Here is a 72089-nt window from a genome sequence, read left to right as displayed (position 1 = left end):
CCACGCAAATTGGGGAATATGTGATGGACCAAGTGATTCTAGACCTAGGATTAGACGTGAATGTTCTGCTGAAGCAGACATGGGAGCGCATGGGAAGGTCTACGCTACAATGGTCTTGTATCCAACTACAGATGGTGAAACAACAAAAGATCCTACCTATGTGAAGATTGTAGGGGATGAAAGTGGATATTGAAGGAGTGAGCGCACTAGCCAATTTTGAAGTGATAGAGATTGTTGATGACAACAATCCCTACCCTGCGCTATTAGGAATCGATTGGGCCACTGACATGAATGGGGTGATAAATCTGAAGAAGCGTAAGATGATTTTTGAGAAAAATTTTCTGCGCATAGTTTTACCTTTGGTCCCTACAAAAGGATCGTGCTATATAGAGCTAGTGCTTGACTACGACAACGACGATGACTTGGACTTCATCTACAAGATAATTGCACGAGAGCAAGACTGGGTGAATCCCACCGTGGATGGATGAATCTCATGGGAGTGTGAAAGCTCCTGTACATCGGATTCTGACAAGGAGATAGAGTGATGGCAGTTACACGATGTAACCACACTGAACTGTAACATGATGATGAGATCACTATGCTACATATCAATGGAGGTAATGGATCTGCCTACGTATGATGGGTTAAGAAAGGTAGATGACTTCCTAGATAGATTTGAGAAAGAGGTGCCGGAACAGCAACGTTTCGAGGCTTTGAAATGGGTACTGTGCACTATGCCCATGAGGTGGTGGGGTATGCACAAAGGAAGCTTTGAGGATTGGTGCAAATGTAGGAGAATGATGCGCATGCGGTTTGGGAAGCCTCAGCTGTGATCAACAAACAAGATTTCTGGACAAAACGATCCGTGCACGCACCTGTCCAAATGGATAAAGGCATATGTTACAAAACCTGCATGGATGCACATAGCCTTTGTGTTAGGAGACACGGTCTGTAAGCATGTGCGGGCCAGGCAATTGCGTGAACAACCCCTCTGGTTGGAACAACGAAGTATGGAAGGAATGAATGTGTAGAAAGTTATCCACGCAGAATCCTTTAATGGAGTATGCGAAGTGCTGAATAGGGTACACAAGGCATACCAGACTGATTGGGACCTACGTGTTCCATCGATTCTGTGGGCTTATAGGACAACGTGCAAGAAACTAATGGAGCAAGTGCCTCTGAGGCTGGAGTATGGAGAGAATGATGTAATCCCCATATCGTATAAAATGACTAGTCTGTACATAGCAGCGTCAATAGATATGACGGCTCGCGGAGCCTTAGAAGAAGGGATCACATAGCTGAATGAAGTAGAATTCTTGGGACCTGAGGAAGAAATCCAACAGGGTGATCTTAGGCTCCATGAACTTATGAAAGAAAGGATATGATTAAGGGAGAAAAGCGCTCTGCTGGAAGCGGAAGTCAAGAAGCATTGGACAAAATAAAGAAGGATTTTCTCGATAAACAAAACCAAGGTGATAAAATAGGGTGTGCACGATTACGTTGACAAATTTGGGGACTACCGCCAAGAGTTGACCAGCCTGATGCCTTGGATTGGACTACACATTACTAAATGGATCAACCATGGTGGCACGCTGTAGATGATAAAGTGCACGATGCAGCCAGTAACAATAAAAGGTGGATGTGTTCTAGGAAAAGTGATGGATGACTAGTTGAAACCCTATATAGGTGGCGCGACCACCTGACTAGCCGTGGGAAGTACAGTCTTGGTGCTCCAAGTAGTTGAAAGGAGGCATGGGACTATAAAATACTCTGCCCGAGAGCTGTGCAATGTTGGAATTGTGCGCAGGAGCAAAGTGTCACAAGGTCCATGACCGCACAAGGAGGGTACGCTGCCGCGCGAGTTGGCTGGAAAGTGACCATTGCAGTCACTATTCATGATGTGATGCTCGACTTGAGACCAAATGGAGTGGGCGGCAGGCATTTAAGATGCGCTTTATGGGCAAGATTTGGGAAAATTTGCCACCAAGGGAGAATTAATGAACCAGATTTGGGGGGAACAGTCGAATTCAAATTCAAAAGGTGCTATAAATTACAACGGGCTACCCAAAAAACAACACTTAGTCATTTACGAATTGAGCTATTGTATGCCTCATGTATTCTGAGATGAGATTTGTTTACCTTCTGCCAAGTGTTGATTGAGCCCCTAATTAAGCAATTGAGAGATTTATGGATGAGCAAGATGGCAACATCTGAGGAATCTAGGGAAATTACAGAGATGACAGCTGAAGAGGCCGCGTAGGCCCTAACTATGGAAGATGCCCCTGAAGGCACTGGGATTTGGTGGAAATCCCTAAATCACTACACATGATTCTGGTGCATGTGTCCCCATGAAACTTGTTGCGCACCAGATTAACGACGGAGGACAAAGGGAAAGCGGTTAACTTGGAAACTGACGAGGAAGAGGATAGCCAGTTTCTCACAATTGATAGGGATCTGTTGGAGGCCATGAAGTACGCTTCACTATGAGCCACTAAGGATGCGAACTGGATCCATGACAGTAAGATATTTTGGGTGTTCATGGAGATGAACATCAGAATGGGGATTAACCACAAGCCGGGGTTATCACCCACTATCTACAATAGCTTGCAAACCTTTGCAGAATTTAAAGCGGACTTCCACAGGATATATCTCAGAGTGCACAAGGACCCGACCAAGAAATGGAACGAGCTACCATTAATAGCCATCGATGATGTGATTTTCGATGTACTGGAGACAAGGCCACCGGAGTGGTGTGCCCCAGACATCGCGATGGTGGAGAAGTCTGCTGCGTAGAAGAGGAAAGAGGAGGCCAAACTACACATGGCGTAGTTGGCAGAAAAGAGAAAGCAAGAACCAGCAACAGCGAAAGCGTAGGAGGCGTAAAACGCTGCGCAGATAGCAGCTGAACAGAAAAAGGCTGCAACAGCAGCACAGGAGTCAGCCGAGAAGGCGTACAAGGGCCAGCAATCGTCTTTGCATGTGTTGGCATTATGACACATGTTTGGCACTATGGCACAGGTATTGTCCTTGATGGAAACTCACTCGGAAAATCTCTCAGATGACAGCTTAGGCTCACAGGCTCTCAAAATAAAGAAAAAGGAGGTATACATAGGTTTCTGTTAACAAAGCCACGTATACACGCAAGTTCGCAGACCAAATGGCGCGTATGCGTATACACGCACTTTCATGCACAGAAAAGCGAGTACAGTTTGGAAAACTTGGTTTTGGTTCGTGGTATTTGGTCCCTGGTATTTTGGTATTGGTCCATGGTATTTGGTCCAAAGTATTGACCCCAGGTATTGGGTCTAAGGTATTGATTCTCTATGATTTTGGACCATGGTATTGAGTAAGGCCTAAGACTATAAAAGGGGAAGGAGATCATTGGGCAAAGACACTCAAGGATTGAATATCTTATGAAGAGAAAGATCTAGAATACTAGTCACTGGGTTATGGTACATAGCTAGATCTGAATCAAGGAGGAACCTAAGCGCTAGAAGAAGGATAAGTTCTATTGATGGGTCAAGATCTCAAGACTTGAAGAGAAGTATCTTTGTGTGATTTTTATCTGTTATATTTGGCACATAACTTGATCTATAAATCTGATAATCTTGGTATAACTGATGTCTGAATAATTGAAGGGTAGATTATCTTTTATAGATCTGTACGTAGGTTCAGCATAGCAAAGGCACATATACATGTTGGTTTGGTATTACAAAACAGCGTATACGCAGGTTTGCCATAATATAGAAGCATATGCACACAGGTTCTATATATTGAAGTAGCGTATGTCTCATAAAATATGTTTTAGCTACTTCTGTTTATTGCTGCAGTGTTCTGGGTTTAGGATTGGTTTCTAGTTACTGTTAATGTATTCTGGTTATAGCATTCAGAGAAGTGATTGGTTGCTTCAATTTTATTTTGGTGCAAAGGAGATTGGTTGAAGAAAATACTTTTGATGTTTGATTGACGTTATTGATGGATCCAGTCTGAAAATTTATGAAATGTGGTCCCTGGAAGAAAAAGAGAAGGTTGTAGCCTTTGTAGGCTAGCACCTATGTACTAGTACATCAGCTAGTACAAGAGCTAAGGGGGTTGTAGCTCCCTTCCAAGAGAGTATAGAGAATGATAGAAGGTTGTATCCTTCTGCAGGTAGAAGCCTGCGTACTGGTATAAGACTGCACCAGTACAGAACCATTGTAAAAAGAAGTTTCTTATTAAAAGAAGATAGAGACGAATTGCAACAGGTGGTTTTCACCCACATTGGGTTTCCACCTTATATCTTGTGTTCTTGTGTGTGAATGTCTTCTCTGTTTTACTGTACCTAGTTACTGTTTATATGGTTCTGATGCACAGATTAATGATCAACATCTGAAGAATAAATTAAATTATAAGTCTGCAGGTTATACGCTAGTTTCCTTAACTATAGTTGCGTATATACGCAGTTTTCACTAACTGAAGTAGCGTATACAAATTTGATTATGAAATGAAAAATAATTAACTTGCTAATACTGATTAACCCCCCCCCCCCCAGTATTATTGCCAACAATTGGTATCAAAGCAGGTCCTTCAAAAGAATCTTGATCTCTTGAAGGAAGATCTATCATCATGAGCAACTATGAAAAGGAGGCATCCATCAAGCCACCAATCTTTGATGGGAGCAATTTCGTCTATTGGAAGGTAAGAACCATAGCCTATCTTCAATCTCTTGGTACAGAAGTTTGGGATATTGTGGAAGGAGGATACACATTTCCATCAGCAACTCCTATAGATACTGCTGGTAAAAAGAAGTATGAAACAAATGCAAAGGCTGTCAATACTCTATTGGGGAGTCTATCTCAATCAGAATTCATCAAGGTTATGTAGCTCAAAACCACCAAAGAAATATGGGACAAGATCATTCTAAGCTATGAAGGAGACGATCAGGTAAAACATGCAAAACTACAATCTCTCGGAATTCAATATGAAACTCTCAGAATGCACAATGATGAAAACGTGGCTAATTATTTCTTACGTATAGATGAGATTGTTAATTGCATGGAAAATTTGGGTGAAGAAATAAAAGAAGTTACTTTAGTTGAAAAGGTTCTAAGATCCTTGTCCTCCAAGTTTGAATCAAAATTTTCTGCCATAGAAGAAAAGCAGAATCTTCAGAGTATTACTATGTCATAGCTGCATGGAATCCTAACTGCTTTCGAAATGAGAAAATGGGGTCCATCAGACATGAGAGAAGTCGCATTCAAAGCTTTAGGAAAAGGAGAATACAATGAGTCAAGACATACGTCAGAAGGAGAGGAAGAATCAAACATTGTCAAGAACCTTCAACGGGGTTCCAGAAGATTCAGAGGTAAGCTAACTTTCAAATGCTTTGCTTGTGGAAGAGTCAATCACTATGCAACCAAATGTCCTCATAAATATAAGCTTAATAAAGGTAAGGAACTAGTTAAATGGAGCAGAAAACAGAATGTAAGTAAGAAGAGTTACTATACACATGAAGACAGCGATGGACTCTCAAATAGTGATGAAGATGAACATGGTAATGATTATAGACTTTTGATGGCTTTTGAAGATGATGATTTCTAGATGCTATAGATGAAGATGATCTCTATGAAGAAATTTCTAAACTTAAAATCTGTTTAGAAGAATTGAATATGATTATAGACACTCTGACATTCCAACTTGTTGAAAGAGAAAAACACAATGAAAAGTTAGAATGTGAAATTGTGGGACTTAGAAAAGATATTGAGAAAACAAAAGCTCTCAATCTTAGATTTGCTAAAGGATCTGAAACTTTAGATGAGATTATCAAAGTGCAGCATTATCCTCTAATCAAAACAGGTCTTGGATATACTGAAGAAGCATCTCAAGCATAGAAGCCATCCACCTCCAAAAGTTATCTTGATGCAGCAAGGAAAAGTGAACAGATTGACAATCGTCAGTAAAGGCATAAAGCTGATCACCAGGTAAATCGAGGTCAATCTACTTCAAGGATGAACAGAAGCTACAACCAACCACAAGTAAATCATTCTCAATTTGCCTCAAGAGTTAATGTCAGTGGAAACTACAATCATCTCATCCGTAGGTTTGATGATCGTAGGAATTTCTTCAATGGCCAATGTTTTTCTTGTCATAACTTTGGACACAAAGCTGCTTAATGTGTTGCCTACAAGACCATCATGACTAGAGAAGCATGAAATCAGAGTGTGACTGGGATCATGAAAAGGACCTACAATAACTTTTCTGCTCTTGAAAATGAAATAGAATGTTCTATTTGTAACAACTTCGGTCATGAAGATTTTGAATGTAGGAGTAGTTTTCAGCAAACATTTTAGAAAGAGCAAGCTTCATTGGGTCCCAAAACATGGAGAAAGAAAGAACCACAACTAGAAAGATGTGGTATAGCCTTATATGTGGAAGGATAGGAAAATTAGTGGTACATCGATAGTGGATGCTCAAAACATATGACAAGTGATAAAGAAAAACTTCAGTCATATAGTGCCTTAGAAAAGGAAAGGAATGTCTCATTTGGAAATGACACCCCTGCACTCATAAAAGGTAAAGGTTCTGTTCTTTTGAAGGAAAAGGTCAAAGATGGAAATGTTATGTATGTTTATAGCTTAAAGCATAATCTATTAAGTGTTAGTCAAATGTCTGATCAAGGAAATGAGGTAATATTTCGATCAAATGGATGTATTGTTCGTGAGCTTGATACAGGAGAAACAGTGATCAAAGGCATAAGAACTCCAAATAATCTATACATACTCAAGGGAGGACAACAAAAATGTTATCAAAGCAAAAATGATGAACATTGGCTATGGCACAGAAGATAGGGGCATCTAAGCTTCCCTCAAATAAGGAAAGCATGCAAATATCAGGTTGTTTGCAATCTTCCTGACATCAAAATTCTAGACAATACAATATACAAATCATGTTAGTTTGGTAAGCAAACCAGAACACATTTCCCTGAGAAGGAAGGATCAGCTAGTAAGCCACTTGAACTTGTCCATACTAATTTATGTGGTACATCAAGGAAAAAGTCACCTCGTGGAGAAGAATACTTTATATTGTTCATTGATGACTTTTCCAGGATGTGTTGGATAGGACTTTTGAAGCATAAAGACGAAGCTTTTGAAAAGTTCAAAGCTTTCAAAGCCTTGGTTGAAAATGAATCAGATCGCAGAATCAAATGCCTCAGGTCTGATCAAGGAGGGGAATTTACCTCGGATGAATTTTTCAATTTTTGTGAAGAACATGGAATAAGAAGGGAATTCTCTACTGCAAGGACTCCTCAGCAAAATGGAGTAGTGGAAAGGATGAAGAGAATGGTTCAACAAATGGCTCGTGCTATGCTTAATGAGTCGAGAACTCCAGCAACCTTCTAGGGTGAAGCTGCATTTTCTACCATTACTATTCTCAACAAAACAAATGTCCAGGTGAACTACACTCAAAATCCTCATGAACTTTGGTATGGTAAGACTCCTACGGTAAAATACTTCAAAATTTTTGGAAGCAAATGTTACATCAAAAGGACTGATGAAAACCTTGGCAAGTTTGAACCTAGAGCAAATGAAGGCATTCTCCTTGGTTACTCTTCCCAACGTAAAGGATATAAGTGTTACAATAAAAGACTTGGAAAAATTGTTGAAAATATTGATGTGGTGATTGATGAAGTAGGAAACAATCCAAGGCAGGTAAAATCTGAAGATTTCGAAGATGATGAGGACTATCCTTCAACATCAAATCAGACTAATGATGAAGAAGAAACCTATGAGGCACCAGAAGAATAGATAAGGGTAGAAGAAAAGACTCCATCCAAGTACGTCCAGAAGAATCATCCAGAGACTCAAATTTTGGGGTAGAAAGAGGCAGGTGTAAAAACAAGAAGAACGATTTTAGAAGCTTCAAGCTATCTAGCACTGCTCTCCTCCATTGAACCACAAAATGTAAGTGAAGCATGCAAAGATGAATGTTGGGTCAAGGCCATGAATCAAGAACTTGACCAGTTTGAAAATAATAACACTTGGGAGTTGGTTCCTAGACTAAATGATAAGAATGTCATAGGGACAAAATGGATATTAAAAAACAAGTTGAATGAAAATGGTGATGTTATTAGAAACAAGGCCAGACTTTGAAAGTATAGACTTTGGTGATGTTATTATGCTCAACAAGAAAGTATAGACTTTGAAGAAACTTTTGCACCAGTTTCTAGACTTGATGCCATAAGAATGTTCCTTGCTCTTTCTAGCTTTTAGGAGTTCAAAGTATATCAAATGGATGTGAAATCTACCTTTCTAAATGGAGACTTAGAAGAAGAAGTGTACATTGAGCAACCAGATGGATTCATCCTTGGAAATGATCCAAAACTTGTATGCAAACTCAAAAAGGCTCTCTATGGCCTTAAACGGGCTCCAAGGGCTTGGTATTTTTGTTTGGACAAATACCTCCATCAACAAGGTTTTTCAAAAGGATCAATAGATAGAAATCTGTATATAAAAATTGACAGTGATAAATTGCTAATACTTGTTGTGTATGTTGATGATATCATCTTTGGTAGCAATGAAGAAACCATGAGTCGAAACTTTGCTTTGGTGATGCAAAAAGAATTTGAAATGTCCTTACTTGGTGAGCTCACATATTTTCTTGGTTTACAAGTCCAACAAAACAAAGGTGGTATCTTTCTATCACAAACCAAGTACCTCAAGTAGATCTTGAAGAAATATGGCATGGAAGATTCGAAACTAGTATGTACCCCTATGGTAACAGGATGCAGCCTCAACGCAAATGATGAATTAGCAGCAGTACATCAACCAACCTATAGATCCATGATTGGTAGTCTTCTCTATCTGATAGGTACTCAACTAAACATCATGCATGCAATGGGAATAATTGGAAGATTCCAGGCAAATCCAAAGGAAGCACACCTTCAGGCAATTAAGAGGATTTACAAATATCTTCAAGGAACACAAAACTATGGTTTATGGTATCCTAGAGACACAGATCTCACACTTCATGCATATGCAGATGCAGATTGGGCAGGAAGCATGGATGATAGAAAAAGCACTAGTGGTGGTGCATTCTTTATGGGATCCAGATTAGTATCTTGGTTCAAAAAGAAACAAAGTTCAATTGCATTATCTACAGCTGAAGCAAAATATGTGGATGTTGCATCTTGCTGCACGCAACTCCTTTGGATTTGCAAACATTGCAAGACATTCAAATCACTTGTACTCCACCTATCTCCATTTTTTGTGATAATACAAGTGCAATCAATATTTCAAAGAATCCAATCATGCATTCAAAGACCAAGCACATATCTATCAAATATCATTTTCTCTGGCAACAAGTGCTTGAAAAAAAGGTCAAATTGGAGTATGTTCCCTCCAAGGAATAGGTTGCTGATATATTCACCAAATCACTACCCCGGGAGACATTTAAATACCTCAGATAGAAGCTGGGAGTAGTTGATGCATCATCTTGATGTTGACACTTATTTGGATACGAGAACAGTGGTTGAACACGAGTTTCATGAAGCGTATCAGCGTACATACACTGGATTTTGTGGATACAGTCGCGTATATGTTGGTTTGAAAACAAACAGTGGGCCAGACTTAGGATGGAAAGAGTCTGATATGGGTCTGACAAAGACCATCTAGCACAGTTTCATGGGGAGCATATACTTCTAATAATGCATTGTTGGCATTATCTTAGAAGATATTGGTTCAATTTCACAGTTTTTTTCTTTCAGATGGAACAGATGCAGAGGGAGATCATGGTTGCAGGTCTGGATGATGATTAACAGATGTTGCTGATGATAGTTGTTGATGTCTATCACAATCTTGTTTTGGAAATTTTGTATCTATGTCATGTATTTCTCTTATTATCAAGGTCATGTAATGACCTATCTTGTTTCCCCACTATGCCTGGGATGGATGATGTAATGTTCTTGCTTTATCATGTACAAACTTTTGGTGTATCCCTACTTGGTTGGGTGGATGAGTCAATTTTGGTATATACCCACTTGGTTGGGAATGGATGTATGTACGAGTCTTTGGTGATAGGAAAGTCATTTATATAGAGTCATGTTCTTTCTTGTAGAACATATTTTTGCAGACCTTGCCTACAGTCAGGGGGAGCATGGATAGCACAACAGAGTAGAGATTTTAGCATGCACTCAGGGAGCATAACCCTTTGCCCTTGATGACAAAGGGGGAGAATGACTTTGAGTATCTTGGGGTTGCCATCAAGTCCAAAGGGGGAGATTGTTGGCATTATGACATAGGTTTGGCACTATGGTACAGGTATTGTCCTTTATGGCAACTCACTTGGCAAATATCTCAGATGACAGCTGTTATGAAACTAGTTCAAGAAAAGATAGAAAAGATAGATCAACGCCTTAGAATTTAGCCTCTTCGAGGGGGCAACCTCCTTAACAATTCTTGGATGATACAAATGACAAAACCTCCTTTCTATATATAGGAGTTTAAGGAGTCACAATATAACCCAGCCGACCTAACAATAATAATATAAAGCCACAAAAATAACAATAGAGGGATTCTATGGGGCACAGTAATAACAATATGGGGGCAATAGGTGCACAACAATATTAATAAGGGGTATAACTACAATAGTAATGGGGTAATCACTAGTATTATAGGGACCCAACATGCCCCTCTCCTTCAAAAAAGTGTTGTCCTCAACGCTTGAGTAGTTCTGGATACTTCTGTATAAAATTCTCATCCTCCCATGTGGAATCTTCAGCAGATAAGTTCTTCCACTTGATAAGATACTCCGAAATTGATTGATTTCATAGCTGTCGAGTTCTTGTTTCTGTGACTGCTTCCGGTTCCAATATAATTTTTCCTTCCTCGTCAAGTTCTGGCAATATTGTTTGAACTGGGAGCTTGTCACCTATAACCTTCTTTAAAGATGAAACATGGAAAACTGGGTTCAATCGAGAAGCTGCAGGAAGCTCCAATTTGTTTGCCATAGTACTAATCTTTTGCAACACCTTGTACGAACCATAATACTTTGGTGATAATTTATTATCCTTCTTAGCTTGCTTGAGGGACATTTGCTTATATGGTTGTAGCCGTAGGAATACCCAATCACCTACATCAAAACTTCTTTCACTGCGATGTTGATCTGCCTGTTGTTTCATTCTATTCTGTGCCAACACAAGGTTATCCTTTAAGAGTTGGAGGACTTGTTGTTGATTTTCGATGTGATGTTCCACTGCCTGAACCTTAGAATTTTCTCTTAAATATGATGTGATGGACGGTGGTTGATACCCATAAAGTTCCATAAATGGGGTCATTTTTTTGCTATATGGAAGGAAGTGTTATACCACCATTCCTCCAGAGGCAACCATTTGACCCATTGTGTCTGTTTATTAGATACAAAGCAACGAAGATATCCTTCCAAAAATTTGTTTACTATCTCAGTTTGCCCATCATATTGAGGATGATAAGATGAGCTATGAGCTAACTGAGTACCAAGACAAGAAAATAATTCTGTCCAAAAATTTCCAGTGAAAATGGGATCTCTGTCACTTACAATAATCTTTGGGTTTCCATGTAGCTTTTGAATTGTTTCCATAAATGCAGTAGAAACTGTACTAGCGTTAAATGGATGTGATAATGCACAAAAGTGTGCATACTTGGTAAGTCTGTCAACTACCACCATGATGACACTCTTTCCCTCAGACTTGGGTAAACCTGTGATAAAATCCATTGAAACCTCCTCATAATGTTGGCTTGGAATGGATACAAGTTGTAATAGACCCGGTGTCTTAATTGTTTCAACTTTATTTTGTTAGCAAACCAAACATTCCGCCACAAACTTTTGAATATATGATTTAAGGCCATCCCAAAAAAATTCCTTCTTAACCCTGTGGTAATTTTTTAAAAATCTTGAGTGCCCTCCTAAGGAAGAAGTGTGCAATTCCATAAGAATCTTTTGTTTTAGCTGGGATATCTTACAGAGGTATAAGCGATCTTTGTACCATAACGAATCATTTTGCCAGCTAAATGTATCCGACGTACTGGAATCTTGTTGTAACTTTTGAATAAGTGCCCGCACTTCTTCGTCATTCTTCCATTCCTCCCTTGCTTCATTTATCTAATTTGGTTGGATAATAGAAATGGCGCACAACAATGCTTCCACATCCTAATCCTTTCTTGAGCGTGCATCTGCCACCACATTTTGCTTCCCTTTTTTGTAGATGATTTCAAAGTCATAACCCAACATCTTTGTGACCCACTTTTGTTGCTCTTCAGAGGATAATCTTTGCTCTAAAAAGTATTTAAGGCTATCATGATCCGTTTTTACCTTGAAGTGTCTTCCCATTAGGTAATGTTATGAAACTAGCTCAAGAAAAGATAGAAAAGATAGATCAACACCTTAGAATTCAGCCTCTTCGAGGGGGCAACCTCCTTTACATTACATAAATGAACAATTCTTTGATGATTCAAATGACAAAACCTCCTTTCTATATATAGGAGTCTAAGGAGTCACATATAATCCAGCCGACCTAACAATAATAATATAAAGCCACAAAAATAACAATAGAGGGATTCGATGGGGCACAGTAATAACAATATGGGGGCAATAGGGGCACAACAATATTAATAGGGGTATAACTACAATAGTAATGGGGTAATCACTAGTATTATAGGGACCCAACATGCCCATCTCCTTCAAAAAAGTGTTGTCCTCAATGCTTGAGTAGTTCTGGATACTTCTGCATAAAATTCTCATCCTCCCATGTGGAATCTTCAGCAGATAAGTTCTTCCACTTGATAAGATACTCTAAAATTGATCGATTTCGTAGCTGTCGAGTTCTTGTTTCTATGACTGCTTCCGGTTCCAATATAATTTTTCCTTCCTCGTCAAGTTCTGGCAATATTGTTTGAATTGGGAGCTTGTCGCCTATAACCTTCTTTAAACATGAAACATGGAAAACTGGGTGCAATCGAGAAGCTGCAGGAAGCTCCAATTTGTATGCCATAGTACCAATCTTTTGCAACACCTTGTACGGACCATAATACTTTGGTGATAATTTATTATCCTTCTTAGCTTGCTTGAGGGACATTTGCTTATATGGTTGTAGCCGTAGGAATACCCAATCACCTACATCAAAACTTCTTTCACTGCGATGTTGATCTGCCTGTTGTTTCATTCTATTTTGTGCCAACACGAGGTTATCCTTTAAGAGTTGGAGGACTTGTTGTTGATGTTCGATGTGATGTTCCACTGCCTGAACCTTAGAATTTTCTCTTAAATATGATGTGATGGATGGTGGTTGATACCCATAAAGTGCCATAAATGGGGTCATTTTTGTTGCTGTGTGGAAGGAAGTGTTATACCACCATTCAGCCAGAGGCAACCATTTGACCCATTGTGTCTGTTTATCAGATACAAAGCAACGAAGATATCCTTCCAAACATTTGTTTACTATCTCAGTTTGCCCATCAGATTGAGGATGATAAGATGAGCTATGAGCTAACTGAGTACCAAGACAAGAAAATAATTCTGTCCAAAAATTTCCAGTGAAAATGGGATCTCTGTCACTTACAATAATCTTTGGGTTTCCATGTAGCTTTTGAATTGTTTCCATAAATGCAGTAGAAACTGTACTGGCTTTAAATGGATGTGATAATGCACAAAAGTGTGCATACTTGGTAAGTCTGTCAACTACCACCATGATGACACTCTTTCCCTCAGACTTGGGTAAACCTGTGATAAAATCCATTGAAACCTCCTCCCAACGTTGGCTTGGAATGGATAAAGGTTGTAATAGACCCGGTGTCTTAATTGTTTCAACTTTATTTTGTTGGCAAACCAAACATTCTGCCACAAACTTTTGAATATCTGATTTAAGGCCATCCCAAAAAAATTCCTTCTTAACCCTGTGGTAAGTTTTTAAAAATCCTGAGTGCCCTCCTAAGGGAGAAGTGTGCAATTCCATAAGAATCTTTTGTTTTAGCTGGGAATTCTTACAGAGGTATAAGCGATCTTTGTACCATAACGAATCATTTTTCCAGCTAAATGTATCAGACGTACTGGAATCTTGTTGTAACTTTTGAATAAGTGCCCACACTTCTTCGTCATTCTTCCATTCCTCCTTGCTTTGTTTATCCAATCTGGTTGGATAATAGAAATGGTGCACAACAATGCTTCCACATCCTCATCCTTTCTTGAGAGTGCATCTGCCACCACATTTTGCTTCCCTTTTTTGTAGATGATTTCAAAGTCATAACCCAACATCTTTGTGACCCACTTTTGTTGCTCTTCAGAGGATAATCTTTGTTCTAAAAAGTATTTAAGGCTATCATGATCCGTTTTTACCTTGAAGTGTCTTCCCATTAGGTAGGGTCGCCATTTCTTAAGTGCATGGAGTATTGCCAACATTTCCTTCTCATAAATAGCTTTGCTTAAAAACTTTCCCTTGATTGGACGACTTTCAAAAGCAATGGGTCTTTCATCTTGCATTAGAACAGCACCAATTCCATTTCCTGAAGCATCACATTCCACAATAAAGGTTTTTGTGAAGTCCGGTGTAGCTAAGACCGGTGCTTGGCACATTGCCTCTTTAAGATGTTCAAAGGCCTTTGTTGCTTCCGGAGTCCATGAAAATGCATCTTTCTTCAATAATGTTGTTAGAGGTGCTGCTATTCTCCCATAATTCTTAACAAACTTGCGATAATACCCTGTCAACCCAAGAAATCCTCGCAGATGCTTATGGATGTGGGGATTTTCCATTCCTTAATGGCTTTAATTTTGCTAGGGTCTACCTTAACTCCTTCATGAGATACAATATGACCCAGATATTCCACCTCCTGGACTCCAAAGAAACATTTGGATCTTTTTGCATATAATTGTTTCTCCTCCAATAGTTGTAGCACCCTGTCAACATGTTCAACATGATCCTTCCAAGACTTGCTGTAGATTAGTATATCATCAAAAAATACTAACACAAATTTTCTAAGGAATGGTTTGAAAATTGAATTCATCAAACCTTGAAATGTTGAAGGTGCATTGGTAAGGCCAAAAGGCATGACCAAAAATTCATAATGACCCTCATGAGTTCTAAATGCTGTTTTTGGAATGTCTTCAGTCTTCATTCTGATTTGATGATATCCTGAACGAAGATCCAACTTGGTGAAGTAAATTGATCCATGCAATTCATCCAGTAATTCATCAATGACAGGAATGGGGAACTTATCTTTAATAGTGAGCTTGTTGAGCTCCCTATAATCCGGACACATGCGCCATGATCCATCCTTCTTGTGCACCAATACTACTGGAGTAGAGAAAGAACTTTGACTTGGTTGAATTATACCAGCCTCTAGCATTTCTGCAACCATACGTTCAATTTCACTCTTTTGGACATAGGGATATCTGTACGGCCTGATGTTTGGAGGAACACTTCCTGGAATCAGATGAATAGCATGATCATGATCACGCATAGGTGGGAGACCTTTGGGAGTCTCAAATACCTTGGAATGATTGTCCAGGACTTTTTGGAGATCTGGAGAAATAGATGATTCCGATGTGGAAACATCTAGCGAACATAATTGTGCAATTACACCTCTTTGCTCCTTTTTTAGAAGCTTTGTCATACCATTAGAGCTGATTATCTTTCCTGGTTTCCCTGCAATACCCCTTAATTCAACTTCCTTTCCTTCTGTAGAAAATTTGATGAAAAGTTCTTGAAAATTAAAAGCTATTGTACCCAAGGATTGTAGCCATTGGACTCCTAGTACAACATCAGCACCTCCCATTGGAATGGAAAGCATTGGGCTAGTCAATACATATTCTCCCATGGATAGCTTGATATTATGGCACTTTCCAGAGAAATTTATTGTTCCTCCATTTGCAATCATCACTTGACACTCTGGTGCTGGATATAGGAAGCAATTCAATTCTTTTGCTACCTTACAATGAATAAAATTGTGGGTGCTTCCTGAATCAATCAACACTATTACCTTTTTCTTCTTGATTTGTCCTTCTATCTTGATGGTTTGAGGAGTGGTAATTCCTACCAATGCATTACAAGATATGGTTGGATTTATTTTTTCTTCATCTAGGCTTTTTTCCTGGAGTATATCCCCTTCTTTTGACCTTTCTTGCTCCTTTTCTTCTTCCTCTTCACAATCTATGTAGAATAATTTCTTCTCAGCACACTTATGACCTTTAGTGTATTTGCTATCACAACTGTAACAAAGCCCTTTTGCTCTTTTTTCTTCCAATTGTTGTGGTGTCAACCTTATAGGTTGTGGAAGACTAGGGGCAACAACACTTCCATCTTTATAGTTGTGAGTGGTATGCTTCCTGGTTGCCATAATTTTGCTTTCCATTTTTCTTGCTAACCTGAATGCCTTCTCTAATGAATCAGGTTCCCAAAAGTGAACATCATGTTGGATATTATCCTTTAAAGACCCTATGAACACATCAATCCTATGCTCCTCTGGAATATCTTTTACCCTTATGTTCAATTTTTGGAACTCCTCAATGTGCTCCATTATTGAACCCTTTTGTTTGAGACTTATCAATTGGCTAAAAAAAGTGTTGCTTTTTGTATCCTCATAATGTGCTATCAATTCTTCCGTAAAAATTGCCCAAGTGATAAATTGTTTACAAGAGCAAAGCCATTGATACCATACAAACTGATTTGGTTCCAAATATAAAGTTGCCATACGTACCTTTTGTGTGTTTTTCACATTATTGAGATCGAAGAATTGCTCCATCTGTAATATCCATGTGGCGGGATCCTTGCCATCAAACTTCCTCATATCGATTTTTGGAACATGGTCAATCTTCGATCCAACATTAGAGTCTATGGAATCATGATTAACATTTCTTTTGTCCTCATCATGAGTTTCCTTTAGTACCCTTTCACCCTTAGTGACCATTTCTTGTAGCAACTTATTCATATTTATCTTCAATTCTTCCATCTTATCATCCATGCCATCAATTTTAGCATCCATGCCATTCACCTTAGCTTCCATGCCATCCATCTTAGCTTCTACGACTTTCTTTAAACCATTCATCTTAGCTTCTACATCTTTCCTTAAACCATCCATCTTAGATTCTGTTGCTTTTTGTGCAATTGACACTTGTTGCACTTGTTCTTGTAATTTTGATATATCATATAGCATTTCTTCTTCTTCTTCATGAGTCATGCTAGAGCTTTTAGGTTCCTTACTAGGTGTTTGCATTTTCTTTCCTCGGGGCATCAGTTATCGATAATAATGCTCTATTATGCCCTTTGAATTCCTTCAAAATAAATTTTCAAACCAAGCTTAAGCAAAAATTTAAGAAAATCTACACACCTTTTTCACTTTGTAGGAGCTCGATATTTCCTCTGATGTATCTCTATACTTTTTGATAATCTAGTTCTGAATTTGTGACCTGCAGTAGCCCTCTGTGTCTTCTTTCCAATGCCACAAGTCTGACCCAAATTGGATTCCCTAAGGAAGAGTTATGTGAAATCTCCCACAATGACTTGATTATAGACTAGTTCAATAGAGCGAACTTGTACGACGTGCCACAAGTCACTTTTTTGACCTTTGGATCTGAAAAATGCATAAAAGAAACTGCAATCCATCCTCTTTCTGTACCTTCTTACAAAATTTCAATCTGATCCCCAGAGAGAAAGTTATGACGATTTTCCCCAGGTCACTTGTTTGGAATGTAATTCAGGAGTTTGCAAAAAGACCAACCTGCTCAGATCATAGCTCCGCAAATATCTCGCGAAAAGCTCTGAAATTCGGACCCGAGGTTCAGTGTGATTTCTTCTCAAATGGGTTTTTTTTGCAACTTTTGAAACTTTTGGACACCTAATCCTAAATGGGTTAGTGTGGAAGCTGAATAGACCAAAGCAGTCCAAGAGACCTTGGGATCTGAAACCCAAGAGTCACGTATTGTATTATAAATGTATATCTCATGTTAATAAAAAATGTACTGCATGATTTATCTTTCATATCTCTTGTGCTGTCCATGTGTGTTTAACATGGTATCAGAGCTGGTACGTTCATAACCTTCTCAATATTGTGTAAGCCACTTGTTTTTGTGGCCTGTGTAAACCAACGCTTCTATGTCTTAATGAGTTTTTATGGTCCATCTCTGCAAATTAGTTGGAAGTCATTGAACTCGTATATGTTTGGAAGTTTTTATGGTATATAAAAATCATTAAGTGGCGTATTGTGTTGAGAGTGGAACCGTATACAGTGCATGTTTCCTGTGCATTAAAAACTGAAACTTGAAGGGGTTGTATTCCTTTATTTGGGCCGGCATGCATTATGTCATAAATAATTAGTTCTAAAATTTCTGATCTATGTCAGAAGCGTTTCAATGCTGCTGTGCTACTGTGTTATAACGCCTCCGTTGATTTCTTCGCCTCCCAACGCTCCTTGTAACTGCTCTCTGCCTTGACAGAAAACATGTCTTTGATTCCTTGCAATGTGCACCTACTCTAATGCTTTGAATTCTGTCTGAAAACCTTGGCACCCCTCAGAACTTTATTTTTAGTATGCTATCCCTATGCATGCGCTGCTCTGTCCTGTCAGATAACAATTCACGCCTTTGAAACAGTCTATCGGCCAACCCATGATTGACATATACAAATTCCCGCAACAACTCCTTGGTTCATATGCGTTGGTTGAATGCTACTAATATGTTGGTCAAAGCATTCAGGTGGACTGGTTAAGCATTTCTTCTTGCGTCCGGTCGGCTCCCTTTACGGGACTGGTTAAGAAGTTGTTACATGACAGTTACATCCTCCCTGGGCATATTCAAGTTGCTGTAAACTTACTCTAGACAATGTGCCATTTCAAGACCAAGTATGGGTGATATTGCTGGTGTATAAAGGGCAGGTCACTGATGTACTCTGTTCAGAAAAACTAGCTAGGTCTGCTGCATAGTTGTATCAGTACGTTCCATAAGCTCCGCTTGTAGGAATAGAATTTGGTTCTTGATTTTGATACATACCAGAAGGACCAGAAATAGGTGGATTAGATGTAAGGACATTTGACATTGGTGATGATGTGGCTGTAGATGCTGTTACCCCTGTGAAAACTGGGGGAGTCAGGGTAGGTGGCCTTGGCAACCCATTGGACTGTGCTACACCCGGAGGTGAAGTAACCACTGCACCAGGAGGTCTAATCATTGGAGATGTCCCCAAAGATACACCATAGCCTCGAGGAATTATTGGAGGTCGCATTAGGACAGGGGGGCGAACAGTAGATAACATTGACAGGCCATTCGGTACCTGTGTAGATCCCGGTACAGGCAAAGTAGGTGGTTGTAACATTGGAATACGAGGCCTCTGTTGCCCAGCCTGTATAGAAGCAAGCTGATGCTGGAAGGCGGCACCAACTTGCTGCTGGAAAGCTGCTGTCTGACCAAGATGTTCCTTGACCCTCTGATCTATCAAACTTTGAGTTTGCTGCTCTTCAAATTGTTGATAATATGCCCGAACATTTGCCTTGTGCTTGTACCCTGCATTATGCTGCTTTCTGACTGAGGGCGAGTCGTGAGTTAAATAAGTATCGCAATAGTCGCAATAGTGTCTCAGTAGTCTCGGAAGAGCTTAGTGGCAGAGTGTTCTCGGCTCTCAGTGCGTAAGCATAGTTTTCAATCCTCTACATCACCATATTGTATAATGGCATCTCGGTAGGGATTTGTTTGCTGGTTAAAATGATGATTTTATGCTTTGAATATGAGTTGGAATACGGTGGTATGTTGTCTGCGAGTCCTTTGCAGCATTTGCACGATCTTCCAGCGCTTGTATCTGAGCTTTCAATTTCATGATCATAGTAGCACTGTCATAGTGAAGCTCCTGTTTGTGTTGTTCTGAATCTACGCATAATTCTTCATGAAAATCGAAACAATGTTATATATACAGCTGAATCGAACCAGGATAATTGCAAAATGCCAATATTAAGGTAATGTTGTCGCAGGTGTGAGATCTTCCTGGGAGAGTCGGATAGTGTAGGCCTACTCTGTCTGAAGGGAACCATTGCTGTATTGGGTTATATGAATGTGAATTCAAGGTGTCTGGTGGGCATTTATTCTTGAACAGATTCGAGTTGAATCTGCTAATATATACATGATTGATATTGGTTCGAAAATACAAATTTTTTGTGCTGGTTGGGTCGATTAATAATGTCGAATGGAATATGGGCGCATTGTTTCATAGGTTCAAGTCATATATGCATGAATTGAGTCATTGGATTTGATTGAAGATTTCAGAAGTTCTAAATTTGCCATGAAAGAGGAAACTCCCATATACAGTGATTGATTGTGAAATGGTTTTATAATCATAATCTGAAAAATAGCTTCTGCATATAAAAGGGAAAGTGTGAATTTGCCAGTAATTGCGATTTGGGTAAAAGCGTGGAGTTCCTCCCGTTCGGCGGAAAACGAAAACTGCTCTTCAGCAATAGAGAGCGACTTGTCTAGTTTGCAGAACAGTGAAATGGTTTGGTAGCGCTAGAGAAGGCATACAGATCAAAGGAAGATATGTATTGATTTGATTCCTAATTAGCAAGTTTCGTGGTATTATAGACCGAATTAGTGTATTTTCTTAAAGGTTGTTCATATCAGAGATTTTTATTGAAGTGTTGTTAATAAGATGTCGAAATAAATCTTTTCTCGGTCGAGCAACAAAAGATGATGCAAACCACCATCCACGCAGTGCAGTAGCAAATGAACCAATTAAGATTATAAGAAGAATTTCCACAAGAGTGTTTTTTTGATGGTATTAAAAGCATCTGCTCTCTTCTTCCGTTCTCAAATCTCTGCTGACAATATCAATAATCTTGCCGCCACATTTTGGAACTAAAATATTTGTTGTGGATACAATGAAAAGTGCCACAGTTGCAATAGTCTGCTCATTAAGCCACCAACGCTTTCCCTCCAAGATTTTCTTTGTGTAGCTTGAAGATATTTAGCAGCTGATAGTTTTGCAGCAGTCGAGGGATTTCTTCAAAATATTAGAGGATTCAATATAGAAGGACTCGGTGATATTTGTATAATTTTCATAGTTTCAAGATATCTCTGGTTGTTTTTTTTTTCCCTTTAAGCTACAGGGCTTTCTTGTGTAACTTGAAGATATTTAGCAGCTTACATTTTTCTGTGGGATTTGGAGGATTTTTAAGGTGTAGAAAAATGGCTAAGCTTGAAAGAATATTAGAGTTATTGAGAACTCTAATCGTATCCACTACTGACAGTGCAATCATAATCAATAAAGACATTATTGCTGACATTCAAAAATGTATACAAAATGCACAAGAAAAGATAGAGTTTTTGCAGCTTGAGACAAAGCTACAGCAGGAAGAATTACACAAATGGAGTCATCATTCTGAACCTGTTTCTGTTCAGAACAATGAAGCAGACTCCCATAAACAGCAAGTCAATATTGTTCAAGTTCATTCAGATCCAGTGCCCAATAAAGCAGCAGTTGTACATACAGATGCAGAAACTCAGTCTGCACTTCCCAATCCCATCATCAGACCTTGGGAACAGCTTGTCCATAACAAGCACAGAACTAGTCTTGGATATGACAAGGACTTGTCCTTTCATATTCCAGACTACTCAAAGCCCATTCAGTTTCAAAGTGCTGGATTTATTCATGACAGTTCACTTGTTCCTCATGACAGTTCACCTATTCCTCATGACAGTTCACCTCAACAGCAACAACAACAACAACAGATTGAGAAATTCCAACACTGTGATCGAGTTGGCCATCTGAAAGATCACTGTTTTGATCTTCATCCATGTAAGCACTGTCATAAAACCAGCCATTCTTCACACAGATGCTTCAGAAACAAACGTCCTACAAGAACAAAGATTCATCTTGGATGGATCGCTTCTTGGCAATGGGCATCAACAGCCAAGAAGATATTCCAAACACATGTCAGAACTTGTTCCAGAATATTGAACAGTCTTGCAGTTGAGTTTTCTCCATCATCTCACCTTGTATCTGACAGGGGGGGAAATGATGGTCATCTACAAGCTTCAAAGTCACATCAAGCGAGCCTGAGCCACAACCTGCCACACCAGTTTCAGAGTTGTAGCCAGAGACAAATATGCCCGTGAACATGCCTTCAGTTGGCAATCTGGGACACTTCCTCTAGCAGAAGACTTCAGCTTCTTGCCAGTTTCGGAAGCATTCCAGGAACACAATTGAGAACACTTCCTCTAGCAGAAGACTCCAGCTTCTTGCCAGTTTTGGAAGAGTTCCAGGAATTGCATTAAGCATTCCAGAGTTGTTGGTTATCCTTAAACCATCACAGGTTGAGACTTCCCTTTTCAGGTTGAAGTTTTACCTTTTATGCGGGGTGAGACCTCCCTTTTATGGTTGAAGGTTTCCCTCTTTAAAACAATAGGATCACTTCCTCTAGCAGAAAACTTCAGTTTCTTGCTAGTTTTGGAAGAGTTCCGGGAATTGCACTAAGCGTTCCAGTGTTGGTGGTCATCCTTAAACCACTGCCCTTTATACCAACATTTCATAGAGCACATTCAGCCTAGTGCTGCCATGCATATTTGCACATTTTGTATTACAGCTCTCTTCTTGGACTCATACATAACCCTTCGGATTAAGCGGGGGAATGTTGGACACCTAATCCTAAATGGGTTAGTGTGGAAGCCGAATAGACCAAAGCAGTCCAAGAGACCTTGGGATCTGAAACCCAAGAGTCACGTATTGTACTATAAATGTATATCTCATGTTAATAAAAAATGTACTGCATGATTTATCTTTCATATCTCTTGTGCTGTCCATGTGTGTTTAACAGAAACATCGTAGAAAAAACGATATAGCGAAAATGCCAGGATGACCTGTTTGGAGCAGCGAAACCCTAGAATCCAAAGCTCTGAAACCAAATGTTATGAAACCAGCTCAAGAAAAGATAGAAAAGATAGATCAACGCCTTAGAATTCAGCCTCTTAAAGGGGGAAACCTCCTTTACATTACATAAATGAACAATTCTTTGATGATTCAAATGACAAAACCTCCTTTCTATATATAGGAGTCTAAGGAGTCACAATATAATCCAGCCGACCTAACAATAATAATATAAAGCCACAAAAATAACAATAGAGGGATTCTATGGGGCAAAATAATAACAATATGGGGGAAATAGGGGCACAAAAATATTAATAAGGGGTATAAATACAATAGTAATGGGGTAATCACTAGTATTATAGGGACCCAACAAGTAGGGTCGCCATTTCTTAAGTGCATGGAGTATTGCCAACATTTCCTTCTCATAAATAGCTTTTCTTAAAAACTTTCCCTTGATTGGACGACTTTCAAAAGCAATGGGTCTTTCATCTTGCATTAGAACAACACCAATTCCATTTCCTGAAGAATCACATTCCACAATAAAGGTTTTTGTGAAGTCCGGTGTAGCTAAGACCGGTGCTTGGCACATTGCCTCTTTAAGATGTTCAAAGGCCTTTTTTGCTTCCGGAGTCCATGAAAATGCATCTTTCTTCAATAATGTTGTTAGAGGTGCTGCTATTCTCCCATAATTCTCAACAAACTTGCGATAATACCCTGTCAACCTGAGAAATCCTCGCAGATGCTTTATGGATGTGGGAATTTTCCATTCCTTAATGGCTTTAATTTTTCTAGGGTATACCTTAACTCCTTCATGAGATACAATATGACCCAGATATTCCACCTCCTGGACTCCAAAGAAACATTTGGATCTTTTTGCATATAATTGTTTCTCCTCCAAAAGTTGTAGCACCCTGTCAACATGTTCAACATGATCCTTCCAAGACTTGCTATAGATTAGTATATCATCAAAAAATACTAACACAAATTTTCTAAGGAATGGTTTGAAAATTGAATTCATCAAACCTTGAAATGTTGAAGGTGCATTGGTAAGGCCAAAAGGCATGACCAAAAATTCATAATGACCCTCATGAGTTCTAAATGCTGTTTTCAGAAAGTCTTCAGTCTTCATTATGATTTGATGATATCCTGAACGAAGATCCAACTTGGTGAAGTAAATTGATCCATGCAATTCATCCAATAATTCATCAATGATAGGAATGGGGAACTTATCTTTAATAGTGAGATTGTTGAGCTCCCTATAATCCAGACACATGTGCCATGATCCATTCTTCTTATGCACCAAAACTACTGGAGCAAAGAAAGAACTTTGACTCGGTTGAATTATACCAGCCTCTAGCATTTCTGCAACCATACGTTCAATTTCACTCTTTTGGACATAGGGGTATCTGTACGGCCTAATGTTTGGAGGAACACTTCCTGGAATCAGATGAATAGCATGATTATGATCACGCATAGGTGGGAGACCTTTTGGAGTCTCAAATACCTTGGAACGATTGTCCAGGACTTTTTCGAGATCTGGAGAAATAAATGTTTCCGATGTGGAAACATCTAGCGAACATAATTGTGCAATTACACCTCTTTGTTCCTTTTTTAGAAGCTTTGTCATACCATTAGAGCTGATTATCTTTCTTGGTTTCCTTGCAATACCCCTTAATTCAACTTCCTTTCCTTCCATAGAAAATTTGATGAAAAGTTCTTGAAAATTAAAAGCTATTGTACCCAACGATTGTAGCCATTGGACTCCTAGTACAACATCAGCACCTCCCATTGGAATGGAAAGCATTGGGCTAGTCAATACATATTCCCCATGGATAGCTTGATATTATGGCACTTTCTAGAGAAATTTATTGTTCCTCCATTTGCAATCATCACTTGACACTCTGGTGCTGGATATAGGAAGCAATTCAATTCTTTTGCTACCTTACAATGAATAAAATTGTGGGTGCTTCTTGAATCAATCAACACTATTACCTTTTTCTTCTTGATTTGTCCTTCTATCTTGATGGTTTGAGGAGTGGTAATTCCTGCCAATGCATTACAAGATATGGTCGGATTTTTTTTTCTTCATCTAGTCTTTGTTCCTAGAATATATCCTCTTCTTTTGACCTTTCTTGCTCCTTTTCTTCTTCCTCTTCACAATCTATGTAGAATAATTTCTTCTCAGCACATTTATGATCTTTAGTGTATTTGCTATCACAACTGTAACAAAGCCCTTTTGCTATTTTTACTTCCAATTGTTGAGGTGTCAACCTTATAGGTTGTGGAAGACTAGGGGCAACAACACTTCCATCTTTATAGTTGTGAGTGGTATGCTTCCTGGTTTCCATAATTTTGCTTTCCATTTTTCTTGCCAACCTGAATGCCTTCTCTAATGAATCAAGTTCCCAAAGGAAAACATCATGTTGGATATTATCCTTTAAAAACCCTATGAACACATCAATCCTATGCTCCTCTGGAATATATTTTACCATTATGTTCAATTTTTGGAACTCCTCAATGTGCTCCATTATTGAACCCTTTTGTTTAAGACTTATCAATTGGCTAAAAAAAGTGTTGCTTTTTGTATCCTCATAATGTGCTATCAATTCTTCCATGAAAATTGCCCAAGTGATAAATTGTTTACGAGAGCAAAGCCATTGATACCATACAAATTGATTTGGTTCCAAATATAAAGTTTCCATACATACCTATTGTGTGTTTTGCACATTATTGAGATCGAAACATTGCTCCATCTGTAATATCCATGTTGCGGGATCCTTGACATCAAACTTCCTCATATCGATTTTTCGAATATGGTGGGTCTTCGATCCAGCATTAGAGTCTATGAAATCATGATTAACATTTATTTTGTTCACATCGTGAGTTTCCTTTATAACCTTTTCACCATTAGTAAGTATTTCTTGTAGAAAGTTTGTCAAATCTGTCTTCAAATCTGCCATGTCTCTCTTCAAATCTGTCTTCTAATCATCCATCTTAGCTTCCATGCCCTTTATCTTAGATTCCAAGCCATTTATCTTAGATTCCACGCCATTTATCTTAGCTTCTGTTAGCTTTTGTGAGCGTGACATTTGTTGCACTTGTTCTTGTAATTTTGATATATCATGTAGCATTTCTTCCTCTTCTTCATGAGTCATGCTAGAGCTTTTAGGTTCCTTACTAGGTGTTTGCATTTTCTTTCCTCGAGGCATCAATTACCAATAATAATGCTTTACTATGCCCTTTGAATTCCTTCAAACCAAGCTTACACAAAAATTTAAAAAAAAACTACATACCTTTTTTCACTTCGTAGAAGCCTGATATTGAATTTGATGTATCTTTGTAGTTTCATATCATCCAATTCTGAAATTGTGATCTATAGTAGCCTTCTGTGTCCTCTTTCCAATACCACTAGTCTGATCCAAATTGGATTCTCCAAGGAAGAGTTATGCAAAATCTCCCACAGTGACCTGCTTATAGACTAGTTCAGTAGAGCCAACTTGTACGACGTGCCACGAATCACTATTTCAACCTTTGGCTCTGAAAAAATATATACAAGAAACTACAGTCCGTCCTCTTTCTGTACCTTCTTACGAAATTTCAATCTGATGCTCAGAAAGAAAGTTATGATGATTTTCCCCAGGTCACCTGTTTGGAATGTAATTCAGGAGTCTATAAGAAGACCAACTTCCTTAGATCATATCTCCGAAAATATAGCGCAAAAAGTTCTGAAATTTAGACTCGAGATTCAGCGCGATATCTTCTCAAATGGGTTTTTTTTTTAGCTTCTGAAACATCTCAGAAAAAACGTTATAGTAAAAATTCCACGATGACCTGTTGGGAGCAGCGAAACCCTAGAATCCAAGGCTCTGATACCAAATGTTATGAAACCAGTTCAAGAAAAGATAGAAAGGATAGATCAATGCCTTATAATTTAGCCTCTTTGAGGGGGAAACCTCCTTTACATTACATAAATGAACAATTCTTGGATGATACAAATGACAGAACCTCCTTTCTATATATAGGAGTCTAAGGAGTCACAATATAACCCAGCCGACCTAACAATAATAATATAAAGCCACAAAAATAACAATAGAGGGATTCTATGGGGCACAGTAATAACAATATGGGGGCAATAGGGGCACAACAATATTAATAAGGGGTATAACTACAATAGTAATGGGGTAATCACTAGTATTATAGGGACCCAACAACAGCTCAGGCTCACAGGCTCTCAGAATAAAGCAAAAGGAGGTATACGCAGGTTCCTGTTAACAAAGCCGCGTATACACGCAAGTTCATAGACCAAAAGGCGCATATGCATATACATGCACTTTCATGCACAGAAAAGTGTGTACAATTTGGAAAACTTGGTTTTGGTCTGTGGTATTTGGTCCATGGTATTTTGGTATTGGTTCCATGGTATTTGGTCCAAAGTATTGACCCTGGGTATTGGGTCCAAGGTATTGATTCTCTATGGTTTTGGACCATGGTATTGAGTAAGGCCTAAGACTATAAAAGGGGAAGGAGATCATTAGGCAAAGACACTCAAGGATTGAATATCTTATGAAGAGCAAGAAGTAGAATACTAGTCATTGGGTCATGGTGCATAGCTGGATCTGAATCAAGGAGGAACCTGAGCGCTAGAAGAAGGATAAGTTCTATTGATGGGTCAATATCTCAAGACTTGAAGAGAAGTATCTTTGCGTGATTTTGATCAGTTATATTTGGCGCATAACTTGATCTATAAATTTGATAATCTGGGTGTAACTAATGTCTAAATAATTGAAAAGGGTAGATTATCTCTTATAAATCTATACATAGGTTCAGCATAGCAAAGGCGCGTATACACGTTGGTTCGGTATTACAAAATAGTGTATAGGCAGTTTTGTTGTAATACAGAAGCATATGCACACAAGTTCTATATATTGAAGTACCGTATGTCTCATAAAATACATTTTAGCTACTTTTGTTTATTGCTGTAGTGTTTTGGGTTTAGGATTGGTTTCTGGTTACTGGTAATGTATTCTGGATACAACATTCAGAGAAGTGATTAGTTGATTCAGTTTTATTTTGGTGCAAAGGAGATTGGTTGAAGAAAATACTTTTGATGTTTGATTGACATTATTGATGGATCTAGTCTGAAAAGTTATGAAACGTGGTCCCTGGAAGAAAAAGAGAAAGTTGTAGCCTTATGTAGGCCAGCACCTACGTACTAGTACATCAGCTAGTACAAGATCTAAGGGGGTTGTAGCTCCCTTCTAGGAGAGTCTAGAGAATGAGAGAAGGTTGTAGCCTTCTACAGGTAGAAGCCTACGTACTGGTATAAGACTGCACCAGTACAGAACCATTGTAAAAAGAAGTTTCTTATTAAAAGAAGATAGAGATGAATTGCAGCAGGTGGTTTTCACCCACATTGGGTTTCCACCTTATATCTTGTGTTCTTGTGTGTGACTGTCTGCTTTGTTTTACTGTACCTAGTTACTATTTATAAGGTTCTGATGCATAGATTAATGATCAACATCTGAAGAATAAATTAAATTATAATTCTGCAGGTTATACACTAGTTTCCTTAAATACAGTTGCATATGTACGCAGTTTTCACTAATTGAAGTAGCATATACAAATATGATTGTGAAATGAAAAATAATTAACTTGCTAATATTGATTCACACCCCCCCGTCTCAGTATTATTTCCAATCACATGGGCAAGAGAAAGAGATGAAAACAGAGGAAGAGGAGAGTGGCATGGACCCACAAACAGCGTCAACACAACTAAAGTGCTAGCACCCGAGCGAGTGGATGAGGTTGCACAAGAAGGTCAAAGCATCAAAGCTGTCTATCGACCCGATCACCCTTACAGAGAGGGATTTGCATGACATAGGTGAGACGGTGTGCGACTTCACCTCCGAGGCCCTCCAGAACTTCATGCAGGAGAATCATATTGTGTTGGGGGCCCTCCGAGTGCAGCTTCAGGAGTTGCAGGTGTGCACTCCTCAGGCTAGTACCCTTTTGACTAGCCTCACAGTAGGGATAGCTGCAGTCGAGCAAATGTTGAGTGCTCGGACAACAAACACAATAGTGCTACTAAAAGGGGCACTGGTTACAACAATTGAGGTCGATAGGCCTATGGTTAGCACACTCAAAGGGATAGGATCAACATGGCTGCGCTCCCGTGGGAGATGCTCTAGGTTTTGCAGGATGGGACTACTGTAGAACTATGGGCTAGGGAGAGCCGTGCGTTGCAAGTGTTCAGCAAGAAAAATATCAACATGGAGCAGTTCATCTTGCAGTGCAACGAAGTGGTGTCGCAGAATAGGAAGATGGTACAAGTATTGGAAGAAACCTTCCAGATGGTCCCTAATCTGGTCATCCCAGCAAACACACCAGTAGAGGGGTGCATCCACAGATTAGCCGCAGGGGTGCGCGACGCGTGAGAAGAAATGATCAAGGTTCAGTTGGAGCTGAACCTTCAAATAGTAGAGCTGCGGTTGAAGGTGCAGCCATCCAGCCCTCCAGAATTTAGAGAACAATGTGTCAGCGCTATTACATCGGGGATGGAAGAGATCAACAGTGGAGGAAGGGACTGCACTATTATGTTGGAAGAGTCATTTGGGATCCTCACCAATCTGTAGGAGGACCACAAAATCCAGCGCTTAGAGGCAGAGGCATGTGAGCTCCAACAACAATATGACAACATCAAAGGGACCACGCAGATGGTGGCCATCACTCAAAGTCTCGTGCGAATACAACAGGCCAAAGCACTGAAAGAGCAAGTGGACGCATCATGACACTGAGAAGCAATTTTGAAGGCGTGCGTTCAACCTTGGATCGATGAGGCCTTTGTCATTACAACAACAATTGAAGGCAAGCTCGCACAAATGCAGGGGACGTAGGAACAGATGCATGGTGGGCTCCAGTATTACAGCAATGATGCTGCAACTCCTGGGACTCCCTTCTTTACTTTTACCAACTTGGTAGTTCGTAACAAACTTGGAAGCGATGGTGTTATATGCATAAGTACTAGCTCTTGCTGCAGGCTGGCACTTGATTAGCTGGCACAAGTCTGCTAGGAGCTTAAGACAACTTCTATGAGCTCTTAGAAGAAGCTTTTAACTATGATGGATGAAAGCTAACTCAGAGGAGGCTAGTCTACTTGCAGAAAGAAGCTGAAAGCTGAAAAGAAACGCAAACCCTAGCAAACCCTAGTTTTTACCAGCTAGCCCTACTAGTGCAAGAAAAGAGATGAAAGTGGTGGAAATGGATGCCATTGAATTTTAGAAAGTTAAAATGCATGTGACTAAGCTACTTCTCTAGTAAAATCTACAAAAAACATCTTTTTTCATTTTTGAGTAATTTTGCAGAATTATTATGCGTGTTCTTTAACTGTTTTTGACTGTGCAGAGGTTGATTGGCAAAAGGAAATGGAGTGGGCACTTGCAGGAGGTTGGGAAGGTGAGAAGAGGGCCTAAGGGGTCCCTAACACCCTTCCATAGAGTTTCACAGTGATCAGATCTCAAAAAACCGCTCACGTGAACTTCTACAGGAAGTCTGTAGGGGTTCTACAGGAAGATCCGAAAGAGGATTTTGGAGGGTTGATGGTGGAAAAACGGTGGGAAAGTGGAAATGGAGGTTGGATAAGGATGTTAAGGGGTCTAGGACCTGGTGAATGAGGTTAAGGAGTGATTAAGGTGATTGGATTTGTTCAAGGATGGAGGGAGCAATGATGCACAAGAATGTAGAAATTAGGGAAAAGTGGGGACATGTGCAAATGAAGGGGAGGAATCTTGGATTAGGGGTTGGAGAAGGTTGTATGATGGAGGAATGGTAGGTAGGGAGGTATCACAGGTGTTCTATACACTATTTTTCAAAACTGATCAACAAAGACTAGGAAAACCAAAGATCTAGCTATTTTGACCTAATTTGACCTAAAAACCATAAACATGATGAACAGAAGTTTATTGGCAGAAAATCATGCAAGATAAAAATGGAAGCTAAGCAAGAACAAATTCTAAACATGCAAGTACTACTGGTATCAATTTCCTTAACTAAAAATCTAACACTAGCAATTACATGGAAAGGAAAAAATAGTGTTTTTGTGGCAGCAAGTATGCCTTGGTCTCAGCTCATGGTTCCAAGGAGGGAGAGATGAGATCAAGGATTTCTTGATGGGCTTTTCGTAGATCTTTTCCTTTACCAAGCTTTCAAATCAACCTGAAGTATGAAAAATTATTTTAATCATCAAAAACAACCTAATAAGCAAAGCAAGATCTTAACCTAAATAACATAAATTATTCTAAGAATGCAGCAAAAACACATAAAAGTGCACAAAGGAGGTACTGGCAATTGGGTTGGGCCCAAACCCAAGAGCTGCAGCCTCCTAAGAAATATTAGAGCTGGTGCAAAGCTGGATTCATCTTTATTGATAAAAAAAGTAATAGTTACATCCCAAAAACTGTCTACAAGAAAAAGCTCGAAAATGTGCTGCAATGCAGAGCTAACCTACTGACTAAAATCTAACTAACAACTAACCAAATCCTGACTAAAAACTGACTAACTGAGCTGAGGCCCTAAGTGTTATAGACATTTTTGGGCACTGCAACCCCAATCATAAATGTCCATAAACTAAGGGCTCTTAAGTCCCTAAAGGTGTTGTTCCAACCCCTAAAAGAACAAGGTCCACTGATTACAACATCTCCCAAAAGTTCTCCATGAAAAACTACTCAGAACGGGTCAAAACTGGACCATTTCACCTGCCCCATGGTCAAAGTGCATTGCATCCCACCTGAATACACACAGTAGGTGCGATGCATGTTGAAAAACCCTTCTATGGGGTGCGATGGGCGAGAGTGGACAAATGGTAGGGTCAATCCACAAGGTGGAGAAGCATGGAATCTTCCAGAAACTTCTCCTGTGACACTTGCCTCTCTACATTTGACCAGGGATGAGTAAGAGATCATCAATCTCCAAGTGGAATCAAGAACTATCAGAGAGAGGACACTAATCAAATCTTGAAAGTTGACTCATTCCCCTTGCAATCATCTATATATGGATCCCTCATCTGAGAGATCCAGAGGCTGGAATTTTGTATCTTGTAATGAAGTGTTGTTGGTTTCTTGGTGCAATATCATAGTGTTGGGTGATCTGAGCTTTTCATGAGGTGAAGAAGGGCTTTCTTGCTGAGAGGATGATGTTGGGTTAGAACAATTGGTTGTAATCCTCTTTGCTCTTTCTTGATTATCAATAAAGCTATTCAAGTTTTCCTCCACATTCTTGTATGATTGATGATTTATGCATTTGTGTGGTCAATATACATCTGGTCCTATATTGTTTATGATAATAGATCTATGTTCTTGGATAGTGTTATGCTGCTTTGATTCTACAGGTACTCTTTGAAGATGGGTAGACAAGGAAGCGAGTGGCAAAGACCTACCAGAAGAGAAAGGAATCGAGCAAGGAACCAAGCGCAAGACAGAGGTTGATCTCCTTATTCTTCTCTTATTTATTTCTCATAAAGGAAAACGAAAGTAGTTTTTAGTTTGTTTGTTTCTAAAGTAGCTACCAGCCTTAGTGGGACTAGCAACTCTGCATAGACACTAGTTTTCCCGATAACAAAATGGGAACCATACTAGGGAGCGAATAGATTGTTTGTTTATCTACATTTGTTTATTTTATAAACTTATAGACAGAGCCTGAAGTCAAGCCAGCTAGTCTTCGAACTGCATTTGCTATGCAAGTGCAAAGTAGATCAATGCTGCTTCAGTCTATCTCCGGGTTTTGTTTATGAATTAAACGATTGATTTACAAGTTCTTTAATTGCCCTCGTGGTGGCTCTAGTAACCTCCTTAGATCTACCCCTGTGATTGATTTACTGATTACCACTTGCTCGGCCTAAATCCCTGAACTGAACTACAAACTATGACCCATAACCCAGTCAAAGTCTCGTCCCTGGTCCAGCGCACTGTCTGTTCTGTGAACTCCAAATGCATCGCACTTCCCGAGTGTAGTAGGTGTGTTGCATTTCAGTTTCACTGTGTTACAGGTGCGCTGATCAGACAAGGCATTGTTCCTAAATTTTGGTTTCTGTTTTCATGCTTTTCAGCTCTATTCAGGAGTTTTTCTGCCTGTAGTCAATACACCTTTGTTTGAAACCCCTTTCCTTGTTGTTATTCCGCCTCCATTGTGCAAAGAACTGTAAATGTTTTTATGTATTTTTGAGTCATTTTCAGTTCTCCTTTACAAAGAAGTAGCGTAATTGTACTGTCGTTTCTTGATTTGAAAGTGTCGCAAGTGTCGTTTTCAGTCATAGAAGAGAATCTAATTATTCTTGATAGTCGATTACACTGTTACTCTTGTATTTGATTTGAATTAGTAGTTTTTCAAGTGTCAAAAGCAAGTTTTCAATTCCAAATAACAAAGTGTCGTCTTTGTCCTCATTTTGTTTTGAAAAGAAACTTGTTAGTAATTGTTGCTTTGAAAAATAATTCAGATTTGCGCTTAGCTTTCTTTTTATCATTCACACATTAACAAAGATGAAAACAAATACATGCATGTGCATTTGCATTTAGACTGTTTGTTGGTTTGATTTAGGACAATGCATATAGTGTGTGCTCTCTGCTCTTTGTTGAAAGAAAATCATGTTTCTTTCCTTAGTAGCTAGGATTTTCATTGCAAAAAGAAGATTAAACGACTGTTTATCATCTTAGATTGCATTTTAGGAATTGTACATCTACATCACGCGGTGAACCTGAAAGGCAAATCTCTTAAGTAATATCAACTATAAAATAAATTTAATGAATCTAAAAACGCTTTGGAACCTAACGCACAACATCTAGAAGTCTAGGCTAGAGACGTATTCCGACGTCGTAAAGCCTGGTAACTATTGTTTTCACTGTTGGTTGGGTGATTCCTCCACTTTTAGACGATAAGTGCCAGTACGGACTTGTGCTCCCATGTACCGTCAAGTATATTTTGGGAGACCACAATAGGCTTTATCCTTTATCCATAGGAAGCCGTGTTTGCTGCCCTATCGATCGCAATGCACTGAACATAGCATTCGGGAAGATTGATTTCCGTACCGTAAAAAGTATTCTACAGTTCTACGATTGGTCTGGTAATCCCTCTGTCAAGATTTCCAGAGCAATCCCTTTCATTCCTTTTCAGACTCCTTAACGGAAAAGGTCCATCTGAGCACTTGTCACTTCAGGCTCATTAAAAATCAAAGGCGACTAGAGTCATATTTTGTTTTTTCTCGACTCTTAAAAATTGAAAAAACAAGTTGTGTCAAAGCATCTAAAATTTATTTTAAATAGAATATTCATCACCTTTCCTACGTTGGTCTTAGGTTGGGAAAAATGGAGTCCACCAACCAAGGAGTTCCCCTTGGAGGAAATCCTAGTCCCTTCTCCTCTTGGGGAGATGTTGGTGCACCACATATGGCCACATTGTCTCTTCCAGGATTGACAATTGGCTTGCCCGTATGGCTTTTCTCAACTTCTATCGTTCAGAACACTGCGATTCCTGAACAATCAAGTCAACAACTAAACAATACCAAAGTTACCCCCCAACCCTATACTTTGTCCAATTCTTCCTCTCCTCCTTCCTCTTCGCTTGATGAAGTTGGTAAAGCACAAAATCAAGTAACTGAGAAGAAGAAGGAGAAGAAGAAGAAAGAGAAGAAGAAGAAGGACCCAAAGGTGAAAAGGGGCAACCAAGCATCGTCTAGCAAAAATCCACACACTGCACCAACCAGGCCTAAATCGCCATGTGTCATTTGCAAAGGAGACCATTATCATCAAGATTGTCCTTGTATCCCTTGGATCTTAAGGGACTGGTCTCCTCATTTGCACAATCCGGTGTCATCAACCTCTGACGATCATGTTGAGCATACACCGTCAACTAGTGAAAGTGAAGCCCCTGGACAAAAAGGAAAATATAAATTTCCTTGTAAATTGTGTGAAGGCGATCACGCCATCCACCGTTGTCCCTTCTTAGACAAAGCTAAGAGAGTTTTGGACAACCTTCTGGTTTCACCATTATGGCTTCCTCCTGGATATAAGAAACTCTTGCCGAGTCCGTCACTAGTTGAAAATCCGGCTGACACGCCCTTGTGGTCGGCCGAAGCGTCTATCATTGAAGATAAACCATCTGAATCCACACCAAACGAAAGTCAAAAGGTCGAGGCGGCAGTTGACCCAGTCATGCCTTCAGAGGATCAATCTTCAAATGATACAGTCATCGAAGAGAACAAGAATGACACCGTTCAAATTCTCTTCATAAGCACAGACTCCGATGAACATGGGGGCAGTTTACCCGTTCCTTTACCGCAGGAAGGAAGTTCGTCAAAGTCGTATCCTGCCGTCTATTCAGTCCCACCTCCAAGCAACCTAGTTGTTTCCTTTGACTGGAATCTACTAGGAAGACCCCGTTTACCGGCCAGTGTACCATTTCGAATCATTGCTCAAATATATAGAATGGTCATGGTCGGTACCATCATAGATGAAGGGGCTTCTATGAGTATCCTTTCCTCAACTTCTTGGAAAGCGCTTGGCTCGCCATCACTTTTGCCTGAGATGAGAAATCTAACAGGCTTTGACAAAGGAACCAGTCGACCATTAGGGATCCTTCCCGATGTGCCGATAACATTGAGAAGGAAAACCGTTCACATGAACGTAATGGTAGTCCAAGGAGCCCTGGATTATAATCTACTCCTTGGACGAGACTATATTTATTGCATGGGAGTCGTCGTCTCCTCACTCTTTAGAGTAATGTGTTTTCCGCACGAAGGAAGAGTGGTCAAGCTCGTAGACCAGCTTTCATTCCCTGGTTCACACATAGCAAATAGTCATATACCAACCCTGAATGGTCTTTTCACGTAAGGAATGTCTCATCAATCCCCAGTCCATCCTCCTGATGAGCACGAGTGATTCGGAGGATATGACTGAAACCCAGGGGGCATGCACCCTGGCCTGCTTCGGCAGGAAAACCTTGGGTATAGTGTAGGTTTCCGCGGAGGATATATGACTAGTCTGACACACCCATCCATTTAGGAAAATGGGATTAGGCTGGAATAAGATTCCCTCGTCAAAGTTATGTGAGTGGAGGCGTTTGCGCCACTCACCTTTGTCTATTTCGATAGACATTGCCGAGGAAGTTTTTTGTCTGTGACACAGATGGAACAATCTTTGGTAACCTGGAAATTTTTCGCTATACTTGGGGGCATGAAAACCTTTTGGCATGCAAGCGAAGAGCGACCATTTATTTTTTAAATTTGTAGGTCCTCTAACCCTTTAAACTCGTAGGATTGGTCGTGTTATCACTCAGGTTGTCCCTGAAGGTTAAGAAAGGGATACGGCCGAGGTAACCACAAACCAACTTTGGACTGCAGGTTCTAGCCAACCTGCAATCAGAGAGGGCTCTCTCTTTTAGATTTAACTTTGTTTGAAAGGATTTCAGGCTAGGTCTTGGGCTCAGGGGGTTCTTTGTTTTGTTTTGGTGGGAAAATTGATTCTTCAGGTGGAGAGGCAGTGTATACTCTAAGTTTCTCGAACCATTGGGCGTGGAGTCAAGGATGAGAAAAGCTGTTATATTTCTTTAAACACAGTGAGGGAAGATGGAGCAGGATAGCTGAGGTCGAAGCAACTTTCAGGTTTTATGGATGGAAGAGATGCCAAGCAATGAGAGGCAGTTAAGAATCTCTCAATTGGCTTAACAGAGGAGATGACAGAGCGCTACCCAGGGGCAGTTAAGAATCCCTAGATAATTGGCAAACACAGGTAAATTGGGGTAAATATGAGCCGGGAGGAATTCATATTCATAACCAATTCATTGAGACGAAAACACAGAGAAATAGCAGAAATTGAGCATAGAGAGTGTTTAAACTTATTCTAGGCTATTCTTTCTTCCTGCTATTTAGATAATGGTAAACACATAAACAGAGATAAGAGGCACTTATTGCTTCAGGCCGCAGCGCAGGAATTCCATCTTCAACTCTTCAAAAAATTCATCAACAACAGACAGTTCGTTCTCCGAGCTTTCAACAATCTTTGATTATGGAAGAACTCAGGTGTACAATGCGAGTCTCTCATGAAATTCTCAATTGACCAACCCTTAAAACTATACAGAGGGTGGTATATATAGGGCAAAACTTTCTATCTACTGCTTTTATTACAACTTGACCTAATCAGGTCATAAAACATCATTTATTGACCTAACTCTATCTGGAATTAAATGCAAAAAATCTCTTGAGCGGCGCTGAGGGTCGCCGTATCAGAATTGAGTGAATGATGTGGTCCTTGGTGGCTTGGTGTAGTGTCTTCTGAAATAAATATGCATGGGTTCCTGTTCCTCGAAGCCTACCTGCATTTAAGTTTAAGCTGTGATTTGAGTGCAGGAATGGGCTTTAGCTGCCTGATTTGACTTCCTGATGGGCTCATTAATTCTTAGCTGCTTCGAGCCACTAAAATATCTTCGGCTGATACTCTTTGGCGTCTTCTCCTTCTTTGATACTCTTTGACAAAATCTGGGCTGCTGATCTGATGTACTGCGTGTCTAATCACCAGTAAATGGCCGCTGTTCGGCCTCTGTATCATCTGGAATTGTCTTCTGATCATTTTGGTATGCTTTGTGAAGAAAACTGATCATTTCTGCGCCTTTTCGGGCTTCCTGGGGCTGCATGGAGCGAAGATTCCTTAAAGATTCCCTGAAGATTCTCCATTTTGGCCCAAAAAATCCTGCGATGAGGCGCAAATCGCTCATCAAAAACTGCCTCAGAATTCGATTCTGGGGCTCCGAAGTGCGATTTTCGCGCCTCTGCGTCCAAAAAGGGCTGATGATGTCAGCATGACGTCAACATTGTACGGCGGGTGACGTCAGCATGGCGACGTGGCGGGATGACGTCAGCATGATGTCATCATGTACGGACAATGACGTGGCAAGTACGGTGGCGGGACACATGGCAGTGACGTGGCAGGAGGCCACGCAGGCAGGTGACTCATCGGGTGACTGTACAAGGGGGGTGACGTGGGCTGTTGACGTCACCAGGCGGTAAGCGGTATGTGGCGCACCGCTTATGGGGGATGGCGGTTTCGGAGGGAGGGGCTCCGCCACAGCCCGGCGCCTGACGCATGGCGGGAGTACGGCGGCGAAACCGCCGAACTCCCGGACGTTAAAGGCCGGGCGCATCGGGGATAAGGATGCCCGCCAGCCGTAGATCTGCGGGGCTGTGGATCGGACGGCTGGCGGCGGACGCGACGGGATATGGGGTTAACGGGCGGGAATATTCACAGGAATATTCCGAATTTAATATGCGCGGCGGATGGGTTATAAGCTTAGGAAAACGGGTTTACGGGGTTAAATAAAGGCGCGGGTTAATAATTATGCACAGGAACTTTGGGTTAGGGGCGGAATGTGGGTTTTTACAGCGGTGGGGTGAAATTTTACAAGAGGAAGGTGAAAACATGGGTTTTTTTGGGGGTTTTTAGGGTTAAGGGAGAGGTTGCTAGCTGACCAGGTGTCAAACTAGTTCCTCAATGACACGGATGGGCTAAAAACAGTCCCAGATGGACTGTGATTTCCCTGACTTAGTATAATTATGGCTATAATGCCAGGGATGGGATATTTACATAGGGGAGTGTTATATACATGATTTTTAGTAGGGGAAAGGAAAAATTGTTAGGGAGCTAGATAATAACGTTAAAAGTTAATATGGAGATGAAGAGAGGGCACTAAGGTGTGAGACCTTATGCCATTTGGGGAAAAGAAGACTCACAGATGATGAGTGAGCAGTCCTTGAGTGAAGGAGATCCTCACCAAGGCACATGTCATGGAAACGATGTGACTGAGAGGCTCAAGCAGATCTTGACCTCTTGGGGGATGTTAGTAAGTGACTTGGGGGGGGGGGGGAATGAGAAGAGGGGGATGTTAATGAATCTTCAGCCTGAGTACCTTCATGAAACTGCAAAACTGCCTGATAACTGTGATCTGGAAGAATAAGACATTGTGAGGTACTAAATTGATCACTGTTCATCACTCTGCCATCGAACGGCTACCTACCCAGCCTACTGTCCTAACATTTTTTCTTCTTTTTATTTTGGGTGCACTTGGACTTGCAGACCCAGATTCACAATTTTTTCTTTTGAATTTTCCTATCTAGATCTGCACTTATTTCTGCCAGGGCCCAGATTAAACAGTTGGGTCCCTTTGATTCTCTACCTATCTACAAATCTGCCAAGATTAAACTGTTTGGACAGATGTCATTCTCTATATTCTAAAACAGGAAATTGAAACCTAGGGAAGCCAGGATTAGACGGTCTGGACCTCCCTTTAAGAACTTCTTCAAAACTGGAACAACTCATCAAAATTGGAAACAGCAGTAACATTTGAATTGGCATACTCTATTGCTTCTTCTCTGGTTTTTCTTCTATGGAAATATGGAACCTTGCTGCAAGAAAGATGACATATTTGGCATGTAAAAATGTCAATCATGAAATATGAAACCTATTGCAACAGGAGGCTAACAGGTCGTTTCCTAACTTGCATAAAGAAAGGATGCAGAGCAAAGCTTTGTAAGGTGCAAGCTTCTTAAAAATGGCATCTTAGATGAGACATCCTTATTATACAACTGGATCGAGCAGTTTTAACGCGGAATTCAAGCTCGTTAAAAAATAAACATAAGCAATGAGCAAGTGTTTCCCCCAATGTTTAAGCTCATTAAAAAGTGAACCAATTTCCGGTAAATAACCATCATGAATGTATTACTTTAGCCTTTGAAGCCTTGGTCGTGTTCTCATCATCACCTCCACTCTGTATTGGCCGATCATTCACCTCCACTTGATTGTTTACCCTTTTGAGGAACAGATGTGAAGAGTGATCCTATTAGCCATCCTTGTGACACTGTCGTGATTAGAAAATTTCAAACCTTACTTGGAATTAGTTGCTACCCGAATCTATCACTCGTTCCTCAAAAAACGAGTCTCCTTTAAGCTCTTTTCAACTGACTCGTAAAATATGGAAAGATTTCCGAGCCATTGGCCTCTCCAGCTCTTTAAAGGGACCGGAAGTGCTATCCCTCCTTTATATTTTAATCTTTTTGGACCTGAGGGATTATTACACAAAAAGATCGAGCACTTGTTTTGTTCGGCTCATTAAAATTACCGAAAATTCATCCCTTTTGTATTATTTTATACTTTTTTGGACTTAAGGGATTAGATGACGAAAAAGGATTTTTGGAGTTTCCTTTACGTCTCTTTTCAGACTCTCTAAAATTGAAAAGCACTGAGTTATATTTGTCGTTAAACTCGTTAAAACCGAATAGCGACAAACTTGTCCATAACAGACAAGAACGAGTTTCACTATCGCTAGGCTCGTTAAAACATAGCGATGGGTTTGCCGGAAGGGAAAATTATAGAACAAGCATATGTTATCCTCCTCAAGCTTGACAAAAATAAAGAGGTACTGGTCAACAATGACTGGGGAAAAATTGGGAAGAAAACTTGAAGAAACTTTGTTGGTAGCAAGTCGCTCTTGAACATGACACTTTCACTCCGCATCCGAGTCGGGTTGGGTTGTTCCATTCACTGGTCACATCACCATGGTTCCATCACACCATCCAAATTTGGGGTTAATGCTACCAATCCATCATGTCAGTGTCACTGGTATGTTCAAGAGAAGTCGCTCAGAGAATTCACCTGTGTCTCACCCACTGCAATACATTTACGCTCCATTATTTCATGACCGCCACCCTGAACCGTATATCATCAGATCGTTTTCACCTCCATTAAAATCATTTACTCTGTTCCGTGTCATTGATGTGGGATTCAATAAGGCCCTCCTATGATGGATCGCTTCTTGTCGACATCAGCTCATTATCCAAGAAGTTGGTCTAGGAACAACCCTTTCAGTACTTTGAAGCTTGCTTGCCTCAATGGCAAGTTTCTCACTTCCGGCGATAGGTTTACATCAATGGCCTTCGACCGAAAGATTTTGCATGGTGTTCAATGCCAAGTCCCTTATTCACACCACGTGAATTGTACTATAGTACCTTGAGGGTCATCATCATTATCGATGATTCCTCTCATGCCTGTTAACGGCTTACATCATTGGCTGGTAATCAGGCGATGTCTTTCCATGTTCGACTCCAGAACATCTCTCACATGGGTCGACTTGTACTTTGAGTGAAGATCGAACGAGATTGAAGACCCGAGATCTAGTTTCATCCATTCGGGTTACGATATATATTCAGGAAAATAAAGACATCAAGTGTACATCATTGCTGCATAGATAATCATCCAATCTAAGGGATGATGGCTCTACCAGAATCATCAGTCTGCACTCAGACAATTGTCTGTCCTATGTACATGAAAATGAATTTATAAAGCTGAGCATGGGAATGCCTGCCTCAGCTAGATCATGAAAATATTATGAAGATAATGTATTGTGTTGTATCTTATTATAGGTCGCCTTCCAGCTTGAAAAAACTTCGGATCCTCATGATAAAGCATTTCACCCAACATCAAAAGATTAACGACCTCATGCTTTAGGGGGAAATTGTTATAGAAATTTTTGGGCACTGCAACCCCAATCATAAATGTCCATAAACTAAGGGCTCCTAAGTCCCTAAAGGTGTTGTTCCAACCCCTAAAAGAACAAGGTCAACTGATTACAGCATCTCCCAGAAGTTCTCCATGAAAAACTACTCAGAACGAGTCAAAACTGGACCATTTCACCTGCCCCATGGTCAAAGTGCATTGCATCCCACCTGAATACACACAGTAGGTGTGATGCATGTTGAAAAACCCTTCTATGGGGTGCGATGGGTGAGAGTGGACAAATGGCAGGGTCAATCCGCAAGGTGGAGAAGCATGAAATCTTCTAGAAACTTCTCCTGTGACACTTGCCTCTCTGCATTTGACCAGGGATGAGTAAGAGATCATCAATCTCCAAGTGGAATCAAGAACTATCAGAGAGAGGACACTAATCAAATCTCGAAAGCTGACTCATTCCCCTTGCAAACATCTATATATGGATCCCTCATCCTAGAGATCCAGAGGCTAGAATTTTGTATCTTATAAGGAAGTGTTGTTGGTTTCTTGGTGCAATATCATAGTGTTGGGTGATCTGAGCTTTTCATGAGGTGAAGAAGGGCTTTCTTGCTAAGAGGATGATGCTAGGTCAGAACAATTGGTTGTAATCCTCTTTGCTCTTTCTTGATTATCAATAAAGTTATTCAAGTTTTCCTCCACATTCTTGTATGATTGATGATTTATGCATTTGTGTGGTCAATATACATATGGTCCTATATTGTTTATGATAAGAGATCTATGTTCTTGGATAGTGTTATGCTGCTTTGATTCTACAGGTACTCTTTGAAGCTGGGTAAACAAGGAAGCGAGTGGCAAAGACCTACCAAAAGAGAGAGGAATCGAGCAAGGAACCAAGCGCAAGACAGAGGTTGGTCTCCTTATTCTTCTCTTATCTATTTCTCATAAAGGAAAACGAAAGTAGTTTTTAGTTTGTTTGTTTCTAAGGTAGCTACCAGCCTTAGTGGGACTAGCAGCTCTGAATAGACACTAGTTTTCCCAATAACACTAAGCCTTCTTATTTATACAAATTGAGGACCCCAAAAGTCCTCCTAAACTTTAGGAAATAGGCTGCCAAAACTTGCAATTAACAGCAACTTTCCTGGCCCTGCTCGGTTGCCCTTGTGATCATCGATGTGGTGGCCCTTGAACTCCGAGCTGGTGGTGGAGAATTCAAGGTAAGGGCTCATAAATGAAGGGGGCACCTTCCTACAAATCCTATCCCTTGTTCTTCCACGAATTTGGCTGCCAAGTGCCCATTAAAACCTTTGATTTTGTCTCAAAATTGACCAAAAATATGCATAAAGCACACATTAGACTTTTTGGCATAATGACTAACACAATTCACTCTATTAGCATAAGTATAATAAAAAACATGCAATAAACTAATGAGAATGGTGGATTAAGTCGAATTAGGAGGCTAAATGAGCCCATATAATTACCCATTTTTGGGGCTCATCATCACCCCCTACTAAAAGTGTTGCTCACCCTCTGAGCAACTAATATATCTCTTCATTATTGCTGGCTTTGGTGGCCTCCTTATCATCCCAAGCTTCTGATATGGTCTACTCATGTGTGCCATAAAATTCTTCTTTCTTGTCCATGTCCTTCCACTGCTCCCCCTATTCTGCTTGTTTGAATTCTTGTGCTTTTCCTGGCCTTAAAATACATGGAGGTTTTCCTTTTTCCATTTTCTTTTTGTTTTGTAGGTGTGCATAATGTAGCAAGCACAGCTACTACTTCCCTTGCCAACATTTCAGGGGATTCCTCTTTCTGCTGTTCTTTTTCTTCACTTCCTGTAGAAATCTCTATGCCCACTGTTTCTGCTTGTGTCATTGATATCTCAGGGTGTGTCTCTTCTTCCTTTTTTCTCTTCTTTTGTCTTCTCTGCCTCTCTTAGCTTTGCTTCCTCAAGCACTATTTTGGTTTTCTTCTCATCTTTTTTAGTTTCTGCCTTCTCTTCTTTAGTCTTTCTCTTTTCTATTCTGGGTCTTCCTTCTCATCTTCTATTTTGATTTCCTCCTCTGTTTCAAGTTCTTCTTTCTCCATTTTGGTCTTTTCCTCTTTTCCTATTTCCTCCTCATCTTCCCCTGCCAAAAAATCTCCCTATCATGATGTGTAGTGACTGCTGGAAATGTTCAGGTGAGGAGGGAGGAAACAAACTTTCAAAACCAGAAATAGAGAAATGGCTGAGGTTTGTCTATCTGGAATCAGGAATTTCTCATGTTCTTCTTTTTCACAACATCAATTTGCAATTTTTTCCTCCAACTGTTTCCAACTTGAATTTGCTTCTCGGTTTTTGAGAAAAATCAATACTTTTGACAGAATAGAGAATATTTATAACACAGTGTTTTTTCTTCAGAGAGTGGACAGTATTGCAAATTTGGTTTTTCATAGGTTGGCTTCTATGGTTGCATCCCTTTTTTCAGAAGAATGTGAGAAAGAAAAAGGCAGATTTTGGATGCAGAGTAGAAAAACGGGGAGACTGTGTAGAACTCAAAGAAGGAAAAAAACACAGGCAGACTTTTAAGCTTCACTTTCCTTTCTTTCAACCCAATATTGTGTTTTTAATCCTCCACCTTATATAAATATATCCTATGCAGAGTAGTTTCTCGAGCCTACCTCTTTTCAAGCTCTAACTTTGACAAAAATCTCAAGTTTTCTGGCTACAGAATTGCTCTTTGCCCTTCCTGTAGAAATCTTCCTGTAGACAGTGTTCCTGTAGAATGAAACTGTGCTTCCTGTAGAGCCCGATAGGCAGGAGATTTTAAAAAAATAGGCAGAAATCTGGTGGAGGACGACTGGTTAGCTGCTCTAGAAGTGGTAGATGCGTACTCCAGTCGAGAACGTCGTGAAGGCACAGTGAACAAAGAGTGGTGAATGCGTTAACTGAGCTGTCTTTTAACTACTGGCGTGATTCGTGGTGAGGAGCTGAGGTGGCCGAATGTACATTGGCCCCATGCAAACTGCAGTGCTGTTATGAAACTGTATGCTGCTTGCCCGTAATCACTTCGATCAATTACGTTGGAGTTTAAACAGCCACCACTACTTGTTTTTAGTTTTCTTCCTGAGATGGCTGAGCACATGTGTCAATTGCACCCACCGAGTGTTGTTTGAACTGGATGAGGGTGGCTAGTTAGCTAGCCACCGATCTTGTTTAATCACAATCATCTCATTGTTCACGCAGTTCTTAAATTACATTCATGCAATAGAGGAATGGGTTTAGTCATGTCCGTGGAAGTCGAATGCATTTGCTGTGAGGTGCTATGGCCTTCCTCTTATGAATTCATTTGTTTTTGTGGATGCATGCTGGTTTGGTTGCTAATACGTGGCTATTTTCTTGTGCAGGTATCCTCTGGCTAGATCTATGCTGCAGGAGTTTGCTTCCACCTTCAGATTTGCACCCTCATGCTACTGATGCTAGATTTTTGCAGGACAACAACTTTTTTTGCCCATAGCTCCCAAACTATAGACCGGATTGACCTAAAACATTCTGAGTAGGTTTCTATCATCATTATGCACCTCCCATAGCAAAATTGTGATCAATGGATGCATAGATTTCGAGAAAAACTGAAAATGGCTAAAGGTGACAGAGGTCAATTTCTCGAAAACTGTGCACTGGAATTGGCTGAAACTACTTGGGAAGTTACTATCACCTATATGCATCTCCCCATGAAACATGTTTTGAAATGGATGCATGGATATGGAGAAAATGCAAAAATGGTTGAAGGTGATGGAGGCTGATTTCTTGGAAACCATGCACTGGAATTGGCTGAAATTGCTTGGGCATGTTGCCATGATCCCTATACAACTCCCCATAAAATAGTTTTTTAAATGGATTCACAATTTTCAAGTTAGGGAAAAAACAAATTTCTGCTCTATGTATTTTTGTATCAGAGCATTCTGCAGTTTTTGCACAGTAAGGAAAAAATGAGCTTGGGTTGTAATGCAGACTTGGGTCTCAGCTGAGGAGGAATCTAGATGGAGGGTAATAGGTATGGTGAGTGGAAAACTGTTGCTTTATTTTTCACTAAGGAGTTTTTGCTGGCAGTATGAAGAAAACAGGATTTCTGTGCGTGACTGTGCAGGAACATAAAAAAATTGAGTGCAATGGAGGTGTACGGAGATGGAAAAAGGTGGCATATGGCGATGGGTTGAAATAGGGATGTTTACAGGCCTCATGGATAGATTCCCAACCTTCAGGTCCTCTTCAGAGATCAATTTTGGCTTGTTTGCAGGCTCTACAGGATCTTCCTGTAGAAGACACAGAACTTCCTGTAGAAGACACAAAACTTCCTGTAGAAGGTGAAATCTCAGTCCGAATGAGACCAAATCTTGGGAAAGGGTAGTGGTCATGGAGGAATGGATTGTAAGGGATGCTTGCAGCCTGGTGCCGACCTCTGTCTTTGTTTTGTGCGATCCTCCTAACCTACAATGTCCTTCCTGCAACCTGCAATTATTCAACAGAAATTAGGTTTATTTTTCTTTTTCTCTTTTCTTCTTTCTTTTTCTCTTTTTTTTTGAAAACAATTAGGGTGCCTCATGGACGTTTTCACCCTAATTACCTGCCCTGGGTGCCTCCAAGGGAGGTTTTCACCCAGGGATCTTATTCTCTTTTTCTTTTCTCTTCTTTCCAACCCATTAACCGCCTCATGGAGGTTTTCAATCAATGAGCCAATCTGAGGCACCTCCGAGGAGGTTTTCACCTTAGATTTTTATTTTCCTCTTATTTTCATTTTTTTTTTCTCTTACCCTACCCTACTTGAAACACAACATCATTTTCAAGTATAAGAATACTTCCAATGGAGCCATGTGCACATCGAGATTAGAGACAAACTGATGTGGAGGATTGAAATGCATGCTTTGACAAGTATCCAGATTTCAGAGACCAAATGATTTGACTTTGAAGGGGTCAAACGTAACTGAGGAAGAGAGTACTGCTACAAATTAATGACCGTCTAGAACCATATCTCAATATAGCTCTGATATCCTTGGTCCTTTTGCTGATCTGGATCATTCTTTATGTCACCTTCTACCATGACCTTCTCATCTTTCTCTTTTTGTTGATTTTTCTCTTGAATACATGGAGGATTTGATGGTAGCCATGAGGGAGCTCTCTCAATCTCTAATTATGTTGTCTTCTCTTCATCAAGTGTAGCCCATGGTTCTTTGATCTTCTCTTTTGCATCTTCGTCTGCTGGATTAGGTCCTTCAATGATATCAATATAATCTTTGTTTTTCAATACTCTTCCTGATCTATGGTTGATATCATTGAGCTCAAGAGGAGTTGTTTAGACATGTTGTGCCTCAGCATTGTAATTGGGTTGAGATATTCCAATGTGCGGGTTTGGAAATGGTGGTACGGATAGTTGAGTGGGGGTGTATATTTGAGATGGATGTGGATGGGGTTGTGGTTGGGCAGGTGGTTTCCCACTATATACCTGCTGAGCCTGCCTGTTACTTGGGTTCGGGTTCGTTTGAGCAGGAATTTGGGGCTGCCTTGGTGGAGCAGGAGGCAATGGTTGCGGTTGAGCATGTGGTGGAGGCAAAGGAGCGGGAGGAGAGATGTACTGGGCCCTCAACCCCTGATGAGGTGCATTCCATTGAGGCTATGGCTGAGAATAGGGGTGAAATGGATGAGTATCTGGTTGAGCATGATATTGAGATGGATATGACCAAGGAGGGAGTGTCGACTAGGAAGGATGAGCAGGGGGACCCTAAGAAGGCATGAAAGTGGCTTGATAGGGGTTGTAATAAGTCTGGGATGTCCCTTTCATTCCCTGCTGGTAAGGTATGGGTCCATGTGGCCTCCTTTGGTTCATATAATAGAGTGGTTTAGTGGCTCCTTTGGCCCTATGATATGCAGCTTTAATTCTGGGCAAGGAGGGGCACTGATTCGTAGGATGGTATTTTTCACAGACAAAACACACTTCTATAGAGTGCAATGGACATTTGTTCCTAGGATGCTTTCTAGTACACCTAGGAAAAAAGATGGCCAAAGCCCTCTCAGCTTCCTCTTGCTTCCTTTGGATCCACAAGGTATCCATTTGCATGGCAACCATCTGCCTTATCTCACTCTTGCAATCTTCCCACATGTTTCCAATTTCACCTTCAGTGGATGAGTTGGAAGAAAAGGTATTGCTCCCAACATTTTTGTTTTCAGCCATTTGCTCCAAAGGAATGTTTTCTTCTTCTTCTCCCCTAGAGGTTCTTCAAATATGTCTCGCTGTCCACCTAAGGGTTCTTCTTAATCACAACCATCGAAGAAGAGAGAAGCTTGGCTGTGTGAAGCAGTGGGGGTGTTGTGCAAACATTTTTTTGAATTATCTCTACTCCTACAAGGCATGAAAGGAAATCCTTTTGGTTGATTTTTGTTTCTTTTTCTTCTTGTACCTGCAAAAATTGAAATATATTGAACTGCAACTAACTAAAATCTATCTTGCTGAAATGAAAATGCAGAATTGAAATGAAAGTAGGAAATGACTAATCTATGTTGCTGAAATGAAATTACAAAAAATAAATGCTAAGCTACGCTTGCAGAATTGAAATTGTTGAATTGAAATGCTAATCTATGATTTCGGAATTGGAATTACAGAATGGGAATGCTAATTTATGCTTGAAGACTTGAAATGCTAATCTAGGAAAGTAGGAAATGTCTAATTTACTCTTGTAGAATTAAAATTGCAGAATGGAAATGCTAATCTACGCTTGCAGAATTGAAATGCTAGTCTAGGAAAGCAGGAAATGTCTAATTTACTCTTACAGAAATGAAATTGCAAAATTGAAATGAAACAACTACTCTACTCTTGCTGAAATAAACTACTTAGCAGAAGGTTGTAGTAGAAAATAGAAGAAAAGCAGCAATTACAAATACTCTGATGCTTCCCCAGCAACAGCACCAAAAGGATGGTGGGATCTAGTATTATAGTAATGATACTGCAACTTTTGGGACTCCCTTCTTTACTTTTATCAACCCGGTAGTTCGTAACAAACTTGGAAGGGACGGTGCTATATGCACAAGTACTAGCTCTTGCTGCAGGTTGTCACTTGATCAGCTGGCATAAGTCCACTAGGAGCTTAATCCAACTTCTATGAGCTCTTATAAGAAGTTTTTAACTGTGATGGATGAAAGCTAACTCAAAGGAGGGTAGTCTACTTGCAGAAAGAAGATGAAAGCTGAAAAGAAACGCAAACCCTAGCAGACCGTAGTTTTTACCAACTAGCCCTACTGTTGCAAGAAAAGAGATGAAAGCGGTGGAAATGGATGCCATTGAATTTTAGAAAGGTAAAATGCATGTGACTAAGCTACTTCTACAGTAAAATATAGAGAAAACATCTTTTTGCATTTTTGAGTAATTTTGCAGAATTATTATGCATGTGCTTTAACAGTTTTTTATTATGCAGAGGTTGATTGGTGAAAGGAAACGGAGTGGGCACTTGCAGGAGGTTGGGAAGGTGAGAAGAGGGCCTAAGGGGTCCCTAACACCATTCCAGAGAGTTTCACAGTGATCGGATCTCGAAAAACCACACACATGAACTTCTACAGGAAGTTTGTAGGGGTTCTACAGGATGTTTTACAGGAAGATCTGAAAGAGGATTTTGGAGGGTTGATGGTGGAAAAATGGTGGGAAAGTGAAAATGGAGGTTGGATAATGATGTTAAGGGGTCTAGGACCTAGTGAATGAGGTTAAGAAGTGATTAAGGTGATTGGATTTGTTCAAGGATGGAGGGAGCAATGATGCACAAGAATGTAGAATTTAGGGCAAAGTGGGGAAATGTGAAAATGAAGGGGAGGAATCTTGGATTAGGGGTTGGAGTAGGTTGTATGATGGAGGAAGGGTAGGCAGGGAGGTATCACAGGTGTTCTGCACACTATTTTCCAAAACTGATCAACAAAGACTAGGAAAACCAAAGATCTAGCTATTTTGACCTAATTTGACCTAAAAACCATAAACATGATGAACATAAGTTTATTGGCAGAAAATCATGCAAGATAACTATGGAAGCTAAGCAAGAATAGATTCTAAACATGCAAGTACAATTGGTATCAACTTCCCTAACTAAAAATCTAACACTAGCAATTGCATGGAAAGGAAAAAACAATGTTTTTGTGGCAGCAAGTATGCCTTGGTCTCAGCTCATGGTCCCAAGGAGGGAGAGATGAGATCAATGATTGCTTGATGGCCTTTTTGTAGATCTTTTCCTTTACCAAACTTTCAAATCAACCTGAAGCATGAAAAGTTATTTTAATCATGAAAAACAATCTAAGTAGCAAAGCAAGATCTTAACCTAAATAACATAAATTATTCTAAGAATGCAGCAAAAACACATAAAAGTACACAAAGGAGGTACTGGAACTTGGGTTGGGCTCAACCCCAAGAGCTACAGCCTCCTAAGAAATATTAGAGCTGGTGCAAAGCTGGATTCATCTTTATTGATCAAAAAAATAATAGTTACATCCCAAAAATTGTCTACAAGAAAAAGCTCGAAAATGTGCTGCAATGCAGAGCTAACCTACTAACTAAAATCTAACTAACATTTGACCAACTCCTGAATAAAAACTGATTAACTAAGTTGAGGCCCTAAGCCTTCTTATTTATACAAATTGAGGACCCCAACAGTCCTCCTAAACTTTAGGAACTTGGCTGCCAAAACTTGCAGTTAACAACAACTTTACTAGCCCTGCTCGGCTGCCCTTGTGATCATCGATGTGGTGGCCCTTGAACTCCAAGCTGCTGGTGGAGAATTCAAGGTAAGGGCTCATAAATGAAGGGTACACCTTCCTACAAATCCTATCCCTTGTTCTTCCACGAATTTGGCTTCCAAGTGCTCATTAAAACCTTTGATTTTGTCTCAAAATTGACCAAAAATCTGCATAAAGCACACATTAGACTTTTTGGCATAATGACTAACCCAATTCACTCTATTAGCATAAATATAATCAAAAACATGCAATAAACTAATGAGAATGGTGGATTAAGTTGAATTAGGAGGCTAAATGAGCCCATATAATTACCCATTTATGGGGCTCATCAATGCAGGGAAGCAACTCCGACACCGCGGTCTCAGAACAACATGTACAGGAAATTCAGTAGGCAATCGCTCAGTGCACTGCCGACCTTGCAGCTGTTTGAGTAGAGTTGGAGGGTCTCCATGCAAAGATCTATGCACCGATAAAGTGACTTGAGGGCGAGTCACGATTTTTGTGTTGGGGGCCTGTTGGGCGTGGAATCCCCCCAAGGCATGTTTCGGGGCTTAAAGCACAATTTTTTACTAAGTCCAATGTAAAGACTCTGCAATTTGTGGGCGTGGAGCGCGAAGTCATAATAGAGTCACAGGGGTGTCCACCCTAGTTCTTTTAATATAATGCTGGTTTCAAAGATATACCCATTGGATTGTATAAATAGAGTGAGGCTCTAAGTGTAGAAAGAACAATGGAATATAAGAGAGGAAATTGATGAAGCATTGAGTCAAGTGTAAATCGTGTCTTTGGGTCATGGAGTAGGAGAAGGCTCTACAGCTGAGTGCGCAGAGGCCTAGTAGTATGTAACTGAGTGCACAAACCCCTGTAGCTGAGTGCGTAGGGCAGGTCGAGTCTGTAACCATTGGAAGAATTAATAAAGAGAAGTTTTACCATATTTCTATGTATCTTTTCCTGTCTTATGTATTATTGAGTATGAATTGCAAGTTTATTGTTTATTTACTGCGCGAACTCATATGAATGTGCTAAACAAGTAAATATAACATAAGGCATCTGATTGCACGAAGATAACTAACTGGTATAAGAAGATAAGTAATATCTCGGGTGTGATTTAGGGAAATAGCACAGGTCGCTACTCCAGCAGTGCGAAAGTCCCTCAGCCTCAGGTTAGGGCTGCGCGAAGGCAAGTGGACGAAGTAACTTGCACAAAGGGATTCATAGTTGGACCAAACCAAACCCTCAGACATCTCAAGGGTGCGGAAACTTGGTTCCAGCACCCCCCCATACTACCTCGGGTGAGACCTCAGTCCGCGCTCTGCTAACTGTTTCCAAAAGGGCCAGTAGTACAGGGATTTGTTTGGCTAATTAACTCTGAACCTCGGTTAGGCCCCAACAATCCAGCAATCTTTAGGTCCAAGAGACATTAAATAGTAGGACATCCTCTTCTTCCAAAAACCAAAGTTTGTACCATCAAATGAGGGAATCTTTCCTGTCATTTTCTGATTCTTCCCTGTGACTGTGAATCCTTCTTCCAGTTGTTAGAATGATAATGAATAAGATGGCTCTGATACCAATTGTTGGAATATACTGAGAGGGGGGTGAATCAATATTTATTTTCAATTGTTATTTTTACCAGTTAGATTCTTCACGTTTTAATCAATGAAATGTATAATAATGATTTTATTATGTATAAAAAAGATTGAGTACAATAAATGATGATTGTTTGCCAAGAACCAACTTGGACTTTCGTGAGGCTCCAACCTCTAAGGATTTGACCATATTGTAGTGTTGTTTTATCAACCTTAATTGAATCATATTGCAACATTAATTGTCAACCCAGGGTAGGTATTGTTGTTTCAATGGAGTTTGCACTATCTGTGCCAATACACTCTAGCCAAGCATAAGAAAGTGCAGAAAAACTGTAAAAGATGTCGCTGATCTAAATTACTAAATCAATCATGTATGCAGATATAAAAACAATCCACAGAATTAAATCACAACTCATAGGTATTGAAATAAAGGCGTGCCACACCTAGAACTAACATCTATTCCAGCTAGTTACTATTCCTCTGTTGTTTAACTATGTGTAACAACATAAGATAAATAGAAACAATAGCGAATGAAATCCACAATTTGTACAACAACAACGAGAAACTATAAATCAATAAACTAAACTAAAATGTACACTACCTAATCACTGCAATCCCTGCCAAAGAGGAGGGCCCTTCCTCCTCAGTAGGGGGCAGGAAGAACACAAAAGTGATTAACGAATCAATTAATAAGAAATAACAACATCACCGTGCCAATTGATATTAAAATAAGTTCAGGAATTACAGAAATAGAGTAACAATACTCTTCTATATGCTGCCTTTTGATACATAAAAGGCCGAGTCTTTTATAACTATTACATCCAAAAAATTAGAAAACAGATCAGTCATGGGAATCTATGATTCTCATGCTGATCCAAAAATAAAGAAGTTGCAACCTAATACTAAATAAATATACATTAGTTACAACTGCTTGAGTCATTTTTCCTCAAAAATAAACAATCCTACTGTCGATGGCTATAATGTGGAATAGTACCCACATTTCTAGCTTTGGTGCAACAGATGATGCGGCATAATTGATGACAACATTGTTGGTGTAATGATGGATCCATGCGAGGTGTAACAATCCCCGATGTGTAACAACAACCTGTAACAGCACTGATGTGCAGCAACAATCTGTAACAGCAACCACCTGTAACAACAGAGATTTGTAACAACACCTAGTATGTAGCAGTGATATGTAACAGCACTCAGGGTGTAACAACGAACTGTTCTATCCTTTCCTATAGTTAACTCCTACTGCCTGTCTGCTTCCGCAAGCCAACACCTGAAAAAGATAAACTTCCTGACATGCTCCTTCAATGCTCGTCCAATTAACCACAAAAAAGAAATAAAGCCTTGTATTTATTTGGTAAAATACAACAAAGTAACATGACAGTAAAATGGATTAAAAAGGTAAGAAAATAGGGAGTTTGGTCATATAAGGGCATAGGTCTGAAGGACAGAAAGGTCAAAACAAGGGAAAGAAGGTGCGGAAAATGGGTGAAAAACCACACCCAACATCTCCCCCCGACTGAAGCCACTGCATGTCCCCATGCAGAATCTCAGACCCTTCTATTGTGCCCCCAATGGAAATCTGTAAAGTTGTATGTAGCAGCAATATCATCGCTTGGAGCTCTAAATCCTTGATTGGCCATTAACTCACATGGCCAAGATTCCTCTTCGTAATCACATAACTGATAATCTTGTTGATACTCTGCCAATGGAAACCAGATAAGGGGGAATATGAACCTAAGGCCAATCTAAAACGCCCCCAGTGTCAGCAAAATCTGGGCATATTCCAGCACCCGTGAAATAGCAGCCACAATTTTCTTATACTCAAATGGGTCCCCTTTCTGCAATTCTGCACTACAAGCCTCAGTGCGCTTGAGACATTCGACCAATTCTTGGCTCCTCATTGTTGCAAGTAAGTTGAGGCAGATCCTCACGATCTTTCTTCTGTATATGACTGACTGATCTCTCCTTTTGGAGTGCTCAGGAACTAACTAAAATCTTGTCGGAGTTCATAGGCCATTCCCAGTTCATCCAGACCCATAGTGATGTCCTTTCCTCGTTGGTCTCTATTGTCTTCTTAGCCAATTTCCACTCAATCTGGTTCCTCATAAATGAGAGGAATTCTAGCAACAAAAAATCTCCCATGAAAGAGAGGATAGTCACCACCATCTTTGTGCTCACGTATTCACACATCATGTTGTGCAAGAACAACTCGCATAACAAATTCTGCTCATCAAATTCACAGGATTGAAAAATTTCCAAAAAGGTGCAAGTAAAAGAACCCAAATAGGACCTTTTCTCATAAACTTCCCTCAACTGAAATAAATAGTAACGTTCCCATAGGAACACAGTGTATGACGGGGATGGTTGCCTGCATGCTAATAGGTTTAAAGTGAGGTCGCAGAGTTTGGTCTTATCAAACATTAGGTCAGAGACCTCCCGATGCAACTGATACAACTGTTCATCCTTTTTCTTCATCATTTCTTTATGCCTCCGTGCCTCCTCTTTTCTTTCCCATTCTTCCTTCAACCATTTCTCTTGCAAGGAATCCATCATATTTGTATGCACATTGAGTGGAATCACTCCCTCCTGTAGAGAGAGTGCTAGATGCTTCCACTTTTGCAGCTCTGCCAATAACAACAATTTCTCAGAATGCCATCCTTCAACAGGACCCGGCGTTCTTCCACATGCATCATCAACTAAGGGTGTAGCATCCTCCTGAGGGAAAAGCTATCCCACCTCAACTATTGGTTCTTGTGTAACAACAGCTTCCTCAGTGGGTTTGACCACAGTTTCCTTATTTTCCTGGTCATCTTGCATTCTTACTGCTAGTTCTTGTGTGGCAGTAGTAATGTCCACAAGTTTTTGCTCATCATTTACCTTCGGACCAGCTTCAGTCTCTGCTGTTGGTTCTTGTGTAATAACAACAGTGACCATTGGCTCATGGATATTATCTTTCTCTTCCTCCACTTGGCTGATTTCCTCCTCCACCACTGTTCTTGGTGAAATAGCAGTGTCAACAAAGGGTTCTTGTGTATCCATTGCTTCATCACTCTTTGTGGATTGTGATGTCTCGGTTGATGGTTCTTGTGTATCAGCAATGTCCTCAACAAGTTCTAGTGTAACAACTTCCCAGTTTTCAGTTTGAGTCTCCCTAAAGGTAGTATCTATTGCACAGAATTTGAATCTGGCTTCCACTAACTTCCCATCACAGGCTACACACAGAGTTCCTAGGATTTCTCCCCTTCTAGCCCTATCCACAGCCTCTACCAAAGTATCTTGCCCTGGGGCTCTTGCCTCTGCCTTCCCTACTGCTAGCTGTTCCCTTAATTCCTCAATCTCTTTTTCTAAAATTTCAATTTTCAACAGCAAGAACTAGGTTTCACTCTTACCAGGTGAAGGAGGTTTTTCTAGTTGAGCTTTCTCCTCGTCCTTCTACTCAACTGCTTCCTTGTTCTTTCTCGATGTAGATGGGGACTCTAGGTGTCCGCTGACCCTTATACTTTGCTTCAGCCTTCTGTGACCAATTTGTTTGTCAACCAACTTCTTTCTGATCCTCACTATCGAGGGTTGTAGTTGCTCCTTTGTTACCTCTGAAGTTCCCCAGTCGTCTCTGTTTTCCTTCTGGGAGTAGTCTTGGGCCTTTTCTGCATGAAATCTTCCCAATTTTTACCCTGTTGGCTCAAGGCATCCAACATGATGAGTTTAATAAGGCCATGGTTTGTAACACACGTTTATGGATGTGCAACTGTTTTCACAGCCACGACCATGTGTCTAATATTTCCCAGCAAGAAATACGACAGGTTAATCCACTATTGATGGTGGAGATGGTTCGATAGTGGGAAGTGGTAATTAAACACAATTGTTGGTCTTCCCTCACAAGTAATGTACTTAATGAGGAAGAGAGCAACATATTCCCATGGCTGGGGGAGTGACAGCCTATCAATTCCCCTGCCCTTCTTAACCAATGACCCGCTTTCCTGAAGAAAATCCCCTTTTAGCTAGGGGTCATTAACCTTCCTGGTAAACCATCTCTTCCCTTCTGCTGGCAACCCTATTACTCTGGCAGTAACTTCTTCCGTGACCTCCACTTTCAGTCCTCTAACTTTCGTCTGGTTTCTTTCCAGGTTCTTTGCGAATTCCATGGCCACAGCATTGTTTGATCCTTCCAATTTCTGGAAGAATTCGAATGAGTCTACGTCTTTGAAGACCTGGCATGCCTTAGGACAGCTTTCCAAGGCTTCGGTAGTTCCTAGTTCGTGTCGTATCACTACTCCACCCATTGCTTCTGTAATTCAATGTTGTTTCACCTTCTTATCTTCCCTTCAACACACACTCTAGCTATTTCAGCCTACACTGCTACCTTCCTCCTCTCCGAGCACTCTTATTATGGATTCAGTGCTTCTAGTAGGGGTAAATGATAGGGTGGTAGGGTTGCGCAGGTGTAGATTTGGATTAATATTTGGTATGCATGGTTCGTAAAACTTAATGAATTTTTCTTTAATGGTGAGTCGTGGGGAGGTCTCGTCAATAGTGCCCTTACCCTTTTTGGTATGATTTGGTATGAAGTAACAATAACTCTCGGGTCACATGCCTTAATTGCTGGATTTTTCCAATAATTACAAATCATGCGATGGTCATGTCACGACATGGTTCGTTCCCCCCCCAGCTTAATTATGACATCCATCCTCGGCCGTTAATTAGTCATGTTAACTTACCATAATTACAAAATAAATCAAATACAAATTACCTTTTTGATGACGTACCTGGGCGAGGTGGGGCATGGTGATGGGCGGCGCAACATCGAATCATACTCGGGCAGCGAGACACATGAACTTAGATCTACTAATGAGGCTCATGGTGATGTTTTTATTGTTTGTGACAATAAAATATTTCATTTTATTTCTAAAAAGTCGTCGACTGTTATAGGTGTAATAGCCAAGATGACTGGTATATATTAATTTTAACTTTTACAAAAAGATAAAGAAAAAAAGATCATGTAACAACACTTATCATATGATACACTTTAAAGGAACAAATGTTGTTGTAGAGGGTGTAACAACACTTATTGTATGATACAATTTAAAGGAACAAATTTTGTTGTAGAGGGTGTAACAACACTTATCGTATGATACACTTTGAAATAACAAATGTTGTTGCGGAGGGTGTAACAGTCGCCACAAAGTGGTTTTCAACTGCTACAAAAAGTGTCTGTCTGCACTTGCAAAAGGTTTTCACAGCCATATTATTATTATTATTATTATCTTTTTTTTTTGAAAACGGTGTAACAGTCGCCACCAGGTGGTTTTCAGCAGTTAAACTTATTGGAAAAGTAAAACATTTTGTAGCACAGGGGGGCTTTCCCCTATTCCCATAACCTATAGATCCGAATTTGTGACAATGTTGACAAATGAACCCTTCAAGGTAGGTTTGTGATACAACCGGAGACGATGCCCATTTGCAAGTAATGGTGTCCTTGCACTGTCAATGGTTACCAAATTTATAGTCCCATTGTTAAAGACTACATCTACCTCATAAGGACCTAGCCATTTGGTGCGGAGCTTACCCTTGAAGTCCTTAAACCTTGAGTCGTATAAGAGAGCCCAATCTCCTTTCTGGAATTGTTTCTTCTTTATAAATCTGTCATGCCACTTAGCTCTCTGCTGCTGGATAATATTTGTTTGTTGGATAGAAGCCAACCGTTTCTCCTCCAATTCATTGAGCTAGTTCAATCTTTGCCTTTGTGCTATAGTCAAATCCAAATTGACCTGCAGTGTTGTCCTTAGTGTCTTGATTTCAAATTCAATGGGGGATAAAGGGTTCTTGCCATAAACAAGTTCATATGGTGAGAATCCAGTGGTGTTCCTCCATGTAGTCCTGTATGCCCATAACACTTTCGGAAGTTTGTCAGCCCAATTTCTTCGATGACTAGCCAAAGTCTTAGTAAGGATCCCCTCAATGAATTTATTAGTGCTTTCCACTTGGCCATTTGCCTGTGGATGGTAAGGTGTAGTGATTTTGTGATGGATTTTATATTTCTTGACCAATTCCCAGATCTTATGAGACGTGAGCTGCAGCCCTCCGTCTGTGACTATCTCCTTGGGTATGCCAAATCGGACAAAGATGTCTTCGAATAGAAAGCCTGAGATAGCCTACTCCATGGCTCTAGTTAGTGCCTTTGCCTCGACCCATTTCATGACATAGTCAGTACAGACCAAGATGTAGGATCTTTGTCTAGATGAAGGATTGATTGGTCCCACAAAACCTAGAGCCCACTTCTCAAAAGGTTATATGACGATCTGGGGCTGTAAAGACATCTCATCCGATTGCATTGGTTGGCCCATCCTTTGACAACTATCACATCCCATCACAAACTTCTTGGCATCCTGAAATATTGTTGGCTAGTAGTACCCTGTTTAAATGAATTTGTATCATATCCGTTTATCTGCGAAGTGTCCTCCGCAAGATTCTTCATGGCAGGCTTTAAGGATATCAAGGACCTCTTCCTCTCTAACACATTGTCTAATCTAGAAATAGGGTCCAGTGTGGTAGAGGTTCCCATCTATCCAGGTATATGTAGCACTTTGTTGTATGATTTTATTTTTCTCCCTGAAGGACAAATACTGGGGAAACTTCCCTGCAACAAGATAATTGGCTATCTCTGCATACGAAGGTGAGTAAGCAGAAATAGAAAAAAGATATTCATCGGGGAAAGAATCTTCAGTAGGAGTGCAACTGTCATCAATAGTTAGCCTAGAAAGAAAGTTAGCTACTACATTGTATTTTCCAGGCTTATATACAATAGTGATATCAAATTATTGTAACAACAATAACCAGTGTGTAATCCTACCATTTCTAATTGGCTTATTCATTAAGAAACGAATGGCAGAATCGTTAATGTGTACAAATAATTGATATCTAGTGATGTAATGTCAGAATTTATTGATGGCATGCATGACTGCTAAGAACTCCTTCTCAGTCACTGTGTAGTTGAGCTCAGCTAGAGTTAGATTTTTACTTATGTAGTAAATGGTGTAAGGTTTCTTATCCTCCAGCTGGCCCAGAAAAACACCTATAGCAATATCCAATGCATCCGTAGCTATGTGAAAGGAAAGTTCCCAATTAGGTCCTCACAAGTCCAAGGCTGCTGATACACAACCTTTCAGATTTAAGAAGGCCTGCTCACACTTCCCTACCCACAAGAAATCATCATCCTTCATGAGCAAGGAAAATAAAGGCGATGTAATTCTTGAAAAAATTTCTATAAATCTTTTGTAATACCCTGCATGCCCCAAGAAACTACATACCTCTTTCTGCATTTTGGAGGTTGGAATTTTTAAGATTACCTCTATTTTTGCAGGGTCTACCTTGATTCCATCAGTAGAAAAGTAATGTTCGAGAATGATCCCTTCAGTCATCATCATGTGACATTTCTCCGTGCTCAAGGCAACATTTATCTGTACACACCATTCTAACACTTTTTCCAGATTTACTAATGCTGCTTCAAAAGCATCTCCATAAGGTGTGAAATCATCCATGAAGATTTCCAGACAGTCATTCAATAAGTCGGAGAAAATTCCCAGAAGTGCCCTTTGAAAGGTTGTTGGTGCATTACAAAGCCCAAAAGGTAGCACTCTATATGCGTAGGTTCCCCAAGCACAAGTAAAGGTTGTTTTATCTAGGTCTTCTGGGGTGATCTGTATCTAATTGTAGCCGCTGAATCCATCTAAAAATGAAAATAATTTCTTTCCAGAGAGAGTATCAAGAACCTGATCTATAAATGGTAATGGAAAATGGTCCTTTTGAGTGGCCTTGTTAAGTTCTCTATAGTCAACACAAACCCTCCACTTACCATTCTTTTTAGGAACGATGACAAGTGGTGACACCCACTAACTATTAGATATTGGATAGATAAAATTAGCACTCAGGTGTTTTTGTAGTTCCTCTTTCACCAATTCCTTTAGTGCAGGGTTCATGCAGCACTGTGGCTGTCAGACTGGTTTGCAGCCATCCTTCCAATAAATATGGTGAGTGCATAGGTTAGGGTGGATCCCTTTCATATTCGTATAATCCCTTGAAAATCCCTTTTTATACTTCTACAATAGCTATCATATCCATTGACTCTATTTAACAGTCAAATTGGGGTTAACATTCAAAACAATTCCAACCTCAATCTCAATTGGGCTGCTAGCAATATTCAGAGATGTCCTCATTTGTTCAAAATCTATATATTCCACCTCTTCCTCCTCATTTTAATTTTCAATAGAAGCAACAGACAGGGAATTACTAATAAAACCATTAATAACATCATCTTCTGTTTCGTCTTTAAAACACTGGGCTTTCCCCAGAGTGAGGAGTGGTAGGGAAATATCTGACTCAGGCTCAAACACATCCCACCAAGGGTTGTACACATCCACATTTGGTTTTGGGGGATAAAGATTAAGGTTTTGGGTTGCCTGGCCGTCCAAGACCACCGTGGATCCCGCCCTGCAGCCTATAAATGCATCTGCAGTGGCCATCCAGTGTCTCCCTAGGATCAAAGGATGCCTCCCCAAATTGGATTTGGGCTGTAGAATAAGGAAATCAGCTAGATATCTCTAGAAAGCTATCATAATCACTATATCTTCTAACATCCCCTCGAGTTTAACATGGGACCTGTCTACCAATTCCGGCACAGTGGGGGTGTGTCTAAGTCCCTATAGCCTGAGAGCGATGAAGATATATTTCGTCAATACATTAATGGAAACCCCAAGATCAATCAATGTATTGGCTATGGGTTGATCATTAATGTAGACAGTGACTGTAGGCTTGCTTGGATCATTGTGCTTAGTAAGGAGAGGTTGAGCAGACATTAATTCGGATAACTCTCCCATCACATGTATGGTGGCAGGGTCTTTAGGATTTCTTCCAAGTTTCTTGATGCATAAATCTCTCACTGTCTTGGCATAGATGGGTACTTCTTTAAGGGCTTGTAGCAATTGGATTCGTACATACAAATTTTGCAACTCCCTAAGGAAATCAGATTCAGGCAGGGAAGTCATCCTAGGTTTAGCCAGTCTCTGAGGATATAGGGGGTTCTGCATAACAATAGTTGAATCTGCTATTACAGGTGTATCAGTCTTCCCTGAAGCAGTTGTTATAGATTTAACAGTTCTTCTCGAGTTGGTTGTTACATATCTAACAACTTCCTCTATATTAGCTGTTGTAGGCGTAGTATCCACCTCAGAGTCTTTGACTTCTCCTCTGGATGGTTCATAGTTTTCCTCCGTAATGATAGGGGAGTGACTGGGGTTAATTACCATGCCTAATCATAATTGTATTTCATTAAATTCCACGGGGGTAATAAGGTAGGTCTGGAAGATTGTAAGAGCCTCTATGCCCTGAGCTAATTTATTGTTTGGGTTTGGGTTAGGTTGCACACAAATTTGAGGTCGTATAGGTGGCAGAGAAGTAGAAGCTTGGAAAGGAGGTAACTACAACTGTTGTTGCATGGGTGGTTCTAGGGTGAAGGGAACTAAGCTGAAGGAGGGGCAGAATATTGCCATGGATATGGTTGATTATTATATGCATTGTTCCATGGATTGAAAGAGGAAAAGTCTTGAGACATACCCGGAGGTCGCGGTTGCCATGGCCTTCGTGATGCAATGAAATAAGAGGACTGCACCTCTTCACTTGATTCTCTAAGTGCTACCTTTAGTCTAGGAAGCTTCGGACACTTCTCTGTTGAATGTTCCAGCTTGCAGATGTTACAGAGGTTGATGTTGTTCAGTTCACATTCCCTATAAGGATGTTTCTTCCAACAAGTTGGACAGAACACATCTAGGGGTGTATCAGCTTCTGGCTGTGTCTTTTGGGTTTGTTTTTTTATTATTTGGGCTGAGAGAGTACTGAGGATATCAGTCTTGAAGTTTTTGAACAAATTTCCAATCTCCGCTCTGGTTACTCCTCTGCCTGCAGATTTTTGTATGTGAACAGAGGCATCCTGAATTGAACTTCTTCCTTTAGATGATCCTCTAGAGCATCGTAGGCAAAGCTTTATAATTTCCATGAATTTTTCTTGTGATATATCCCCCTTGCCTAATAGGTTCAGGGTGTCAAGGCAGTCGTCCCTCATTCCTCTGATGAATATAGTCTTTAAGATTTCCGGGTCTAAATCGTTGTGTTTAGACCTCTGCAAATTGTAGTGGAACTATTCCACATAATCTTCTAGCCTTTCTTCCTCCTTTTATGTCATTCTGAATATCTCTCCCCTTAATTCCTTGGTCCTACTGTAGTCTTGGTACATTGACAAGGACATCTCCTTCATATCATTCCATGTTGAAATGGAAGTAGGGCCTAATCCCATGAACCATCTCAAGGCTGCTCCTTTTAAGGTAACAGGGAATAGCTTTAACTTCTGAGCATCTGTTGTATAATCATAACTTCTACACAAGACATAAAACTCAAATAGAAATGTATTCGGATTTTCCACAGTCATCCCTTGAAAGGATGGTAAGGATGATAGAGGAATATTCTTCATAGGAGCTTCACCCCTGAGATTACCAATTGGGAATTCAAAGGTGGTGGTAGTGGTGTCTATTTTAGCATTTTTATCATTGTTGTCCTCCATGATTAATTCTTCTAACCATTTCTGTAGTAGATGCTCTTCTAGCTGCATTTGTGACGGCCCTGCAGACACAATTAATGCCTCAGATACTCCTGGAGTTGTTTTTTTCACCACACTACCTGTATTCAGATATTGAAAAGTCTCTAAGTGCTTCTCCTTCTTAGGTGTCCAATGTTCCCCCTCGGTTTCCCCTTGGCCCTTGGTCCTCAAATTCTAGCTACTCACTTCCCCTTCCTGCTCATGAATCAAATCCTTGATCTTGAAGGTATGAGTGTTGGCCTTAGAATGATATGGTCCCGAGATGGAGGGATTGGAGGTTTCTACTTTTGCTATGGGAGTAACAACCTTCTTTGGCCCTGTCTTCCTTGTATTCCTTTAAGAGTCGGACTATTCTTTTTCCACCTTGGAGATTAATTCCTGGATAAATGTCTTCCTTCCCAAATCTTCACCCTTCATTTCCTTTTTACGACCCATCGTTCCCGTGACTTATTAGAGTGGGGGTGATTTTAGTATCTCTGTAAGTCCTAAAAAATACACACATGGACCCTATGTGTATCAAATAAAACTCTAAGTATCTCAGCCTTCGACAGTGGTGAGCCCACCCAGGTATGTTAGAGCAATGCACAAGTTCTTACCTCTCGTCTTACCGCCCAACAACTAAATATCTGAAGACACACCAATCAAAGAATCAAAATGTCCTAAGTATCCTAGTGATCACAATGGTGAGCCCAACCCGGTATGTTAGAGCGATGCGCAAGTTCTTACCTCTCGTCTTATTGCCCAACAACTATGGACTAGGAGCACTCTATATTAAACAAACAACTTGGTTGATTGTATCATCAACTTGCCATCCCCGGCAATGGTGCCAAAATGTAGTGTTGTTTTATCAACCTTAATTGACTTAGACTACAACATTAATTATCAACCTAGGGTAGGTCTTGCTATTTCAATGGAGTTCGCACTATCTATGCCGATACACTCCAACCAAGCAGAAGAAAGTGCAGAAAAACTATAAAAGATGTCGCTGATCTAAATTACTGAATCAATCATGTATGAAAATATAAAAACAATCCACAGAATTAAATCACAACTCGCAGCTATTGAAATAAAGGCATGCCACACCTAGAACTAACATCTATTCCAGCTGGTTACTATTCCTCTATTGTTTAACTCTGTGTAACAATGCAATATAAATAGAAACAACAACGAATGAAATCGATAATTTGTACAACAACAATGAGAAAATATAAATAAATAAACTAAACTGAAATGTACACTACCTAATCACTGCAATCCCTACCAAAGGGGAGGGTCCTTCCTCGTCAGCAGGGTGCAGGAAGAACAAAAAAAGTGATTAACGGATCAGTTAAGAAGTAATAATAGCATCACTGTACCAATTGATATTAAAATAAGTTTAGGAATTATAGAAACAGAGTAACATTACTCTTCTATATGCCGCCTTTTGATACATAAAAATTTGAGTCTTTTATAACTATTACATCCTGAAAATTAGAAAAAAGATCAATAATGAGAATCTTTGATTCTCATGCTGATCCAAAAATAAAGAAGTTGCAACCTACTGCTAAATAAATATACATTAGTTAAAACTGCTTGAGTCATGTTGCCTCAAAAATAAACAATCCTACTGCCGACAGCTATTATGTGGAATAGTACGCACATTTCCATCTTCGGTGCAATAGTATTGAGCAAATGATGGTTCAGGATGATGTGGCATAACTGATGATGGCACTGTTGGTGTAACGGCAAATCCACATGAGGTGTAATAGCACCTAATGTGTAACAGCAACTTGTAATAACACTGATGTGTAGCAGCAATCTGTAACAACAGCCACCTGTAACAACAGTCATTGTAACAGCACCTAGTATGTAGTAATGATATGTAACAACACTGAGGGTGTAACAATGAATTGTTCTATCCTTTCCTGTAGTTAACTCCTACTTCTTGTTTGCTTCCATGAACCAACACCTGAAAAATATAAACTTCCCGACATGCTCCTTCAATGGTAATCCAGTTAGCCACAAAAAGAAATAAAGCCTTGTATTTATTCGATAACATATAACAAAGTAACATGATAGTAAAATGGATTAAAAAGGTAAGAAAACAAGGATTTTTGTCATATAAGGGCACAATTCTGAAGGATAGAAAGGTCAAAACAAGGGAAAGAAGGTGCGGAAAATGGATGAAAAACCACACCCAACACATATTCTTTTCAAGGCTCCAACCATGGGTTTAGAGGCACCAATCCCTAGGACAACAATTTTTTTTTCTTATTTTAATAGAGAATGTGTGATGTACTTACATGAATATCCTTGACGAACTTCTTCACTATTCCGTAAATACTTGAGATTGACTTTTACTCTTCATTGTACCTTGTCCACCATTATGCTTGCTACTGCAAATTCAGTTCATAATACCATAGCCCAACTATATCTCAAGTTTCAAGCCACTGTACAAATAGGTCATTGCACTTTAAAGCACCATAGACAATCCACCACTGTTACCATTGTCTGAGAAGAGTGTACGAGTCTTAATCGAAAATATTGTACCACAGTTTGAGCAGTGCTGGAGGCTAAAGGTTGAGTCACCGTGTTAGTGAAGGCAAAATTCACCATATTTTGAGCCAAGAGATCATGTCAAAGTCACAAATCCAAGCCACAGGAAGAATCAAGCAAGGAGAGCACCATAATCTAAGCAAGGAGATCAAACCATAGGAAGATCACACCACAAGAAAATGCACTGTAGGTTTGAGTATGTCATAGTTACAGGTCCAAGTATACCAGATTTGTAGGTTTGGAAATCATAGTCGCAGATCTGAAAATCAGAGCTACAAGTTTGAGCTCTCCAGAAGACAGTTCTATCCTAAAGTCCGAGATAAAGCCACAAGTCCGAGAATGATACTTCTCCTATGACTTCAGGTTTTTTCTTTTGTCCTTGAGATGTGAACTATTTTCTCCTTCACCAAGTATCTTCAAGCTATTGTCCATGTGTAAGACCCCTGTCCGAGTTAGAAAGACGTCTTTTGTTCAAGTTCCAAGCTTCTTTTCCTCTTATCTTTTAGGTTCTCCTTCCTTAGAGTTCATGAGATGTGACTTATTTCTCGTTGTTCTATGTTTGATGATTGAATTTATGAATGAAGAGTGAGTACGCATGCCTAATATATAGTGTTTATGTCTCTACAAATAGGCTGACATGAGTAGGCCAGTATAGGTCAGCTCACTGTCCAAAATAATATTCTTAACTTAAAAAATTCATATCTCCCAAACTATTTGGATTTTTGAGCCAAGTAAGAGCTCATTGGAAAGGGAAAATTATGCTCTAAAATATGGTATAGGTATCAAATTGAGAGATTGTCTCTAACATAGTTGAAAACATTTTTTAATGTGACTGGTCATCAATTAGTGCAGAATTGGAGGTAGGACAAAGTGGCTTCATGGAGAGTAAGGTCATTTGGAAATGTAAGGCTTCATGGTGACATTTACTAGGAGAGCTCAACAATATATATCTTATCAATGACAATTATTGACCAAAAGAATGCGAAGGTGTCACTATAGTTATGATTGAGATTTCATAGGTACTGTACTTGACTGAAGTTGCAGAGCTTGTATGAGATTCCGAGCTTCTCTGGTGACCCTAGCTGGGTATATATAGTTATCACATCTCCGTAATTAGCAAACATGTTAGGGTGAACCAATGTGTCTTTATTTTTTAGCTGAATTGTCATTAATATTAATTTTTAAGCTGAATTAACTGTTCTCTTCATTGTTTTGCAGGCATACTTCTTCTAGTGCATGTCTTAGAGGGCTATTCTAGACTTGTATACATTTTACGTAGGCTCAAGAAGAGCTCCTTATTCATGGCTTTGACTATTTGACCTTGAATATAAATCCTAAGGTCCTTAATGTGAGGCATATATAAAATAAACCTCTTTCTCATGAAACCCATGCAGCAAGGCATAATAAATTCATTTTCTTGTTTTACAAAAATCATAATATAATGTCATGAATACCGAGCTTAGTTACACATTTTCTTCAATAGGCCATTGAAATTTTGAATGATGTTAGGCCAGATGAAAAAAAATAAATGAGGAACATGAAGTTCACAAAGAAATGAAGAAAATTTTTCCTTAATAACAAATGATTTTAATAAGCCCTCCACATACAAAGAGGCAGTGAAACATATAGAATGGAAAATGGAAATGGTTGAAGAATACAAGTCAATGATGGAAAACAACACTTGGAAACTTGTTGACTATCTTAAAAATGTGTTGTAGTGGCTACAACCGCCCTACAAAATTTTTCCTTAGCTTCGTTTTGGAGCCTCCCTACCAACCTTTCATAGTAGCATGTCTTGCCTGGTCAAGTACACAAGCTTCAGTGATTTTCTTGCAAAATGACAACCTGTCCATCAAAGCTTGTTGCATCCCCCTCACAGGATGTTTCTCCGAACTTGGTCCAGCTGCAGGCTGAGTAGCTCCTGCAAGAAATTGCACAATTCTGGAGGGGAACTAGCCTTCCATCCAGAAATTGCACAATTCTATTTGGCAACCTACTGGGGTCCAGAATTGCACAAATCTGCCAGTCAAGCTTCACTGAGAAAAATGTGAAATTCCTCCCAGTAGGGCTTCTTAGCCTAGAAATTGTGCAATCTTGGGTAGCAGTCAGCTGATCTGCCTAGAAATTACACAAATCTTCTGGGCAGCCAGCCCAACTCCCTCCTAGAAATGCACATTTTTTCCTCCCAACTGAGCAGACTGTTGCATGTGCAGTTGAGTTGACTGGTTCCACCCAGGACCAAGAAAACTTGACTTGCATGCATGGGCTACCTTTTCTCGAAATAGAAAAAGAAACATGCAAAAAGAATCCCTAGATTTTAGGTAGCTATTTTTAGTAGTGGGAGGTTACGTGCAAAGATCATTTTAGAATCTTTCCTCCAAGTGTCACTTTTTCCTAGAGTTATGGCATACGCGTCTGATCTAGGAGGATTCTGTTGATTCAGTTGTACAAGTGTTCAAGTGTCGTCATCAGTGTTCAATGTTGTCGTCACTTCAGTTCAGCTTCGATAGTGTTGGTTATGGATCAGGTTGTTCAAGCAATGTTTATGGTTTTGCATGGCGTTTAGTTGAGAGGGTTTGTCCCTAGCTGTCAACTTGTGTTCATTGACAGTTCCGCCAGGATTGGTCAACAACATGTGTTTTGTCGTACAAATTTTTAGGTTTTGGGTTTGACATGGGTCTTGTCCATGGCATAGGTTCGTCGTCAGGGTTGTTGTCACAAAGGTAGCTGTTGTTGACAATGTGTGTGGTTTTATTTCACATTGTCGACAAGTTCATCATTAGGCACAAATGTCACTAATGTCACTTAGCGACAAATGATTGTAAATGGGTGATCAATTGTTATAACCCTAACGTAAATCTAAAGCCTAAACCTATGATTTACCAAACCATGATTTTAAAACCTATTTTCCTATGCTAGAAACCTAAAGTCCTAACTCTTGGCCTTGTTTAAACTATGGAAAACATTACAAAACATAACCCTTAGGCCCTAACTGCCAGATTAACCATTGGGGTAGCCTAATTATGTCAGAATTCATGTGATCACAGTATGTGTAAACCATCGGGTTAACAGACAGTTGACCACTGAGTTTTCACCATAGCGTAGGTCATGTGAACAAGATAACGTAACTGTCGGAGCTTAGGTGTGCAGTCCTAATCACGGGCCTTTAACTACATGGGGAGATGACTGTGGCAGTCAGCATATGAGTGGAAAGTGTTAAGCCACCAGGGTTAGCATAGAACGCAGTCTCTAACCGCCACCTCTAACCACTGCGGAGTAACATCAAATGTGAACAGATTCCAACTAGGTAAACCGGAACTGCCAGAGCACTGTTAGCTGCAGCGAAATTGTCGGTGAGTTAACCGTGGTTCTAAATGCTTATGCACATGTGCTGTTAGCGCACCTCCACCCAGTTAGCTAACGACTAATAGCTTTTGGGCTAATATAAGGTTTATAGGTGGGTTTTTAATGTAGTTTGGATAAAACCATTAAATCATATGTAGTGAATGTCACATTTGACATTAAACCTTTAACCAAAAAAACCCTAAATTAACCCTAAGGAACAAATGATGCATTCCTAAACCCTCTTAAGGAAGTTCGAGTGCACCTAGTGGGTTATAAAAGGAGTTTTTTCACATTGAAGGAGGGAGAGTGGTTTTGATATTTTTTTTGCAGATTCTGGAGGTCATAGGTAGTTTTGTTTTCAGTGTTACAGGAGCATCTAGAGTCTGAATTAGGAACCGTAAGTAGCGTTGGAAAGCTGGTTTAGAGGTTATTTGATGACAATAATCAAAAGTGACTGTGTGCATACTCAACCTTATCAAATATCTGTGTAATCAACACCTTCTTCTCATTCATAATAAAAACGGTCGCCCATCTTGAAAGCAGACCTGGAAACGTAGTCCATCAGGGACAAACTCCATCATCAATATTGTTGTCTGGTATCATTGTGTTTTTACTATTTTCACTTCTGTTATGCATCGATTTTATGTTTAATTAGCTATCTTAAAGTGCTCTTCTCAAGGATTTTACCTCGATTTCCATGCTTTTAGTTATCATTGAAATCATTAATGGTTAATTAATTCTACATCAATTTTAGTTTATGATCATTTCAGATCATATAATTTGGTATCAGAGCGGGTTTCATTTGTATAATTTTCAATTGAATGTTAACCAGGTCAAAGTCACAACGAAGAGAAGGAATCCTTGAGCAGATCGATCCAAAGATTGGAAAGCAACAAGTCGTTCATAAATCGACCATGTTAGAATCAGATGAAGCTGAAAACACTGAAACTAAGATGAGCGATGAACAGTTTCAGCAAGCATTCTTAACTGTGCAGCAGATGTTGGGAGAATTGTATGAAGACAAGAAGGCGAGAGATGTAGCTTCTTCATCAAATGCATCGAATAAGGAAAAAGGTAAAGGAAGACTAATAAACCTCCTTCACCTCCATCATCTCCATCATCCTCTTCTTCTTCTTCTTCTTCTTCTAGTGCAGAATCTGAAACGGAAAAGAAACCTAAGAAAACATCTCTTTTTTAACTTGATGTTAAATTTGAGTTACCTGTTTATGATGGCAAAATGAATCCTGAAAAGCTAGATAAATAGATAAAGTAGTTAGAAGTGTATTGTCGCATTCAGAAAATTTCTAGCGATAAAACTAAAATTCAGTTACCTACACTTAGAATGGGGGGAACAAATTTAATTTGGTGGGAAAGTAAAACTCAGCTAGATGTAAAGCGTAAAGGAAAATTCATCTCTTCATGGTCTAAGTTTTTAAAATCTCTTGTGAAATAGTTCTATCCTTTAGGATACATGCAACAAGCTGTTATTGATTGGCAGCATCTAAGGCAAGGTAAAGGGAAGAGTGTTCAAGAGTTTACTCAGGAATTTAGAAAGAAAGCATTGGTGCTTGGTATTTCACTGGATACATGTGAAACTTTGTTAAAATACATTGGCAGTTTACATTAATATTTGCAGCATACTTTATTGATGTTTAATCCTGATGATTTTGATGATGTGTGTTCAGGCCATACATATTGAATTAGGTGGCAGACCATTCAAGTTTTCATCGCAATCATCCAAAGAGTTGGAAACCAAAGATTCTAGTGACAGTAAGGGGAAGAACAATTCAAAGAGAAAGAAATCTGCGGTCATTCAGAAGGAAAGACCTACTTGTTCTCATTGCCAGAGAATCGATCACGATGAATCGAAGTGCTAGAAACTTCATCCAGAACTTAAGCCCAAAAAGTTCCTTAAGGAGAAGGATGAAAACAAGGCCATTGCAGTAGTCTAGTAGGATCTAGATTTAGATTCAGGTGATGAAAGGAGGATAACTGCCATAGTTATGACAGGCAAAACTTCTGATACTGGTTCAATTTCGAAAACTATTGCATATTCTTCAAACATAAATCCTTCACATGAGGACAAAAGAGTTGAACTGTTTAACATAAGGATAAATTCTAAACATACGAAGATAGATACAATGTTTGACAATGGATCAGAGGTGAATTTAATCTCTGAATATTTAGTTAAACGTTTGGGTTTGGAAACACAGAATCATCCAATACCTTACCCATTAGGATGGCTAAATAAATCAACTCAGATAAAAGTCACCAAACAATGTCGATTAAGATTTTCCATAACAGCGAATTACATTGATGAAGTGGAATTAGATGTGGTTCTAGTAGACATATGTGGTATTTTCTTAGGAAGCCCTTATCTTTATGATCGTGATGCATTATTTTACAAGAGAGAACATAAATATCACCTTCACAAAGATGGGATTGAATTTATTGTCAGGGCACATCAAAACAAAAATCACTTGAATTCAGTTAATGTTAATGAGATGAAGTGATTAATAAGTTCAAACAAGAGGTTTGTAATCATGTGTGTAAAGGATCAACATAACAATCAACATGATTCTTGTTTAAGTTATGCAACTCAGTGTAAATATGGTTTGTTTAAATAGATAGAAACAATTCTAGTTCTATGTAAAACCAAACATCTTATTCCTAAGCAGAGATTACAACATGAATTACAGTTTGTGCCTAAAGCTCCTCTTCTTAATGTTAGAATGAATCAATTCAGTTTAAGTTTGGAACTTAACAGTTGCAGGGATACAGGTCAATATAGGGGAAAGTCGGTGTTCGATTTCTCTTATATTGTGTCACCATGTCATGTCTCGAATAGTTTGGAAACCTCTTTTCAAATGGAGAGGAAACCTATTTGTTTTCATATAAAAGCCTTTTCTAAAGCAGTGTCAAAGTGTCTAATGGGAACTTATGCATTAGAAGAAAGTGCTAATCAATGGAAACATAATTTAAATGAAGGAAAAGTCATCAATCTTGTTGTCTGGTATCGCTCTGTTTTTACTATTTTCACTTCTGTTATGCATCGATTTTATGTTTAATCAGTTGTCGTAAAGTGTTATTCTCAAGTAGTTTACCTCGATTTTCCTGCTTTCAAGTATCATTCAAATAATTAATGGTTAATCAATTCTACATCAGTTTTAGTTTATGATCATTTCAAATCAGCTTCATGAGCCTCAAACTTATTTGTTTGATGCTTCAAATATCACTCATTCACATCGATCTTAGAGCATTGACATCCAACAACACATCTAGGAGTCTTCAACACATCTAACTCAGGTATTCGCGGGCAAGTGGTTTTAACTTGTCTTTTGCAGCATTTCTGTTGCTTTTTGTGTTTTCACTTGTGCGAGTGTTGTTTTCTTGATTTATGTGAACTCTTGTTGTTGTTTAAATGCATACTAGCTTGTATTAGCACTGTTTCAGTTTTCATTAGCATCTCACTATTGTTGCATGCATGAAACTGTTTTGCACAAACGGTTGCTGATTTGGCGACTCGCTTCACCCACATGCATGCTGTTCCATTTTATGAATCTTTCATTCACTATTTTCATGCACGATCATTCACTCCTACTTACACTCAGCGTATCCATGCATTCACAATCACATTTGCTTTCTGTTTCCCATTGGCGGGTCTTGGCAGCCTTGGCCCAGACTCTGCCTCACCAAGACAACATTACACAATATTGAGAAGGAAGGCTCTGTCTTCCCCTTAGGAAATGCACATTTTTGCCTAGTAATTTTCCTCTAGTCTTGCATTGCACAATTCCGAGGGACAATGACTACTGGCCTAGAAAATTGTGCAATTTAGTCA

The 72089-nt window shown here is 39.8% G+C and overlaps 1 protein-coding gene across 1 annotated transcript; it reads right to left on the bottom strand.

Annotated features, from left to right (window-relative positions):
• Window positions 1-18872: 18872 nt before the first annotated feature.
• Window positions 18873-54279, bottom strand: LOC149257248 (uncharacterized). The gene is made up of 3 exons (XM_089366760.1): window positions 54006-54279; window positions 19732-19869; window positions 18873-19587 (listed from the first exon to the last, which is right to left on the bottom strand). The coding sequence occupies exons 1-3, from the start codon at window positions 54277-54279 to the stop codon at window positions 18926-18928; spliced, it is 1074 nt and encodes a 357-aa protein (XP_089222886.1). The 3' UTR covers window positions 18873-18925.
• Window positions 54280-72089: the final 17810 nt, after the last annotated feature.

This window comes from Pinus tabuliformis, chromosome 6 (genome assembly GCF_031772625.1).
Source record: "Pinus tabuliformis cultivar Carrire ecotype Pingquan chromosome 6, CPIR1, whole genome shotgun sequence".
Taxonomy (NCBI): Eukaryota; Viridiplantae; Streptophyta; class Pinopsida; order Pinales; family Pinaceae; genus Pinus; species Pinus tabuliformis.
Note: the sequence above shows the minus strand (reverse complement) of the source record. Positions and strands in the feature narration are given on the sequence as shown.

Coding starts and splice junctions, on each gene's coding strand:
- LOC149257248 (XM_089366760.1), bottom strand. CDS start 54,279: ATGATGGATTCCTTGCAAGAGAAATGGTTGAAGGAAGAATGGGAAAGA. Junction 19,870..54,005: donor TGAGAAAAGGTCCTATTTGG/GTTCTTTTACTT, acceptor ATTTTCATGAAG/AATTATGCGTAGATTCAGAA. Junction 19,588..19,731: donor CTCGCAGACAACATACCACC/GTATTCCAACTC, acceptor TCTGCCACTAAG/CTCTTCCGAGACTACTGAGA.